Source organism: Perca flavescens, chromosome 5 (assembly GCF_004354835.1).
Source record: "Perca flavescens isolate YP-PL-M2 chromosome 5, PFLA_1.0, whole genome shotgun sequence".
In the NCBI taxonomy this organism is placed as follows: domain Eukaryota; kingdom Metazoa; phylum Chordata; class Actinopteri; order Perciformes; family Percidae; genus Perca; species Perca flavescens.
The window spans coordinates 40,208,296-40,279,969 of record NC_041335.1 but is presented as its reverse complement, the minus strand read 5'-3'; the positions used below and the strand labels follow the sequence as shown (position 1 = coordinate 40,279,969).

The window sequence follows — 71,674 nt, the reverse complement described above, 5'->3', positions numbered from 1 at the left end:
GTTTTGCTGGATCCAGGATCGGTGATTTGTACAGAGTGAAAGGCACCCTACCACAGCATTTTGCAGCGCCATGCAGTACCCTCTGGTATGCGCCTAGTTGGTCAGGGGTTCATCCTACAGCAAGATAATGACCCAAAACAGAAGTCCAAGCTATGCCAGAACTACCTTAGCAAAAAAGAACAAGATGGTAAGCTTAAAAACATGGAGTGGCCAGCACAGTCCCCAGACTTAAACCCCATTGAGCTGGTTTGGGATGAACTGGACAGAAAAGTGAAAGCAAAGCAACCTCCAAGTGCCACACATTTATGGGAACTTCTGCAACAGAGTTGGGAAGAACTTTCTGAAGAATATTTGATTTCCATTGTAGAAAGAATACCACGAGTGTGTTCAGCTGTTATATCTGCCAGAGGGGGCTACTTTGATGAGACAAAAATTTTGAATAATTTTGGTTTATAAATTGATTCCATGATTTCTTTTTTAACTTAAATTGTTCATTTGTTCTATTCTTTCATTTCAGAGTACAATAAGACATTGAACTGCATGAATTTCAATAAAAACCTGGAAAAATTGGGGTGTTCTAAAACTTTTGACCGGTAGTGTGTAGGGCTGTGCAATTAATTGAATTTCGATTTCAATTTCGATTTTGGCTCCCACGATCACCAAATAGTATAATCGAGAAAAAAACGATTATTTTGCCATGTTCTGTTTTGCAAGAACACTCTGTCTTCTGAAAGACACGCGCACATCAGCACTCGCACATCCGGCCCTCCCGAAGCCAGTCAGGGAGGCAAGTTGTGTGCAAGTCATCCGCTGGAATTTAAAAACTCCGTGCGAGTAAAGATGGCAGCAGCATTTGGTGAGCAAAAAAAGGCAAAACCAACTCTGTTGTCTGGGAACAGCTAACGCTAGCTAACCCTGCGGTCCCTTTGCCTTTGCCCCCCGCTGTAGTATACTGTCTATAGACATTGTATTCCCCGACATGCTGTATTCACTTACTGTTTAAAACTTTTTCCAGCTTAGTGCGGGTGCATAGGCATACTGCTAAAACCAACATGAAAAAACAGTAATGTTCCCTCAGCATTTAGTTTAGTTGTTAAACTGTATGTAAATGAGTAGGGTGTTAAATCACCTGTTTCACCTAACGTTACTCTAAGGTACCGTCTATGTGCTGGATTCTTCCTAAGGTTAGCTAGCAAATAAGCCCACTGACGGTGACATTATTGTTGATATTTTGGCACAATGTTTAGTAATGACAGTAGTAGTGGTCATAGTGAGTGAACATGTGATGTGAGATGCACATTGTGTTATTCAAGAAAAAAAGGGGAAGTTCTCTGCGTTTCTGCAGACCACAACAATCCGGTGCAACCAAGGCAGGACACAACAGCACAAATAGCAAAAGATTGTCGGTGCAACACAGATGTCTTCTACTTGATGACTTTATTTCTTAAGGTGCATAACAGTGACTAACGTTTCGATGTATAGTTACATCTTCATCAGAGTCCTCAGAGTCCTATATATATATACATACATACATACATATACACACACGCACACACACACAGCTGCTCGATTATGGAAAAAATAATAATCACATATATATCTCCTGTGATACTTTGTGCAGGTACGTGGACGACGTCATCTCTCGGATCGGCAGGATGTTTCCTGATATGACCATCGAGCTGTTCAGACCCAACGGGACGTCGGCTGTGCTGCTGGTAGATATATATATATATATATATATATATATATATATATATATATATATATTAGTGCTGTCAAACGATTAAAATATTTTATCACAATTAATCGCATTAATGTCATAGTTAACTCGCAATTAATCGCACATTTTTATCTGTGTGCTCGGACAGGGGAGGGGTCTACTTGACAGGGAGGGGTCTGGTCGACAGGGAGGGGTCTACTTGACAGGGAGGGGTCTGGTCGACAGGGAGGGGTCTACTCGACAGGGAGGGGTCTGGTCCACAGGGAGGGGTCTGGTCCACAGGGAGGGGTCTGGTCCTTTATCAAGTTCTGACGGTGTCATCAGTCTTAAAATGATAAAAACGTTATTGATCCAACAGTAACAGACCTGTCTGTCTCTGTCTGTCTGTCTCTATACCTGTCGATCTCTCTTTCTACTCTTTGTCTCTACCTGTCTTTCTCTTTCCTGTCTGTCTGCCTTTCTCCTGTCTGTCTCTACCTGTCTCTCTCTCCTCTTTGTTTCTTCATTTCTGTCTCTACCTGTTTCTCTCTCTCTCTCCTCTTTGTCTCTTCTTGTCTGTCTCTACCTGTCTCTCTTTCTCCTCTTTGCTCTACCTGTCTATCTCTCAGGTGACCCTGGGGAAAGTGTTGAAGGCCATCGTCGTGATGCGTTCGCTGTTCATTGACAGAACTATTGTTCGAGGTTTCAACGAGAACGTTTACAGCGAGGACGGAAAGGTCTGTCTGTCTGTTTACCTTTTTTTTACTAAAATATTTTAATAATAGGTTAATATTGAATAGATATGCAAGAGATTATAATTTATATTTGATATGAACATATGAGAAGTAAATTATACTTTGTAGGATACTTGTAAAGTAAAAATATGTATTTTGACAAGTTTTAACAAAAAAGAAAAAAAACTGTGACTGAAGAAGTTTAACGGTCTGTCTCTCTACCTGTCTCTCTCTCTGTCTTTCTATCTGTCTGTCTCCTCAGCTGGACATATGGACCAAGTCTCAGTATCAGGTGTTCCAGAAGGTAAGACACTTCATCCTCTCAACCAATCTGAGAGCTGCACAGCTGAGCTGAGTGAGCAGCGCTCTGATTGGTTGTGTTGTTGCTAGGTAACGGACCATGCCACTACTGCCCTGCTACACTACCAGCTGCCCCAGATGCCCGACGTCGTCGTCCGCTCCTTCATGGTGAGACACAGTTTCCAGTTTCCATCACCAAACCCACCAGACTCCATGTAAATAATCAGGACTTTTATAAAGGTTCTTTTTTTTTGGGCATTTTAGGCCTTTAATTGACAGGACAGTTGAAGATGTGAAAGGGGAGACAGGGCTCGAGAGTGGAAGCACCGGTGCACCTAACGTCCTCACAACCGCTGCCTCTCCACTAACGAAGCCATGTCGTTTATATCGCTATGGTTTAATGTTGCGTTAGATGACCCGTTCCTTCTGGAAAGCCGTGCCTGTGTTTGGATCTTTCCTCCACACAGCCCCCATAACTCTCTGTTACTGCGGCCGCCACGGTGAAAAACACATTAGAAGTTATTAAATGGAACTAACTTCAGTTGGTTGAGTAATAGCGTGTAAGACGGGTGTAACGCTGCTGATGAGTCAGCCGTCACTCTCTGAGTAGCCTAGGATACGCTGCAGTCCATCACACTCCCTCTGTCTTTCGGTCGCTCTTTTTTTTTTTCTAAAGATTTTGGCCTTTATTTTGATAGGAAAGCTGAAGACATGAAAGGGGAGAGAGGGGGGGGGATGACATGTAGGAAAGGGCCGCAGGTCGGAGTCAAACCACCAAACCAACTGAGCTATCCGGGCGTCCTCTTTCTCTTTTAATCAGTCTGTTATTGTTGTTGAAAGCTTAGGAAGGAGCTTTCTCACATATATATATATATATATATATATATATATATATATATATATATATATATATATATATATATATATATATATATATGTATATATATATATATATATATATATATATATATATATACATATACATATATACATATATATATATATATATATATATATATATATATATATATATATATATATATATATATATATATATGTATATATATATATATATATATATATATATATATATATATATATATATATATATATATATATATATATATATATATATATATATATATATATATATCTCCTAGGCTATTTTAGATAAATTTCATTTACATGTGTTGCAGCTGTATATTTTCAAACTGGTAAAGGAAACCCTGTCTTTGCATTTTATTTTAATCACAATCTGTTTTAATAAAAGAGCTTGTGAAAAGTGGCTTTGACTTAAAACTGAACATTTAGCCCACTTTGTAAAAAAATACAGAGCTATATATTGTCTATCGCCATTCAGCGTTACGGCGATGCGAGGAAAAATTTGGGTGCACCTAAATTTTGTGCTGGTGCACCTAAATAAAAAAAGTTAGGCGCACCAGTGCAACCAAGGCAAAAAGTTAGTGTGGAGCCCTGGGAGAGAGAGGTGGGAATGACATGCAGCAACGGGCCGCAGGTCGGAGTCGAAAAACACATCATCGTAAAACACACTTCATTCAAAGTGGACAGGAACTAAATCAAACTATCAAAAGCCGTCTTGGTTCATCTCTCCACTGTTCCAACAATCACCTCTCTGGTTTGGTTGAAATAAACCCTTAATTCACCCATTTACATGTGGAGATATGCTGACTCTATACACGCTAAAAGTAGTGATTATTTACATGGAGTCTGGTGGAGATATGCTGGATCTATACACGCTAAAAGTCCTGATTATTTACATGGAGTCTGGTGGAGATATGCTGGCTCTATACACGCTAAAAGTCCTGATTATTTACATGGAGTCTGGTGGAGATATGCTGGCTCTATACACACTAAAAGTCCTGATTATTTACATGGAGTCTGGTGGAGATATGCTGGCTCTATACACGCTAAAAGTAGTGATTATTTACATGGAGTCTGGTGGAGATATGCTGGCTCTATACACGCTAAAAGTCCTGATTATTTACATGGAGTCTGGTGGAGATATGCTGGCTCTATACACGCTAAAAATCCTGATTATTTACATGGAGTCTGGTGGAGATATGCTGGCTCTATACACACTAAAAGTCCTGATTATTTACATGGAGTCTGGTGGAGATATGCTGGCTCTATACATGCTAAAAGTCCTGATTATTTACATGGAGTCTGGTGGAGTTTGGGGGGCTGTTTCATGTTAAACTAAAAGGATCTTACTCTTTAACTAAAAGGTCTATCTCTGTAGGGATCCATCCCATAATGTTGTCAGACACTTAGAATAATAATCTGAGTCTGTCAGCAGCAACAACAGAATTTTTAGTGACTCTAACTGCTGCTGAACATTAGTCCTGTAGGGTTACATTACAGCTCGGTTCTGGTTTAATACTGGACCAGATTCACAGATTGTTGTTCCATCAGACACTCAGACATGGAGACAGAGAGTCCAGGGTGGAAAAGAACAAAATTATCTTTTAAACTCTGTCTGTCTGTTTGTCTCTCGACCTGTCTCTCTGCCTACCTGTATGTTTGTCTCTCAAACTGCCTGTCTCTCAAACTGCCTGTCTCTCTGCCTGTCTGTCTCTTTCTCTCCCCCTGTCTCTCTGCCTACCTGTCTCTCTACCTGTCTGTCTCTCCGTAGACCTGGCTGCGGAGCTACATTAAACTCTTCCAGTCTCCGTGTCAGCGCTGCGGTCGTTTCCTGCAGGACGGACTTCCTCCAACGTGGAGGGACTTTAGGACCCTGGAGGCCTTTCACGACACCTGTCGCATGTAAACACACACTTCCTGTTTATCCTGTAAACACACACCTCCTGTCCTCTGTCTAGTTTTTCTCTTTGTATTTTGTAAAAAGAAGTTTGAATAAAGTTTGATTTTCATTTTTGATGGTGGTGTGTTTTTCAGTGGTGAAAGATCTGCTTTTATCTAAATAAATGTAATAAGTGAGTTGAGAAATGATTCGGCTGAACAGAAATACCATATAGAAACAATAATCAGTGACCTTCACCAGGAGACCTTTCTCTCATAAAGACAGGCACAACATTATCATACAAATGAAGCTTCCAGCTTTCTTATTATTATTAATGATATGATGATTCATGCAGGCTCATGACCTTTGACTTGCTCAAACTCGATTGGACAGCTGAATGTTTCTTAAAGTTTAATGTAATGTCCAACTCTCTCTATCATCTGATAACTGATTTATTTATTAGTTTACTGCCTTTAAATCCAGATTAATCAAGAAATGTACATCATCAAATCAGCTCATTGTATTCTGAGTTAACAGAGAAGCAGCAGTGAAGAAGCGGTGACATTGTGTCTCCTGATATTTAATATTTCAGATATTATTTAATAAAATAAAGTCTGACATTCAGACTGCAGCGTCTCACCGACATTTAAGCCAGAAAGTTCAAATCTCCAGCGAAGACCTGAAGGTCTACAGGGTTCCAGCGTGTTCCTTCAGAGGGAACATCCAACCAGTGGCAGCGATATTATTGGGGGGCACATACATGAAATCTTAAATAAAGTAGGAGGAGTGAGAAACAGTGGGGCTAACCGGACACAACCAGTCACTATCAGTAAATAAGCTGTAATGTGATAAAATAATAGCTGACAGTTATCACCAGTAGGAGGCAGTAATGACACATGGGATGCGAACTGCAGTAAAACCCTAATTAAGAAGAAGAAGAAGTCCTGAAGGCATCATGTGACCCGGAAGTTGTTGCACCTGGAGGACAGGTGAGGCTCATTCACAGACTGACTCCAACACTCAGGTGAGCTTCTGTTTGTTATTTTAAGAAGGAGACCGAGTAAATGAATGAAAGTTATGATTATACCTGAGTTAAAGGCTGTGTGGGTTTGTAGTCCCCTGGCCTGGATGTTAAAACACAAAGAAACCCACACATGAAGAGTTTATGGGTACATATAAACTATTTCAGATATGACATAAAGAGAACTCATAGGACTTGAGATTGACTGTGACACTGAAATGTTATCCACAGATCTAACTTTAGTTTCTCTCCTCTAATTCCTGTCATAATAATCTACTTTTCTCTGTGTTTGAGATAATCTGGTGCAGACTGATCCCGGTTCAGGTCCAGATGACTGACCGACCGTCTGCAGAGACTAGTCCCGGTCCTGGTTCTGGTCCTGGTTCTGTTAGGGGTCAGACTCTGTCCACCATTGACTCTGCCGCTCTGCAGGCGGCTGCTGTCCCTGCAGAGGAAGAGGAGGATGAAAGTGTGAGGATGAAGAGCAGCAGTTGTGTTTTACTGGAGAGACACCGCAGGTACCGACTATCACCTGGGCTTTTATTGTGAAGGGGCACTTCCTGTGTTCACATTAGAGGAATTAACGTGAGGCGAACAGAGATGGAGATGTTTGAAGACTCGACCCGCACGCTTGTGTTCTTACGCTCAGTGTGTTCTGTCCAATGGCCTCTCCCGACCTGCTGCACTAAACCTCTACTCACCCTCTAACCCCTCTAAACCACTCCAAACCCTTGAGTCTGGATCTCTGGAGACCTCTCACCCTCACCTCTCTAACCCTCTAAGGCCTCTACTCACCCTCTAAGACCTCTACTCACCCTCTAAAGCCTCTAAGGCCACTTCTCACCCTCTAAGGCCACTACTCACCCTCTAAGGCCACTACTCACCCTCTAATCACCCTCTAAGGCCTCTACTCACCCTCTAAGGCCTCTACTCACCCTCTAAGGCCTCTACTCACCCTCTAAGGCCTCTACTCACCCTCTAAAGCCTCTAAGGCCACCTCACCCTCTAAGGCCTCTACTCACCCTCTAAGACCTCTACTCACCCTCTAAGGCCTCTAAGGCCACTACTCACCCTCTAAGGCCTCTACTCACCCTCTAAAGCCTCTAAGGCCACTTCTCACCCTCTAAGGCCACTACTCACCCTCTAAGACCTCTACTCACCCTCTAAGGCCTCTAAGGCCACTACTCACCCTCTAAGACCTCTACTCACCCTCTAAGACCTCTAAGGCCAATACTCACCCTCTAAGGCCTCTAAGGCCACTACTCACCCTCTAAGGCCTCTACTCACCCTCTAAGGCCACTACTCACCCTCTAAGACCTCTACTCACCCTCTAAGGCCTCTAAGGCCACTACTCACCCTCTAAGGCCTCTACTCACCCTCTAAAGCCTCTAAGGCCACTTCTCACCCTCTAAGGCCACTACTCACCCTCTAAGACCTCTACTCACCCTCTAAGGCCTCTAAGGCCACTACTCACGCTCTAAGACCTCTACTCACCCTCTAAGACCTCTAAGGCCAATACTCACCCTCTAAGACCTCTAAGGCCACTACTCACCCTCTAAGACCTCTACTCACCCTCTAAGGCCTCTAAGGCCACTACTCACCCTCTAAGACCTCTACTCACCCTCTAAGGCCTCTAAGGCCTCTACTCACCCTCTAAGGCCTCTACTCACCCTCTAAGGCCTCTAAGGCCACTACTCACCCTCTAAGGCCTCTAAGGCCACTACTCACCCTCTAAGGCCTCTACTCACCCTCTAAGACCTCTACTCACCCTCTAAGGCCACTACTCACCCTCTAAGACCTCTACTCACCCTCTAAGGCCTCTAAGGCCACTACTCACCCTCTAAGGCCTCTACTCACCCTCTAAAGCCTCTAAGGCCACTTCTCACCCTCTAAGGCCACTACTCACCCTCTAAGACCTCTACTCACCCTCTAAGGCCTCTAAGGCCACTACTCACGCTCTAAGACCTCTACTCACCCTCTAAGACCTCTAAGGCCAATACTCACCCTCTAAGACCTCTAAGGCCACTACTCACCCTCTAAGACCTCTACTCACCCTCTAAGGCCTCTAAGGCCACTACTCACCCTCTAAGACCTCTACTCACCCTCTAAGGCCTCTAAGGCCACTACTCACCCTCTAAGACCTCTAAGGCCACTACTCACCCTCTAAGACCTCTACTCACCCTCTAAGGCCTCTAAGGTCTCTACTCACCCTCTAAAGCCTCTACTCACCCTCTAAGGTCTCTACTCACCCTCTAAGGCCTCTACTCACCCTCTAAAGCCTCTACTCACCCTCTAAGGCCTCTACTCACCCTCTTAGGCCACTACTCACCCTCTAAGACCTCTACTCACCCTCTAAGGCCTCTAAGGCCACTACTCACCCTCTAAGACCTCTACTCACCCTCTAAGGCCTCTAAGGCCACTACTCACCCTCTAAGGCCTCTAAGGCCTCTACTCACCCTCTAAAGCCTCTACTCACCCTCTAAGGCCTCTAAGGCCACTACTCACCCTCTAACGTCTCTACTCACCCTCTAAGACCTCTACTCACCCTCTAAGGCCTCTAAGGCCACTACTCACGCTCTAAGACCTCTACTCACCCTCTAAGACCTCTAAGGCCAATACTCACCCTCTAAGACCTCTAAGGCCACTACTCACCCTCTAAGACCTCTACTCACCCTCTAAGGCCTCTAAGGCCACTACTCACCCTCTAAGGCCTCTACTCACCCTCTAAGGCCTCTAAGGCCACTACTCACCCTCTAAGGCCACTACTCACCCTCTAAGGCCTCTAAGGCCACTACTCACCCTCTAAGGCCTCTACTCACCCTCTAAGACCTCTACTCACCCTCTAAGGCCACTACTCACCCTCTAAGACCTCTACTCACCCTCTAAGGCCTCTAAGGCCACTACTCACCCTCTAAGGCCTCTACTCACCCTCTAAAGCCTCTAAGGCCACTTCTCACCCTCTAAGGCCACTACTCACCCTCTAAGACCTCTACTCACCCTCTAAGGCCTCTAAGGCCACTACTCACGCTCTAAGACCTCTACTCACCCTCTAAGACCTCTAAGGCCAATACTCACCCTCTAAGACCTAAGGCCACTACTCACCCTCTAAGACCTCTACTCACCCTCTAAGGCCTCTAAGGCCACTACTCACCCTCTAAGACCTCTACTCACCCTCTAAGGCCTCTAAGGCCACTACTCACCCTCTAAGACCTCTAAGGCCACTACTCACCCTCTAAGACCTCTACTCACCCTCTAAGGCCTCTAAGGTCTCTACTCACCCTCTAAAGCCTCTACTCACCCTCTAAGGTCTCTACTCACCCTCTAAGGCCTCTACTCACCCTCTAAAGCCTCTACTCACCCTCTAAGGCCTCTACTCACCCTCTTAGGCCACTACTCACCCTCTAAGACCTCTACTCACCCTCTAAGGCCTCTAAGGCCACTACTCACCCTCTAAGGCCTCTAAGGCCTCTACTCACCCTCTAAAGCCTCTACTCACCCTCTAAGGCCTCTAAGGCCACTACTCACCCTCTAACGTCTCTACTCACCCTCTAAGGCCTCTACTCACTCTCTAAAGCCTCTACTCACCCTCTAAGGCCTCTACTCACCCTCTTAGGCCTCTACTCACCCTCTAAGGCCACTACTCGCCCTCTAAGGCCTCTACACCCTCTAAGGCCTCTACACCCTCTAAGACCGCTACTCACCCTCTAAGGCCTCTACTCACCCTTTAAGGTCTCTACTCACCCTCTAAGGCCTCTACTCACCCTCTAAGGTCTCTACTCGCCCTCTAAGGTCTCTACTCGCCCTCTAAGGCCTCTACTCGCCCTCTAAGGCCTCTACTCACCCTCTAAGGCCTCTACTAACCCTCTAAGACTGCAACTCACCCTCTAAGGCCGCAACTCACCCTCTAAGGCCACTACTCACCCTCTAAGGCCTCTACTCACCCTTTAAGGTCTCTACTCACCCTCTAAGGCCTCTACTCACCCTCTAAGGTCTCTACTCACCCTCTAAGGCCTCTACCCACCCTCTAAGGCCTCTACTCACCCTTTAAGGTCTCTACTCACCCTCTAAGGCCACTACTCACCCTCTAAGGCCTCTACTCACCCTCTAAGGCCTCTACTCACCCTTTAAGGTCTCTACTCACCCTCTAAGGCCTCTACTCACCCTCTAAGGCCACTACTCACCCTCTAAGGCCTCTACTCACCCTTTAAGGCCTCTACTCATCCTCTAAGGCCTTAGGCCTATCTCCCGGACTCCTCCCGGTTTGTTATTTCTCCCGGGAAACTCCTGTAATTTGCAGCATGGCCCAAACTTCCTTTATAAATAATTAGACCAATATGTTTGTCTAATGTTGACCAGTTGCCAGATTTTGTATGACACGCATCCTATTCACACAATCTATCATATACAATGTTCAACCCATTAGTCACCTCAACCTGGCAACCTATAACCCTCAACCTGGCAACCTGTAAGCCTCAACCTGGCAACCTGTAAGCCTCAACCTGGCAACCTATAACCCTCTACCTGGCAACCTGTAAGCCTCAACCTGGCAACCTGTAAGCCTCAACCTGGCAACCTATAACCCTCAACCTGGCAACCTGTAAGCCTCAACCTGGCAACCTATAACCCTCTACCTGGCAACCTGTAAGCCTCAACCTGGCAACCTGTAAGCCTCAACCTGTCAACCTATAACCCTCAACCTGGCAACCTGTAAGCCTCAACCTGGCAACCTATAACCCTCTACCTGGCAACCTATAACCCAGTTGCTCAGTTGATCTCTGAGCAAGCTTTGCGGAAAGTTCAGACCCCAAAGCGAGCAGATAAAAATGGCAGGTGAAGGTGGTGTTCCTGCAAAGAAATTGAAATATAGCTGTAAATTTCAACAGTGTTGCAACAATTCACATGCATCAAACCTCCAGGCTTTTTGTAAGGTGTGTCGCATTGACTTTAATGTAGCGCACGGTGGGAAAAATGACATCACCCAGCACATTAAAACACAGCAGCACCATCGCGCAGAAGGCAAGGCAAGGCAGCTTTATTTATATAGCACATTTCAGCAACAGGGCAATTCAAAGTGCTTTACATAAAACATTGAAGAGCAGTTAAAAACAATTAAAAAAAAGAAGAGGCACATAAGGGCGCACGGGCGATTTCATCCTTTATCATGAAAGAACAGACGGAGGCAGAAAACGTGAAGCAATCTGAACTCAAGATGGCAATGTTGGTAGCACAGACTTACAGTACACTTAACAGTAAACACCCCCCGGCTCTTATTATTTAGTTATATATTTGTTTTAATTCATTTCAATTTGAATAAATGTGCTCCAGGTTTTCTCTGCTCGGCCTGAGGCTGAATATCTTATTCTGTATTCTTAATATAAAACCTGCTGCATGAGGTCATCACTGTGGTCACATAATCCAGGTGTCCTCACATGACGATGACTCATCTCTGACAGGAAACGCATCACTCAGAGCTGCAGCACGCTGCGGCAGCTGCTACCCACAATCCACGGCGGCCGAGTCGACATGGTGACCGTGCTGGAGACTACGGTGGCTTTCCTGGAGACGGTCCAGGATGTAGTGGCAGCCCAAGACCAACACATACAGGTACAACACACCAGGAGGTAGTCCTGTCCCAACACACAGGTACAACACACCAGGAGGTAGTCCTGGCCCAACATACAGGTACAACACACCAGGAGGTAGTCCTGTCCCAACATACAGGTACAACACACCAGGAGGTAGTCCTGTCCCAACATACAGGTACAACACACCAGGAAGTAGTCCCAGCCATAGACTGTAAATATGAATGGACAGAGCATAGGGACGAAGAGGGGTTGAAGAAGAGAAAAGGCTCTCCCTCTCAGACTACCCTGCTTAACCAACGGATGTAGACTCTGTAGTATGTTCTATAACATTAACTTGGTTAAATGAGCTCATTTCCATCTGCTGGCTATTGAACAGCATGCAGTTAGCAAGACTATAACATTAATATTTCTATGATTAATAACATCTAACCTATATTATACAGTTTCAAATAGTTGGATCATATTATTAACCCTAAGCCAACTGCCGTTAATAATATTATTTACACTATCGTTAAGTTAGGAAATGTAGACTTTATCTAACAAAAATGAAACCTAGCATAAGTTGTGGCAGGTCACGGAGTCGAGCTCGGCTATTAGCTCACAGGTGACAGGTCCTCAGCCGGCTCACCAGCTGATGGCTCAGCTGATTCCCTCTTTAGATTGGATTTCCAAATAGTGCGCTCTATATAAACTGCTTTTCCCAGCCTACCTTGCTCCATCTCTGCTAGCGCTTGCAACCCAGCTCCACCCCAGCTCCTCCTTTTAATTGATGAATCAATGTGGTGTCTGTTGTCATTGATGCTGCTCTGTTTTGTACCCTATGGGGATCCTGTACTGCTGCTCTCCCCGCTTAAGGGAGAATTCTGGCCAATTTTTACGTTAATCTTGATCACTATAAATATGCGAGTACAGTTGATAGAAAAAAAAAACTACTAACACGGAGCAGCTGCAGCTACGTCTACGAGCTTCCACTGAGATAAAACAGTTGTCACTCCTCCCCATCTCTTCCCCATCTCCTCCCCTGCTCCTCCCCCGCTCCTCCCCAGCTCCTCCTCCGCTCCTTCCCCGCTCCTCCCCAGCTCCTCCTCTGCTCCTCCCCCGCTCCTCCCCATCTTCTCCCCATCTCTTCCCCTGATCCTCCCCAGCTCCTCCTCTGCTCCTCCCCATCTCCTCCCCAGCTCCAACCTCTCGACTTCAAATCGTCACGTCCGTTTGTAATGCAACCATGATGACCGCGCCCGTAACGGCAAACTCAAAGCCTCAGAGCAGCTCTGCACAAACCAATGGTTGACGTCACACATGCTCTATCCATTAATATTAGGTTAATAATAATAATAATAATAATATCTATGGTGCCAGCCCCGTTTGGATCTGAACATGAGATGAAGAGAAAATATCTAACAGTGGTTTAACTCTCTCTCTTTATGTGGTCTGATGATGGTGATGATGATGTCAGCTGTGTCCCCCTGCTGAGCTGCATGCTGATTGGCTGCGGCAGAGTCAGGAGAGCCGGGAGGCTGGAAACAAGATGGCTGCCGAGCAGGAGAAGAAGAAGCTCAACAGGTGAGACAGAAACGGCTCTTCACATATTTTATCTAAGTTATAAGAGTTGAGTGCCCAGGTAGCTCAGGTGGAAGAGCGCATGCCCATATATAGAGAGGTTTACTCCTCGACGCAGCAGCTGCGGGTTCGACTCTGACCTGCGGCCCTTTGCTGCATGTCCCCCCCCCTCCCCCTTTCATTTCTTCATCTGTTTAATTTGATCTGAATCTGATCCTGCAGGAGTGGACGCGTCCGGCTGAAGAGGACAGGCGCAGACAGACAGGCAGACGGACAGGCGGACGGGCAGGCAGACAGACAGGTACTCTACTTGTTCAGTTCTGTTGTATGCTTCCAAAACGGTCAAATGTTGGAAAAGGCGACATAAACGTTGACTAAAGCGACACAAGTTGTTTTGTCTTCCATACCCGTTCAGGTACTTATTCCTGCTGCCATTAGCATTGTCAAAGACTTTCTTAAAATGTAATCTTTGTAATTATTGTGTTTGTTGTCTATGTACAACTGGCTGTAAACCAAAGTGTCCTCCATGGATAATAAAGACACTTTGTGTTGAACACCCACCTTCCACCAAACATCTCTCCCAGTGACTCCTCTGTCTCAGACCAATACCCAATAATCTCTGAATGAAATCCTGATGCCCAATAATCTCTGAGTGAAGTCCTGATGCCCAGTAATCTCTGAGTGAAATCCTGAGAGTCTTGCTGTAGGCTCCATTGTTAGGTGAAATGTGATAAACTCAGTCCCAGTCAGTCTTTCTCCAGTCTGGACCTTAAAACCTGTTTGATATTATCTTCAGTCTTGGTGGTAAAGTCCTCAGACTTTCTGACAGATTATCTGATATGGATGGTGGGGTGGTGATGGCGCAGTGGATATGACACGTGCCTTTGGTGTGGGAGATCCGGGTTCAATTCCCACTGTGATACATCAACCAATGTGTCCCTGAGCAAGACACTTAACCCCTAGTTGCTCTAGAGGCGTGCAACCTCTGACATATATAGCAATTGTAAGTTACTTTGGATAAAAGCGTCAGCTAAATGACATGTAATGGTAGGAATATGATTTCTTGTTTTGTTTTGTCATGCAGAATGTTTTATTTATAACAAACTTATGAGTTCATATTGTTACCCTGTCAGCTAAATAATAACCCTAAAACTGCCTTTTTAATAATGGCTTTGAGGGAAACCTATTTTCCAGCGACTGGCGCCCATGGTGAAACTGATGCTTCACCTTGTGTTCACTTCCTGTTTAGGTTGATAGTCTTTCTGTTCTTCTTCTGCAGCTTCGTGTCTCATTGTAACTTTGTGGTATCGGAGTCATCCTACTGGTCGCCATGGCAACAGTCAAGTCTGCACGATGTAGTCCCAGTACTGCAGTATTAAAATTTACTTTAATAATATACTTTATGGTATGTCTCACTGTATAAATCTGTTGTTAAAGGAAAGTTGTATTCAGAGTTTGGGTCTTTTATTTTGAAGGAACTGATTTCCTGTAGAGATCAGAGATCAGATCAATAACCTCATTATTTCATTGTATTCAGTTTGTTTGATGACAATAAACATGTTGTATTGATCATCAATCAGCTGTCCTGTTTTATGTGTTAATGTGAGGAAGGTCAGTCTTCATCATCATCATCAATCTATATATACAGTATATACTGTATATATACGGTGTGTGTGTATGTATGTGTATGTGTGTGTGTGTATTGTAGACCGGTGTGGCAGTTCGCTGAGCCGTCACTCGCTGTGGCCAAGCCAGCCCCTTTTTATTGCCTTCCCCTCAGCAAACCCCCGGCCCTACTAGTGCCCTCTTCTGCCGTACGGACGAACACCAGTTGCCCGTCAGCGGGGCGGATGTTTTGACCTATACTAAAAAGGAGTTGCTTTTGACACTTCCCTGATTAATTTAGTTTATAGAGACACACACGCTCTCCGTCTAAGGAGAAGCCCTCGCCCGGATCAGGGAACCCGAAGGCGAGACAAGAGGTTAGATACACGTTACTCCAGACGTCCCCAAAAGACACGGGCTCTTATCCCCCTGTATATGACAAGCACTGCCCGAGGGGATCTATAAAAACCAATGATTTCTCTTTAGTACTCACGCTCTCAGCCGTCCTCCCAGGGTCACCGGAGGTCTCTTCCTTCTCGAGGACGCCCGCCTTGCCCTCCTTGGTCGCCCGACTGAGAGAGGGGGATGCTCAGAGGCTCTGACCTGGCTGCGCGGATAGGGAAATGCACTCCCCACTAGGAGATAACAGGAGGTCTGCGTGTCCAAGTCGATCCCCGCCAGGAGGCAACTCTCCACGGGCGGTTAAAGAGGAGTCACTAACCCCCGTATGGGGGGAACCCTACTCGCTTGACAGCGGGCAAGACGATCCCAGAGAAAAATAAAGAACTGGCAAAAGTTAGCTCTCCTAGTCCAAAGTCGGACTCTACTATTTATTATTTTGTGACAAAAGCAGAAATTAAAAGCAAGTGGTCCTCTACAAATTAAAACTAAAAATAATGATAAAGCCTCCGCTCTAACAGAGGTATTTAAAGCTGCTTCTCTTTTCCTCATGGCTCTGTGTCTCCCACACTCATAGGAGTGCAGGTAATCTCCTCTTTGGTGTCAAAGAGGGCAAATAAATCTTCCCCAAAACGCAGCGTAAAGAGCGTCTGGGTGAAGTAAGAGAGAAGAGCACTTTTTGGCCTCTGTTTAACAGAGGTATTTGAAGCTGCTTCTCAGACATAGTCTTTTTTCTTTTTTTCTTTTTCTTTTCCTCCCTTACACTCAGCGAGCGCAAGGGAACCCCTCTGCAGCTGAGAGAGGCATAATGAATCTTCCCCAATGCAACAGAAAGTGCAAGGGTAGATGGAGAAGGCTTCATGGCATCCCAATGCCACGTAAAGTGTTCGGGTAAAAGAGCCCAAAGGGAACCCAAAAGGGACCCAAAAGGCACCAAAAAGGCACCCAAAAGGGACTGCTACTCGGCAAAAACACTCATATTTATACACAAAAAACATTTTACTCCTCCCAAAGTTATCAAAAGGGACGTACTATATGTACTTCCCTATCCTTGTAAGGTAATGTAGGAAACACTTCAAAAATAACGTTACAGTATGGCCACACATGTGCCTTCAAGACACACACACACACAGCTGCATGCACCCGTCAAGGCCGCAGCCCCTGCCTGTGCTCCTCTTATCTGTCTAGGTGCTTTCCTACACTCTTCACATTTTCTCAATGAGAGCTCTTTCTGTCATAAAATGCAAAAACAGATCAGTATGTAAGCAAAAGACAGATTAATATATGAGCAAAAACAGATTAATATATGAGCAAGATGTATGTTATTTTTTTGGGTTTCAACACACACACTCTAAGCAATGATATAGTTTGTTTTTCAAAACACATCTATCTAAGTGATTATATGTTTATTCTGTGAATACTAACAACATTGTATATGTTGTAAAGACAGATTCTGCTATTTCTTTGTTTTTGGGTTTTCATCTGGCCTCGCGGACAACAGTATATATGTATATAGTGTATATCTCAGACCGAGCTAAACACTAGCTGTCAGGAAACACGTGTTCAGATCAGTGTATGTTTGACAGTAGACCAATAGAAGAAACCAAAACAAAGACTAAAAAACATTTTGGTACATGCAGTATATACTGTACATACCATCCATCCATCCATCCATCCATCTTCGTCCGCTTATCCGGTGTCGGGTCGCGGGGGGAGCAGCTCCAGCAGGGGACCCCAAACTTCCCTTTCCCGAGCAACATTAACCAGCTCCGACTGGGGATCCTGAGCGTTCCCAGGCCAGGTTGGAGATATAATCCCTCCACCTAGTCCTGGGTCTTCCCCGAGGCCTCCTCCCAGCTGGACGTGCCTGGAACACCTCCCTAGGGAGGCGCCCAGGGGGCATCCTTACCAGATGCCCGAACCACCTCAACTGGCTCCTTTCGACGCAAAGGAGCAGCGGCTCTCTCCGAGCTCCTCACGGATGACTGAGCTTCTCACCCTATCTCTAAGGGAGACGCCAGCCACCCTCCTGAGGAAACCCATTTCGCCGCTTGTACCCTGGATCTCGTTCTTTCGGTCATGACCCAGCCTTCATGACCATAGGTGAGGGTAGGAACGAAAACTGACCGGTAGATCGAGAGCTTTGCCTTCTGGCTCAGCTCTCTTTTTTCGTCACAACGGTGCGATAGATTGAATGCAATACCGCACCCGCTGCGCCGATTCTCCGACCAATCTCCCGCTCCATTGTCCCCTCACTCGCGAACAAAACCCCAAGGTACTTGAACTCCTTCACTTGGGGTAAGGACTCATTCCCTACCTGGAGAAGGCATTCCATCGGTTTCCTGCTGAGAACCATGGCCTCCGATTTAGAGGTGCTGATCCTCATCCCAACCGCTTCACACTCGGTTGCGAACCGATCCAGTGAGTGCTGAAGGTCGCAGGCCGATGATGCCATCAGGACCACATCATCTGCAAAGAGCAGCGATGAGATCCCCAGCCCACCAAACTGCAACCCCTCCCACCCCGACTACGCCTCGATATCCTGTCCATAAATATTACAAACAGGATTGGTGACAAAGCGCAGCCCTGGCGGAGGCCAACCCTCACCTGAAACGAGTCCGACTTACTACCGAGAACCCGGACACAGCTCTCACTTTGGTCATACAGAGATTGGATGGCCCTGGTAGAGACCCCCTCACCCCATACTCCCGCAGCACCTCCCACAGTATCTCCCGGGGGACCCGGTCATACGCCTTCTCCAAATCCACAAAACACATGTAGACCGGTTGGGCATACTCCCAGGCTCCCTCCAGGATCCTTGCGAGTGAAGAGCTGGTCCGTTGTTCCACGACCAGGACGGAATCCGCATTGTTCCTCCTCAACCCGAGGTTCGACTATCGGCCGAACCCTCCTTTCCAGCACCTTGGAGTAGACTTTACCAGGGAGGCTGAGAAGTGTGATACCCCTATAATTGGCACACACCCTCTGGTCCCCCTTTTTTAAAAGGGGAACCACCACCCCAGTCTGCCACTCCTTTGGCACCGTCCCCAGACTTCCACGCAATGTTGAAGAGGCGTGTCAACCAGGACAGCCCCTCCACACCCAGAGCCTTGAGCATTTCTGGACGGATCTCATCAATCCCGGGGCTTTGCCACTGTGTAGTTGTTTGACTACATCAGTGACTTCCGCCTGGGAAATCGGCGACAATCCCCGTTATCCTCCAGCTCTGCCTCTAACATAGAGGGCGTATTAGTCGGATTCAGGAGTTCCTCAAAGTGCTCCTTCCACCGCCCTATTACCTCCTCAGTTGAGGTCAACAGTGTCCCATCCTTACTGTACACAGCTTGGATGGTTCCCCGCCCCCTCCTGAGGTGGCGAACAGTTTTCCAGAAGCACTTTGGTGCCGACCGAAAGTCCTTCTCCATGTCTTCTCAAACTTCTCCCACACCCGCTGCTTTGCCTCTTTCACGGCAGAGGCTGCAGCCCTTCGGGCCCTTCGGTGCCCTGCAACTGCCTCCGAGAGTCCTCCGGGATAACATATCCCGGAAAGACTCCTTCTTCAGTCGGACGGCTTCCCTGACCACCGTGTCCACCACGGTGTTCGTGGGTTACCGCCCCTTGAGGCACCTAAGACCCTAAGACCACAGCTCCTCGCCGCAGCTTCAGCAATGGAAACTTTGAACATTGTCCACTCGGGTTCAATGCCCCCAGCCTCCACAGGGATGCACAAAAAGCTCCGCCCGGAGGTGTGAGTTGAAAGTCTGTCGGACAGGGGCCTCCTCCAGACGTTCCCAATTTACCCGCACTACACGTTTGGGCTTACCAGGTCTGTCCAGAGTCTTCCCCCACCCCCTGACCCAACTCACCACCAGATGGTGATCGGTTGACAGCTCTGCCCCTCTCTTCACCCGAGTGTCCAAAACATACGGCCTCAGATCAGATGAAACGATTATGAAATCGATCATTGACCTTGGCCTAGGGTGCTCTGGTACCAGGTACACTTATGAGCATCCCTATGTTCGAACATGGTGTTCGTTATAGACAATCCATGACTAGCACAGAAGTCCAACAACAAACAACCACTCTGGTTTAGATCAGGAGGCCTCCCAATCACGCCTCTCAGGTGTCTCCATCATTGCCCACGTGTGCGTTGAAGTCCCCCAGCAGAACAATGGAGTCCCCCACTGGAGCCCCATGCAGGACTCCAGTCAAGGTCTCCAAGAAGGCCGAATACTCCGAACTCCTGTTTGGTGCATATGCACAAACAACAGTCAGAGTTTTCCCCCCCACAACCCGCAGGCGTAGGGAGGCGACCCTCTCGTCCACCGGGGTAAACTCCAACACAGCGGCGCCAGCCGGGGCTTGTGAGTATCCCCACACCCGCCCGGCGCCTCACACCCTGGGCAACTCCGGAGAAGAAAAGAGTCCAACCCCTATCCAGGAGTATGGTTCCAGAACCGAGACTGTGCGTGAGGTAAGCCCCACCAGATCTAACCGGTGGCGCTCCACCTCCCGCACCAGTTCCGGCTCCTTCCCCCACAGAGAGGTGACGTTCCACGTCCCCAGAGCCAGCGTCTGCCGCCCGGGTCTGGTCCGTCGAGGCCCCTGACCTTCACTGCCACCCGTGTGGCATCGCACCCGACCCCAACGGTTCCTCCCACAGGTGGTGGGCCCATGGGCTGGAGAGATGGGAGCCACGTAGCTTGTTCGGGCTGTGCCCGGCGGGCTCCGTGGCAAACCCGCCACCAGGCGCTCGCCGACGAGCCCGCCCGTCTGGGCCTGGCTCCAGACGGGGCCCGGGCTTCCTCCGGCAGGGTCACTCCATCTCTACCTTGCTTCTTCATTGGGGTTACTGTACATACAGTATATATATATATATATATATATATATATATATATATATATATATATATATATATATATAAACTGAAGAAGCTGTAAAGTATATGTAGCTAGTTGTAGTCCGTTACTCAGTAGCAAATTGCTACATAAATGAAAATGTTAAATGGATTTGCATGTTGTCATTTATTATACATGTTTGTTCATATCCATTCTTGTCCTATGAAAATAACACTATAACGGACTAACCTTATATGAGTTGATACATCAAGTGTTTGACCAATGTAGACTAAACTCACATTGATTGGACTAAATTAATTAAAACAAACATATTAATTCAACAAGATGCAAATGAGTTGAATGCAAATATGAATATTATGTTGAACCAACACATGTACGCTGTGTTCAAATAACATGATGGTTTGTTGACTTGGTTTTAGATGGAATATAGGTGGCATGATCACAGCATGTTCATCCAATGAATTATTTGAGCGTAGATTTCTTTTAGCAACAAATATATGAAACACAACTCAAAATCTGCTACAAATACTCGGTTCCACCAATCAGGACAGAATAGAGAAATATTAAAACCGAAATAAAAATAATTCAAATAAATATTTGTTCAAATAAAATCCAGATAGAAGCATCTTTAAAACTAAGAAATGAATAATAATAACAATAATAATAATGATAATAATAATAATAATAATAATACTGCTCCTGTCCTCGCTAAAGCCTTTCAGCTTTAGATAAAACTACAGTGCCCTTTTTAATTGGGTTAAAAGTAACCCAGTTAGAATCAATCATGAACATATTGATCTCCCAGCAGATATGATAGTTAGAGCAGCAGATATTTATGATGCCATTAATATGTTGGATAACAACAAAGCCAGCGGTATGGACTGCATTACTGCAGAACATCTAAAATATGCCAGCCATAAGCTCTGCCCTTTGCTTTCCACGTGCTTTAATGGTTGTCTGGTTCATGGTGTCCTGCCAAATGCTATTATGTCTGTAATGTTAGTGCCTGTGCTTAAAGACAAGGCTGGTAAGCTCAACAGTATTGCCAATTATCGACCTATTGCATTAGCCAGTATCTTGTCGAAAGTACTGGAGGGAATATTGTTAACAAAGCTAGAAATGTATGTTCGTACTACTGACAATCAGTTTGGGTTCAAAAGAAAGCATGGAACTGACCTATGTCTCTATGCTCTTAAAGAGATTGTGTTCAGGTACACAAGCCTAAATTCATATGTATTTATGTTTTATTGATGCGTCAAAGGCATTTGATAGAATTATCTCTATGTTGGTTTGAATCAAACCTCCATCTCACGTCTTCAACTTGTGCAAAATGCTGCTGCTCGCTTTTTAACAAATACATCTAGACGTGCACACATCACTCCCGTTCTTTTCACCCTAGATTGGCTCCCTGTGCGTTTTAGAATAGATTTTAAGATCTTATTTTTTGTTTTTAAGGCCCTTAATGGCCTAGCCCCGGAATACCTATCCGAGATATTAACCCTGCGTGAGCACAGCCGGTCTTTGCGGTCTTCTAACCAACTGGTTTTAGATGTCCCGAGGTCTAGGTACAAACAATGGGGTGATCAGGCTTTTGCGGTTACTGCCCCGAGACTCTGGAACAAGTTACCCCCTGATATTCGCACAATTACAGATGTTGCTCTTTTTAGGTCTAAACTCAAAACCTACCTGTTTAGAATGGCTTTTAATACGCAGTAGTGGTGTGACAATTTCCTCTTCCTGTTTCTGTGTAACCTTTTATGATTTTACTGTTTTCTACGTTTCATTCTTGTTATTGCAAGATATGTTGTCCATTCTTAGTTCCGATGTGAAGCACATTGGATACCTGCTGGTTTTTTAAAGCGCTATACAAATAGATTTTGATTGATTGATTGATTAATTGAATTAATCATGAACGATTGTTTGTAAAATTGCTAGATAGATGTGCCCCTATATTTTGAGTGAGAATTTTAGTGTTTTGGTATGCCCATCAAACGTTTCAGGTTAAGTGGGACAATGTTGTATCTGCTCCATTCTGTGTTAGTAACAGAGGAAGCAAGGAGGAATTCTGTCTCCTATTTTATTTAATGTTTATATGGATGAATTATCAAATCAGCTAAATAGGTTAAAAACCGGCTGTCTTGTGGGCAACACTATTGTTAATCATCTTATGTATGCAGACGACCTGGTCCTGCTCTGTCCATATAGTGCTGGGCTGCAGCAGATGCTGAAGGTGTGCTCTCAGTATGGCCTTGATTATAAAATAAAGTATAATGCTAAGAAAAGCCACACAATGATAGTTAGAAGCGATGAGGACAGTAAATTAACTTTTCCAACCTTTTATTTGTCAGATAGTCCTCTTGCTGTGTTTGAGGAATTAAATACCTAGGTCATGTCATATCCGGTAACTGGACGGATGACAAAGACCTCTACCGACAGCGCTGTAAAATGTATTCTCAAGCTAATGTGCTTATAAGGAGGTTCTCTATGTGCTCCGACTCTGTGAAGTGTTCTCTGTTTAGAACCTACATCACACTGCTCAATTGTGGTCTAACTATAAGACAAAGAGTATGCAAAGGCCAGTGCCAGCCATTTGTTTGTGTCCACTAGAGTGCCAACCTGTGAGGCACTCTTAACACAACTGATGTTTTATGTGTCGCCTGGACAAGTCAGAGAACCACATAACTGAAGCTCTAGTCAGCCCTCTGAAAAACTGCTATAGATACACTTCTAGGTTAAGACGGCATTGGTCAGGGGCGGAGCTAGTCTCTGAGTACAGTGGGGGCGGAGCTTCATCATGGGGTACTCTGCTACCAAGTCATTTTAAAATTAAAACCTTTAAAAAAAAGGTAAAATATCTGATGAATGTTATAATATGTCACATGTTGAGCCAAGTAAGCCTATAAGTCAAATAAAACACAAAGAAAAGCCACATGTTTTGACAAGTTTGTATTGACGAACAAAGAAAGCAGTTTGCCAGTCAAGTGAAAATGTTTCAGCACCACGGACAGCGACAGCTGATGGACAGCGATGGTGCTGAACAGGCCAAGTGAGCTCAATCAGTGCCACACTATAATTGACATGGCACTATTGTATATATGTTTGATAAGAGCTGGATTATCACAACGTGAGATCATATGCAGTAATTAGCTTCTTTCAGCTAATAATCTGCAACGGGTCACTTTGGGCCCCGTTCTCATAGCCTGGGAAAACCCTGACCAACTTCTGGCAAATTTGAGATTTGCTCTGCAAGTCAGTCTGGCCAAGAGCCCATTCAAACCCATTTCCAATGTCCCCAAAATCACCAATCACAACCGTTGAGGCGGGCTTTACACCAATCACAACCGTTGAGGCGGGCTCTACACCAATCACAACCGTTGAGGTGGGCTCTACACAAATCACAACTGTTTAGGTGGGCTTTACACCAATCACAACCATTGAGGCGGGCTCTACACCAATCACATCCGTAGAGACGAGCTTTACACCAATCACAACCGTTGAGGAGGGCTCTACACCAATCACAACCATTGAGGCGGGCTTTACACCAATCACAACCGTTAAGGAGGGCTCTACACCAATCACAACCGTTGAGGAGGGCTCTATACCAATAACAACCGTAGAGGCGGGCTTTACACCAATCACAACCGTTGAGGAGGGCTTTACACCAATCACAACCGTAGAGGCGGGCTTTACACCAATCACAACCGTTGAGGCGGGCTCTACACCAATCACAACCGTTGAGGCGGGCTTTACACCAATCACAACCGTTGAGGCGGGATTTATGCGATGACGATAGCGCAGCGACGGCGAGTAGCTTTTTGTTTACATTCAACATGATGGAAGCGCAGCGTCACCCTGATCGTTGCTCTGATTGGTTGAAGGACTATCCAATGCGCCCAGAGGCATTTGAACGGCGGCATTGGTGTAATAGCCTGTATAGCCTATAGGTTAATATGCAATTTGTATGTATTCTTGTATCTCCTTCTTTTTTATACTATGTATACTGTATGATTTGTTTAATGGACCTGTGTCTGCAATAAAGTTTATTACAATATAAATATAATAAACATTCAGTCATTCAGATAACATGAACACGGATGTGATGACGTCACTGCAGACATCAGAACACATGATTAATTACATGAAGTACATTGTATCTAATCCCACCATTTTATGGACCCCCTGCAATTTGCTTATCAAGCCTCCATGGGGGTGGATGATGCTATTCTGACTTTAATGCACCTTTTGCACACTCATCTTGAGAAACCAAAGACTCATGCCAAGATTTTATTTGTGGACTTTTCATCTGCTTTTAACACTATGCAACCTAAGATTCTTGCAGACGTTTTAGCTAGTGAATTTTATATTGATACAGGTATTATTAATTGGATCATGGACTTTCTTACCAGTAGAGTCCAGGCTCCCCACAAGGATGTGTTCTATCTCCTTTACTATTTATTCTATACACAAATTCATGCACTAGCACTTTACAAAACAGGCACTTTATTAAATATGCTGATGATACAGCTTTAGTGAGTCTGCTACAGGACGGGGAGGTAGATCATGGGCTAGTTTTAGACTAATTCACATTTAATTTTAAATACCAATAAGACCAAAGAAATGTCCATAGATTTTAGAAAGTCACAGCAATCCACGACACTTTTATCAATGGTGGTGCCGTTCAGGTTGTTACAAACTACAAATACCTTGGCATTGTACTGGACAACAAGCTTAAATGGGACTCTTGGACTGATCTCCTGCAGACTAAGACACAGCAAAGAATGTACTTTTTAAAGAAACTGCTTGTTTTTAATGTTAATAACAAAATGCTCCAAATGTTTTATACTGCTTTTATTGAAAGTGTTTTAACTTGCTGTATTATCTGCTGGTTCGGAAATGCCACTGAGTCTCAGAAAAAGACAATCAGCAAAAACAGTCTTAACTGCCAGCAAGTTACTTGGGGTAACACTACCGAGCATTGAACCCATTTACAAAGACAGACTGGTGAGGAAGGCTAATGACATTGTATGTGACCACACACACCCCCCAGCATCACATTTTAAACTACTGCCATCTATGCATCGTTTCTGCTTACTCCTTCTGATCAAGAACAGATACAAATTTTCTTTCGTACCGCAAGCCATAAAAGCCTTAAATCAGTCAGAATAAGCTAGTCGTCCAGCTGGCCTGGTCATACCCAAGGGTGTATAGTGTATTGTAGTGTGTGATGTATATTCTTCATTTTTTGTTTGTCGGTGTCTGATATAATAATTATTTGTTTGTATCATATGTCTGATGTCTTGTTATAAAGTGCCTTGCGATTGTGCCGCAAACCCAACTGCCCCACGGGGACAATAAAGTAATCTAATGAAAGAACAGAGGGGACAATAAAGTAATCTACTACTAATGAAAGAACAGAGGGGACAATAAAGTAATCTACTACTAATGAAAGAACAGAGGGGACAATAAAGTAATCTACTACTAATGAAAGAACAGAGGGGACAATAAAGTAATCTACTACTAATGAAAGAACAGAGGGGACAATAAAGTAATCTACTACTAATGAAAGAACAGAGGGGACAATAAAGTTATCTACTACTAATGAAAGAACAGAGGGGACAATAAAGTTATCTACTACTAATGAAAGAACAGAGGGACAATAAAGTTATCTACTACTAATGAAAGAACAGAGGGACAATAAAGTAATCTACTACTAATGAAAGAACAGAGGGGACAATAAAGTAATCTACTACTAATGAAAGAACAGAGGGACAATAAAGTAATCTACTACTAATGAAAGAACAGAGGGACAATAAAGTTATCTACTACTAATGAAAGAACAGAGGGACAATAAAGTAATCTACTACTAATGAAAGAACAGAGGGACAATAAAGTAATCTACTACTAATGAAAGAACAGAGGGGACAATAAAGTTATCTACTACTAATGAAAGAACAGAGGGGACAATAAAGTAATCTACTACTAATGAAAGAACAGAGGGGACAATAAAGTTATCTACTACTAATGAAAGAACAGAGGGGACAATAAAGTAATCTACTACTAATGAAAGAACAGAGCTGCCTGCTGCAGGACCTCCTGTCACCTCTCTTTTATTATTATAAATATTAATAATATTTCATGTTTAATGCAAACTGACTCTTTATATTTCTATTCTCTGTTCAGACTGCAGGGCGGGCTGCTTCTGCGCATGTTCAGCACACACACACACACACACACACACACACACACACACACACACACACACACACACACACACACACACACACACACACATTCTCTCTCTCTGATGACAAAGGCTTCTCTGGGGAGACGCGCCGCGCGTGACCGCGTCCTCTGCTTTCTGCTGCTGCTCACAGAGAGACAGACAGGCAGGCAGGCCGACAGACAGACAGACAGGGTGTGTGTCTGTGTGAGGATGCGCGCGGCCGGCAGCAGCAGCAGCTCGCACTGATTGTCGGAGCATCAGGAGGAGCGCGAGGAGGAGCAGAGCGGACACCATGAGCTGCAGCTGGGGCACCGAGCTCTGGGTACGTACCCCTCTCACACTGCTGCTGCACGCGCACCATCATTACCGCCTGAAACCCGGGATTAACCCGCTTAGCATCAGCGTTAGCATCAGCGTTAGCATCAGCTTTAAAGGTTTATCTGCCGGCCTCTGTGTGTGTGTGTGTGTGTGTGTGTGTGTGTGTGTGTGTGTGTGTGTGTGTGTGTGAGAGAGGCCCTCGTGCTTCTGTCTGCTCTGCCATAGCAACACGGTGAGTGACGTCAGCAGCTACTCCATGATGCTGCAGAGACCAGACACACAGAAACAATTAATAATGTTATTAATAATAATAACACAAAGAAAGACAACCCAGCCCTAGCTTCATATGATTAATATTGTTATTGTATTGTCAGTATTTCTGCAGGCAGTTGACATATTTCAGTTGAGATAAAATAAAATAATAAAAGCTTAAATGGAACATACATTCCTCAGCATCCTATAGAACTATTAAATGAAAGAAAAACACTTACAATAAAACACATGAACATAAATCAGAATAAACAGTGTGTTTAGTGCGTCAACATATTGAAAGGAGGGATGACTGAACAAGTCTTGCTTCATTTCTATAAACTGTATTAAATATTATGACACTGAACTGTGCAGAACATCAGATATGTCTTCTCATCAAAGTGAGACTGAAACTGTATTTGAAGAACAAACGTTAGAGGTTTAAATCAAATCAAAATAAGGACAAAGAAATCTCTTGAGATGAATGAACTAAGAAGACGTAGTGTCAGGAAATCTAAAGAGAATAAAAACTGCATCACTTTTCATATCTACACATTTACATCCACTTTGAACCTGTTCACCTATATATATATATATATATATATATATATATATATATATATATATATATATATATATTTATCGGGATGTCTCTAAAGTTCCACCTCTATAGGAGAGGAATAGAGAAGATTGTAGAAAAATACCTGTAGTGTACTGTGTTTTTTCTTTTTCTTTTACAGCATCTCACAGTTGACTGATTTCTTTAGTTTGGACAGAACACAAACCATGACAAAATGTTTTTGTGAGTGATAATCAGAACAATACCACTGATTTTTTAATCATGTAATTACAATGTGAGATAATAACACAGCTTTTTATCGCTCTTTACTTAAAACTAGTGGTAATAAAGACCTGAGACAGGGTCTTCTCTCTCAAAATGCCAAAAAGTGTGGGAGATGGCGAGGGAGTGAGTTAGTGACTGATGTCCCACTGGAAGACTCCACTTCTCTCAGTGTGTGTAGATAACTAATGGTCCACTAACTAACTGAGTGGGGCTACTGCGTGGGCCTCTCTCATGGCCATCTGGGCACCAGCCACTAGGGCATCTCGCTCCACATGTTCTAGGTTCTACTGTCTGGATCCTTCGGGGAGTGCATGCTGGGTGTGGCTCGTCGTAGACCCTCTGTGGGTAAACTTAGCGTCTTGCTGGTTGACGACATAATAATAATAATAATAATAATAATAATAATAATAATAATAATAATAATAATAATTATTATTATTATTATATAATAATAATAATAATAATAATAATAATGTATACTTTGTTAATCCCGCAAGGAAAATTACAGTGTTTTCACTCTGTTGTTATTACACACAGGCCTGAATTACGCACACATGCTCAGTACCTATACATGCACTAATGGAGAGATGGGGGGCTGCCCATGGAAAGGTGCCCCAAGCTCTCCAGCTACCGGTCCACCACCATACTTTGGTCCTTATAGGGACTTGAACCAACAAACCTCTGGTTCCCAACCCAACTCCCTACTGACTGAGCTACTGCCACTCAAACCGACATAGGTTTTAGGCATTGACTGTATAATATTAATGGACAAACCAATGGGTGACATCACACACACTCTGTCCATTCATATCTACAGTCTATGGCATTAGGGTCTGTTTATGGTCCTGGCCTTTGCGTCTTGCGGACTAGCTGTTTGGCATGTATATAGCGTTCATTTCAAAATAAGTTTGTTTAATGCACATTGGAGCAGACCAGGGATCGTCTCGGGACGGTAGAGAACTGCAGTAAACTATTATCAGAGATAACACATTTCCAGAATGATTTCTGTTTTCTGTTTCAGGATCAGTTTGATAACTTGGAAAAACACACCAGCTGGGGAATCGACTTCCTGGAGAGATACAGCAAGTTTATAAAAGAGAGAGCCGACATCGAGCTGAGCTACGCCAAACAGATCAGGTACTGACGTCACCTGGAGCTCACCTGAACATCACATCAACATCAACAATCAGCTGTATGTAACCTGTCTCTCTCTCTCCACCTGTCTCTTTGTCCACCTGTCTGTCTCTCCACCTGTCTCTTTTTCCACCTGTCTCTCTCTCCACCTGTCTGTCTCTCCACCTGTCTCTCTCTCCACCTGTCTGTCTGCAGGAGTCTGTCTAAGAAGTATCACCCGAAGAGAAGCAGAGAGGATGAAAGCAGGTCAGTCAATGAGTTTCTTTCTATTTTTATCTTTTAGTTTGATTTCGTCTGACATCAAATGTTTAACATTTTTTTATATGTTTCAGTCAGTAATCTACCCTGGAATAGGGTTAGACATTGGTGCAGTGTGTGCAGATAAACAGTGTTTGGGTTAGAGTCAGAGATTGGTGCAGTGTGTGCAGATAAACAGTGTTTGGGTTAGAGTCAGAGATTGGTGCAGTGTGTGCAGATAAACAGTGATTGGGTTAGAGTCAGAGATTAGTGCAGTGTGTGCAGATAAACAGTGTTTGGGTTAGAGTCAGATTGGTGCAGTGTGTGCAGATAAACAGTGTTTGGGTTAGAGTCAGATTGGTGCAGTGTGTGCAGATAAACAGTGTTTGGGTTAGAGTCAGATTGGTGCAGTGTGTGCAGATAAACAGTGTTTGGGTTAGAGTCAGATTGGTGCAGTGTGTGCAGATAAACAGTGTTTGGGTTAGAGTCAGAGATTGGTGCAGTGTGTGCAGATAAACAGTGATTGGGTTAGAGTCAGAGATTAGTGCAGTGTGTGCAGATAAACAGTGTTTGGGTTAGAGTCAGATTGGTGCAGTGTGTGCAGATAAACAGTGATTGGGTTAGAGTCAGAGATTAGTGCAGTGTGTGCAGATAAACAGTGTTTGGGTTAGAGTCAGATTGGTGCAGTGTGTGCATATAAGCAATGATTGGGTTAGAGTCAGAGATTGGTGCAGTGTGTGCAGATAAACGTTGTTTGGGTAAGATTCGGAGATTGACAAAGATGACAGAGCTGGATTTAAATCAGAAAAGTATCTCTTTAAGTTAGTTTGTGATTGGATGAAAAATGTCCAGCTGTGTTTGATTGGTTGTTGCAGGTACACGTGGTGTTTGGCGTTTGCAGCGACTCTCCAGCAGCTGAATGAACTTGCGGTTCAGAGAGAAGAACTCGCTGAGAACCTGAACACACAGATCGCGTGTGAGCTGACTCGATACACACAGGAAGTGAAGACTGAGAGGAAGACGGTGAGTAAACTAATATTTAAATAAACACTGACTAACACCCTCACAAACAACAACAGATTTTGGCGAGTTTCAACTTTTCACTCATCACTCACTTTACAGACTTCTATCTGATTTAAGTGATGATAACTTTCAGATCCATAAACTATTCTTACCATACATTGCTGGTGGTCTGTGTGACATCATCATCTCTCTCTCTCTCCTTCACTTACTGTCTGTCAGCTGCTGACATTGATCAACTTCTTCTAAAATATTAGAAACACTAAAGCAGAAGCAGAAAACCCAAGACTTTGTTATAAATGTGGAGTTGCTGCGTTGTTTGTGAGACCATAGTGTTAGATATTCTGTCCAACAAACCGTTTCCACCGTGTGACATTTGTTTTCAGTGTTTGGTATTTGACAAAGTGCACTGTGAACACAACCAAATGAAAAATGACACAATCAGCAGTTCTTGCTGTTTGCAGCGATGTGTGACGAACCGTTGGAGCGAAATGCAAAGAAATAATTTAACATTTAGCAACACGCAATGTGGATCCCAGTTTTAACCTAACCTTTCTTTAATTAATATAGAAATAAAACGAACAGAGCTTTGCTTTTAGTGTAGAACGTAAGGACAAAATATCCTAAGGGTTGATTCGACTGTTTACAGGAGTCTGTTTGTCAGTTTAATTTAACTGAGGCTTCAGTCTGTTGCTATGGTTACCTGCAGGTTTATACTAAGAGGTTAAACGGTTGACCTGAACACACAGCTGCCAGCCAATCAGAGAGCAGAACGGTTTCTTTGTCTCATTCATTATTTCTGATGTCTTGTAACACACACACACAAACACACACACACACACACACACACACACACACACAGACACACAGACACACACACACACACACACACACACACACACACACACACACACACACACACACACATACAGCATTAAAACTGGGTCAGTGACACAATCCAGTGTTCAGAGCTGCTGGGTGGAAGTAATGTAGAAGCTGAAGAGTGCGTGTATGTGTGTGTGTGTGTGTGTGTGTGTGTGTGTGTGTGTGTGTGTGTGTGCGGGCACATGCATTTGTGTGTAATAAATACAAAAAATATGAAATTAAATATGAATACCATGTTAAATCGGATATTAAACAGAGGAGGCGGTATGACAATTAAAATGTCTTCCTGTTTCTTCCTCTTGTTAATTAAAACATTTTTACAGCTGATTACAGGCTTTTATTTTGGTGATCCATGGATTGAACTCTCCTTCCTCCTGTTTTTTATCTTCTGATTCTCCAGAAAAAGTAAAACATGTTTAAAACCTGAAAACAGAGCAAGTCTTCCTTTCTAGCCTGCCTCCATCCATGCTGCGTTCAGGGCAGCTAGGAACTTTAGCTGCTTCCCCATGTGTTGAACTTGCTGCTTTTATGACTCCTGCAAACTGTCGATTTCATCCTAGCACGATTAATTTAGGTCGCTGATTCCCTTCTAGGAAACACACTCAGGTGTTGAGGTTCTTCCAATCCCATGATCATATGGTAGTAGAGTAAAACAGCACCTATTTGATCAATATACTGTAGATGAACACAGAAAATAAGAAAATGCCTTTACGAGGGAGAGGAAGAGGAGTACCAGGACAATTCTGTCTCTGTCTCCTTTTTTTAATAAACCGTACATTCTATAAAGCTACTCTGAGATGGGTCATTCATCTTTTGTATTGAATCTCTGCAGCAAAAGAAACAAATTGGTGAGTGGGTAGAGCAGGCGCACATATACTTGGAGGTTTGTGCCTCGACGTAGAGGTCCAGAGTTCAAATCCAACTTGTGACGATTTCCTGCATATCTTCCCCCCCCCTCTCTCTCTCTCTCTAAACCCCTTTCTCAACTAGCTGTCCTGTCAAATAAATGCAGAAAAGCCCAAAAAAGAATCTTCAAAAAAAAATTTACTAAACAAAACAAAAATGTAGAGAGGCTTCAAGTGAAACTGCAGTGCAAAACACAATCTATGATCAATACAATCACTAATGTCTGTTGTGTAAGGGCAGAACTGACATATAAAATTATGCAGTTTCTGTGCTTTTCTTGTGCTATGATTGACTAAATGTTCCTGTTGGGAGAGAACATGTGTTAGTGTTTTGGAAGAATATTTTGATTTTGAGACATGTTTGCATTGTTTTGGTAAACACAGTGTATTGTGTTAGTTAATTATTGTATTTTGAAAATCAGTGTTGGAGTTTAGTTTATGTGTGATTTTGAGCATGAAATTAACTGTTTTGCCAATCGTATGTTGTAGGTGTGTTGGTGCGTTAAGAGTTTAGGAAAGTTGTTAAAAGTATTGAAAAAATTGTCATAGCGATTGTGAAAAACTGTAAAGTAAATGCAATCACACAACCTTTCACAATAAGAGTCATTGTTTAAAAACATTTCCTCAACTCACGGTTCAGTGTGGACTCATTATGATGTCACCAGCTAGTTCAAAGTCGACCACGTTTGGATTTTTTTGCAGCATTTTCAAGATGGCCGCCGTGCCCAGCAGCACATTGAGAGCTCGTGGAAACAGCTGGAGTCTGTGAGTGACATCACCACCCTAATATTAACAACACATGTTATCTCTTTAACTTCATGTTCAAATACTGTGATTGTTTTAATACATCATTTAATCAGTTATAAATGATGATGTCATCAGTGTTTATCTTTAATCAGTTATAAATGATGATGTCATCAGTGTTTATCTTTAATCTGTTATAAATGATGTCATCAGTGTTTATCTTTAATCTGTTATAAATGATGATGTCAGAGCAAGCGTCGGTTTGAGCGTGACTGTAAGGAGGCGGAGCGAGCTCAACAAGTCTCCGACAGAATCGACCTCGACAACAAGACAGACGGAGAGAAGGTAAAAAGAAAAAGAAATATATAATATACTATATATATATATATATATATATATATATATATATATATATATATAAACATAACTTTAAATATAGCTGAGAGTGTGAACAGTATTAATTTGCAATTTAAGTAACTGAAACTCCTTTCTGTCTGTCTGTCTGTCTGTCTTTCTGTCTGTCTGCTTCTCAGCGCTGCTCACTGAAGGTAAGTTCCTTTCACACATTTATTGTAAACGTATTACATGTATTGCATTTCTTGTTACATTTTTTTATGTATTTCAGCATATATATTTTTTAAATTACATTATGTTCTGTAAAAAGTAGTTTTCACGGTGGCGCTTAGAGCTCCATGCATTCAATGTTAATATAAAACACACTAAAATACGCAAAACATAAATAAATCACCAATTAGACAAAACATGCACGGCTTTCAGAAAACATGCTCCAAAGTGAGGAAAGTCAAAGAAATCCAAAAAGGCTGCAGAAATCACAGACGAGCACAGAAAGTGTTTTCATGACACACTACAAGGTGATGCACATAAATGCTCATAAAGTAAGTGGTGTAAGAAAATCAAATAACATTTGTTGTCACTTTTTAGCATTCCCTGTAAACAGTTTCTCATCTTGCAGCGTTTCAGTATTTGGTTGCGTTTTCTCACTTTGCAGTATTTGTTTCTGTATGTTGACATGAGTTGTCAGAATGGTGAAGATCTTTTTATGCCATCTGTTCGTCCGTTTCTCCCATTCTGGTGAAAGTGATTTCTCAGGAACATTTTTAAAGCTCACTGATTAACATTTTATATCAAATAACCTGGACCCTTTGCCTAACTCCCTCCAAAACCACAAACTGGGTTCTAAACATTGTTGTTGATCACTGAGCATAAAGTAAGAGATTAGAACTTCTCTCACGTCCAGTTCTGTGGTTCAGATAAGTTTTATTATGTGCAGTGGAGAGTTCACCGAAACTATAGATTCTCTCTGAGCAGAACACGTTTCTGGGTTTTATAGTTTACAGGAAACAGAAGAAACAAAAGCTGAGAAGACATTTAAGTCACCAGTCTGTCTGAGGAGATTTGCACGAACTTGATACCGTCTGCTCCGTTAGTTAAGGTGTGAATCTCTGTCGGAGGTAACGTTGGCTCTAAATAAACTAAGTGATCAAAGGGAAAAACCTCCTATCAACACTCTGCAGACAAAGAAAAGGCAGACAGACAGTACAACGGTAAGACAGACTTAATTAAATCAGGAGACAGTTAAAGTTTGTTATTCAGGTAAATAGTTTCAGCACAGTAGAAATTTCAGGAAAGAGAATATAGGATAAAATAAGAGTAAAAGTTTTTGGTAATTCATTTTCTTCCGCAGTACATTATTCTGTTGGTTTATTTTGTGTTAAACAATCTGCTGGTTTCAGGCTCGTCAGACGGCTCAACAGAAAAAACAAGCTGCTGAAGAGTCCCGGAAAGAATATGTGACCAGTTTAAATCAGTTTAACCAGGACCAGCACCAGCACTACCACACCCTGGTGCCAGTTATATACCAGGTAACTAAACACGGGTACCAGTTATATACCAGGTAACTAAACACGGGTACCAGTTATATACCAGGTAACTAAACATGGGTACCAGTTATATACCAGGTAACTAAACATGGGTACCAGTTATATACCAGGTAAATAAACACTGGTGCCAGTTATATACCAGGTAAATAAACACTGGTGCCAGTTATATACCAGGTAACTAAACACGGGTACCAGTTATATACCAGGTAACTAAACACTGGTACCAGTTATATACCAGGTAACTAAACATGGGTACCAGTTATATACCAGGTAAATAAACACTGGTGCCAGTTATAACAGTTATATACCAGGTAACTAAACACTGGTACCAGTTATATACCAGGTAATTAAACACGGGTACCAGTTATATACCAGGTAACTAAACACTGGTACCAGTTATATACCAGGTAACTAAACATGGGTACCAGTTATATACCAGGTAAATAAACACTGGTGCCAGTTATATACCAGGTAAATAAACACTGGTGCCAGTTATATACCAGGTAAATAAACACTGGTACCAGTTATATACCAGGTAAATAAACACTGGTGCCAGTTATACCAGTTATATACCAGGTAACTAAACACTGGTACCAGTTATATACCAGGTAAGTAAACACTGGTACCAGTTATATACCAGGTAACTAAACACTGGTACCAGTTATACCAGTTATATACCAGGTAACTAAACACTGGTACCAGTTATATACCAGGTAAATAAACACTGGTACCAGTTATATACCAGGTAACTAAACATGTGTACAAGTTATATAACAGATAACTAAACAATGGTACCAGTTATATAACAGGTAACTAAACACTGGTACCAGTTATATACCAGGTAACTAAACACTGATACCAGTTATATACCAGGTAACAAAACACTGGTACCAGTTATATACCAGGTAACAAAACACTGGTACCAGTTATATACCAGGTAAGTAAACACTGGTACAAGTTATATACCAGGTAACTAAACACTGGTACCAGTTATATACCATCCATCCATCCATCCATCTTCGTCCGCTTATCCGGTGTCGGGTCGCGGGGGGAGCAGCTCCAGCAGGGGACCCCAAACTTCCCTTTCCCGAGCAACATTAACCAGCTCCGACTGGGGATCCCGAGGCGCCCCAGGCCAGGTTGGAGATATAATCCCTCCACCTAGTGTTGGGTCTTCCCCGAGGCCTCCTCCCAGCTGGACGTGCCTGGAACACCTCCCTAGGGAGGCGCCCAGGGGGCATCCTTACCAGATGCCCGAACCACCTCAACTGGCTCCTTTCGACGCAAAGGAGCAGCGGCTCTACTCCGAGCTCCTCACGGATGACTGAGCTTCTCACCCTATCTCTAAGGGAGACGCCAGCCACCCTCCTGAGGAAACCCATTTCAGCCGCTTGTACCCTGGATCTCGTTCTTTCGGTCATGACCCAGCCTTCATGACCATAGGTGAGGGTAGGAAAGAAAACTGACCGGTAGATCGAGAGCTTTGCCTTCTGGCTAAGCTCTCTTTTTCGTCAACGGTGCGATAGATTGAATGCAATACCGCACCCGCTGCGCCCGATTCTCCGACCAATCTCCCGCTCCATTGTCCCTCACTCGCGAACAAAACCCCAAGGTACTTGAACTCCTTCACTTGGGGTAAGGACTCATTCCCTACCTGGAGAAGGCATTCCATCGGTTTCCTGCTGAGAACCATGGCCTCAGATTTGGAGGTGCTGATCCTCATCCCAACCGCTTCACACTCGGTTGCGAACCGATCCAGTGAGTGCTGAAGGTCGCAGGCCGATGATGCCATCAGGACCACATCATCTGCAAAGAGCAGCGATGAGATCCCCAGCCCACCAAACTGCAACCCCTCCCCACCCCGACTACGCCTCGATATCCTGTCCATAAATATTACAAACAGGATTGGTGACATAGCGCAGCCCTGGCGGAGGCCAACCCTCACCTGAAACGAGTCCGACTTACTACCGAGAACCCGGACACAGCTCTCACTTTGGTCATACAGAGATTGGATGGCCCTGAGTAGAGACCCCCTCACCCCATACTCCCGCAGCACCTCCCACAGTATCTCCCGGGGGACCCGGTCATACGCCTTCTCCAAATCCACAAAACACATGTAGACCGGTTGGGCATACTCCCAGGCTCCCTCCAGGATCCTTGCGAGAGTGAAGAGCTGGTCCGTTGTTCCACGACCAGGACGGAATCCGCATTGTTCCTCCTCAACCCAAGGTTCGACTATCGGCCGAACCCTCCTTTCCAGCACCTTGGAGTAGACTTTACCAGGGAGGCTGAGAAGTGTGATACCCCTATAATTGGCACACACCCTCTGGTCCCCTTTTTTAAAAAGGGGAACCACCACCCCAGTCTGCCACTCCTTTGGCACCGTCCCCAGACTTCCACGCAATGTTGAAGAGGCGTGTCAACCAGGACAGCCCCTCCACACCCAGAGCCTTGAGCATTTCTGGACGGATCTCATCAATCCCGGGCTTTGCCACTGTGTAGTTGTTTGACTACATCAGTGACTTCCGCCTGGGAAATCAACGACAATCCCCCATTATCCTCCAGCTCTGCCTCTAACATAGAGGGCGTATTAGTCGGATTCAGGAGTTCCTCAAAGTGCTCCTTCCACCGCCCTATTACCTCCTCAGTTGAGGTCAACAGTGTCCCATCCTTACTGTACACAGCTTGGATGGTTCCCCGCCCCCCTGAGGTGGCGAACAGTTTTCCAGAAGCACTTTGGTGCCGACCGAAAGTCTTTCTCCATGTCTTCTCCAAACTTCTCCCACACCCGCTGCTTTGCCTCTTTCACGGCAGAGGCTGCAGCCCTTCGGGCCCTTCGGTACCCTGCAACTGCCTCCGAGTCCTCCGGGATAACATATCCCGGAAAGACTCCTTCTTCAGTCGGACGGCTTCCCTGACCACCGTGTCCACCACGGTGTTCGTGGGTTACCGCCCCTTGAGGCACCTAAGACCCTAAGACCACAGCTCCTCACCGCAGCTTCAGCAATGGAAACTTTGAACATTGTCCACTCGGGTTCAATGCCCCCAGCCTCCACAGGGATGCACAAAAAGCTCCGCCGGAGGTGTGAGTTGAAAGTCTGTTGGACAGGGGCCTCCTCCAGACGTTCCCAATTTACCTGCACTACACGTTTGGGCTTACCAGGTCTGTCCAGAGTCTTCCCCACCCCTGACCCAACTCACCACCAGATGGTGATCGGTTGACAGCTCTGCCCCTCTCTTCACCCGAGTGTCCAAAACATACGGCCTCAGATCAGATGACACGATTATGAAATCGATCATTGACCTTCGGCCTAGGGTGCTCTGGTACCAGGTACACTTATGAGCATCCCTATGTTCGAACATGGTGTTCGTTATAGACAATCCATGACTAACACAGAAGTCCAACAACAAACAACCACTCTGGTTTAGATCAGGGAGGCCGTTCCTCCCAATCACGCCTCCAGGTGTCTCCATCATTGCCCACGTGTGCGTTGAAGTCCCCCAGCAGAACAATGGAGTCCCCCACTGGAGCCCCATGCAGGACTCCAGTCAAGGTCTCCAAGAAGGCCGAATACTCCGAACTCCTGTTTGGTGCATATGCACAAACAACAGTCAGAGTTTTCCCCCCACAACCCGCAGGCGTGGGGAGGCGACCCTCTCGTCCACCGGGTAAACTCCAACACAGCAGCGCTCAGCCGGGGCTTGTGAGTATCCCCACACCCGCCCGGCGCCTCACACCCTGGGCAACTCCGGAGAAGAAAAGAGTCCAACCCCTATCCAGGAGTATGGTTCCAGAACCAAGACTGTGCGTGAGGTAAGCCCCACCAGATCTAACCGGTAGCGCTCCACCTCCCGCACCAGTTCCGGCTCCTTCCCCCACAGAGGTGGTGACGCCCACGTCCCCAGAGCCAGCGTCTGCCGCCCGGGTCTGGTCCGTCGAGGCCCCTGACCTTCACTGCCACCCATGTGGCATCGCACCCGACCCCAACGGTTCCTCCCACAGGTGGTGGGCCCATGGGCTGGAGAGATGGGAGCCACGTAGCTTGTTCGGGCTGTGCCCGGCCGGGCTCCGTGGCAAACCCGGCCACCAGGCACTCTCCGACGAGCCCGCCGTCTGGGCCTGGCTCCAGACGGGGGCCCCGGGCTTCCTCCGGGCAGGGTCACTCCATCTCTGCCTAGCTTTTTCATTGGGGTTTTTGAACCATTCTTTGTCTGGCCCCTCACCTGAGACCACTTTGCCTTGGGAGACCCTACCAGGAGCACAAAGCTCCAGACAACACAGCCCTCAGGTTCACAGAGACACACAAACCTCTCCACCACGATAAGGTGATGGTTCACGGAGAAGCAAGTTATATACCAGGTAACTAAACACTGGTACCAGTTATATACCAGGTAAATAAACACTGGTGCCAGTTATATACCAGGTAACTAAACACTGGTACCAGTTATATACCAGGTAACTAAACACGGGTACCAGTTATATACCAGGTAACTAAACTCTGGTACCAGTTATGTACCAGGTAACTAAACACGGATACCAGTTATATACCAGGTAACTAAACATGGGTACCAGTTATATACCAGGTAACTAAACACTGGTACCAGTTATATACCAGGTAACTAAACACGGGTACCAGTTATATACCAGGTAACTAAACACGGGTACCAGTTATATACCAGGTAACTAAACACCGGTACCAGTTATATACCAGGTAACTAAACACGGGTACCAGTTATATACCAGGTAACTAAACACGGGTACCAGTTATATACCAGGTAAATAAACACTGGTATCAGTTATATACCAGGTAACTAAACACTGGTACCAGTTATATACCAGGTAACTAAACAGTGCTACCAGTTATATACCAGGTAACTAAACACTGGTATCAGTTATTATACCAGGTAACTAAACAATGGTATCAGTTATATACCAGGTAACTAAACACTGGTATCAGTTATATACCAGGTAACTAAACAGTGGTACCAGTTATATACCAGGTAACTAAACACTGGTATCAGTTATATACCAGGTAACTAAACACTGGTATCAGTTATATACCAGGTAACTAAACAGTGGTACCAGTTATATACCAGGTAACTAAACACTGGTATCAGTTATATACCAGGTAACTAAACACTGGTATCGGTTATATACCAGGTAACTAAACAGTGATACCAGTTATATATACATAAAGCTGTAACACTTATCTTCATGGTGGATTAATATGTGGATTATTTTCTGGGTGGATTAGTTGTTCATTCTCTAAAATGTCAGAAAATGGTTACAAATGTGGATCAGTGTTTCCCAAAGTCCAAGATGATGTCCTCAAATGTCTTGTTTTGTCCACAACTCAAAGATATTCAGTTTACTGTCACAGAGGAGAGAAGAAACTAGAACAATATTCACATTTAACAAGCTGACATCACACAAGTTTTCTGTTTTTCATAAAAAATGACTCAAGGCAAGGCAGCTTTATTTATAGAGCACATTTCAGCAACAGGGCAATTCGAAGTGTTTTACATAAAACATTAAAGGGGTGATAGAATGATTATAGGGTATTTTGCACTGTTCCTTAAGGTCTCCTAATGGGGTATGTAACATTGGTTGGGCTGAAAATTGCCCGAATGCTATTTTAATAGGCCCTTAACTACCCTGTGAATATGGCTCTATTTGGAACAAGAGCTTTTCTTCCAAATATGGTATGCTCATGAATATTCAGAATGAGCTACGCACTGATTGGTTTGAGCAAACTACATAGAAACACATGGGAGACTCGACAGCAGGTCTCATTGCAAAGTTATACATTGTTTGTACTTCTGAGACTTTTTTAAGCAAGAAATCAACTATATAAAGCTCAAATATGGGCTGTTTTACGAAAATTGATGGCTTATTGCAAATTTGGTAAGACTGTGTGTCAGAGTTCAGCTGCCGGTGCTGCCCCGCTGCACGGCCTGCCTTCCTTTACACACCCCGGCCTGCTCTGAGCTCGATTGAGCTCCGTTACGGCTTGCAGCCCACAGCACTCCATACCCGCGCAAAGTCACCGTTTTGGGGTTAATGGACCAAACGCTGGTGCTCTGACAGAGCTCCAGGTCCTGCAGCTCCCCTCTTCCTGCTAGCTAAATGGCCCGTGTGTGACAGTGATAGCGCGGTCAGCGAGCTTGTTACACCAGCAATTTCTTACAACAGTTCCAGTTAATCTTGGCCGGCTGTCAGCATAACTAGCTATATTTACAGTTTGAATTTTGTCACGCCACTTATACAACATATCTCTAAAGGTCTTATAAAACTAAAAACAGTGTCCGATTTCAAGTTAATGAATTTTTGTGAAGATTAGGGGTTTCGTTATCTATGACTGTCCCTTCAATCCTAGCTATGTGTGGCTAGCTGCAAATCACAGATAGTTAGCTTCATTTTTGGCGTAATTTCTGTATATTTGAATTCCATCACGCCACTTATACAACATCTCCCTAAAGGTCTTATAAAGCTAACAACGGTGTCCGATTTCAAGTTAATGATTTTTTGTGAACAGTAGGGGTTTCGTTAGCTATGACTGTCCCTTCAATCCTGGGTACGTGTAGCTAGCTACAAATCACAGATAGTTAGCTTCATTTTTGGCGTAATTTCTGTATATTTACAGTTTGAATTTCATCACGCCACTTATACAACATCTCCCTAAAGGTCTTATAAAGCTAACAACGGTGTCCTATTTCAAATTAATGAATTTTTGTGAAGATTAGGGGTTTCGTTATCTATGACTGTCCCTTCAATCCTAGCTATGTGTGGCTAGCTGCAAATCACAGATAGTTAGCTTCATTTTTGGCGTAATTTCTGTATATTTACAGTTTGAATTCCATCACGCCACTTATACAACATATCTCTAAAGGTCTTATAAAGCTAACAACAGTGTCCGATTTCAAGTTAATGATTTTTTGTGAACAGTGGGGGTTTCGTTAGCTATGACTGTCCTTTCAATCCTAGCTATGTGTGGCTAGCTGCAAATCACAGATAGTTAGCTTCATTTTTGGCGTAATTTCTGTATATTTGAATTCCATCACGCCACTTATACAACATCTCCCTAAAGGTCTTATAAAGCTAACAACGGTGTCCGATTTCAAGTTAATGATTTTTTGTGAACAGTAGGGGTTTCGTTAGCTATGACTGTCCCTTCAATCCTGGGTACGTGTAGCTAGCTACAAATCACAGATAGTTAGCTTCATTTTTGGCGTAATTTCTGTATATTTACAGTTTGAATTTCATCACGCCACTTATACAACATCGGTATGTAAAATCGGTTTTGCATTCTATCACCCCTTTAAGGAGGAGTTAAAAACAATCAAAAATATAAAAGCATCAAATATGAGAATAAAAGTTACAGTGCAGTATAAGAAGTGAAACATTATTTAAATAAAGGTAGCATCAAAAAGAAAGGTGTTCAGTCTTAATTAAAAAGAACTGAGAGTTGCGGTGGACCTTCAGTTTTCTGGTGGTTTGTTCCAGATATGTGGAGCATGAAAAGTGAACGCTGCTTCCCTCTGTTTAGTTCTGACTCTGGGGACAGAAAGCAGACCTGTCCCAGACCACCGGAGAGGTCTGGGTGGGTCATAGTGTAGTAGACCTGTCCCAGACCACCTGAGAGGTCTGGGTGGTTCATAGTGTAGCAGACCTGTCCCAGACAACCTGAGAGGTCTGGGTGGTTCATAGTGTAGTAGACCTATCCCAGACCACCTGAGAGGTCTGGGTGGTTCATAGTGTAGCAGACCTGTCCCAGACCACCTGAGAGGTCTGGGTGGTTCATAGTGTAGCAGACCTGTCCCAGACAACCTGAGAGGTGCAGCAGATCAGAAATGTATTTCGGCCCTAAACCGTTGATTTACAAACCAACAGGTGTATATTTTTTACAGTATTACATACAGTATATACATTATGAAATAAATTCTTTGAGGCACTGGAAGCCAGTGTAGAGACTTCAGTACTGGAGTGATGTGATCCACTTTCTTGGTCTTAGTGAGGACTCGAGCAGCAGCGTTCTGAATCAGCTGCAGCTGTCTTATTGATTTTTTAGGGAGACCTGTAAAGACCCCGTTACAGTAGTCAAGTCTACTGAAGATAAAAGCATGGACAAGTTTTTCCAAATCCTGCTGAGACATAAGTCCTTTAATCCTTGATATAGTCGTAAGGTGGTAATAGGCTGACATTGTGATTGTATTAATGTGGCTTTTAAAATTCAGGTCTGAGTCCATGACTACACCAAGATTTCTGGCTTTGTCTGTTGTTTTTAACATTGTCGTTTGAAGCTGAGCGCTGACTTTTAATCGTTCCTCTTTTGCTCAAAAAACAACCACCTCAGTTTTTTCTTCATTTAATCTAAGAATGTTCTGGCACATCCAGTTGTTAATCTTTAATAAAATTTTCTTACTCAGTTTTTGTATTGGACTATAGTCCCCAAGCGACAAGGTTATGTAAATTTGTGTGTCGTCCGCACAACTATGGTAACTTATTTTGTTGTGTTCCATAATCTGAGCCAGTGGAAGCATGTAGATGTTGAACAGAAGAGGCCCCAGAACTGAGCCTTTGGGAACTCTGCACGTCATATTTGTATGCTCAGATGGATAATTACCTATAGATACAAAGTAGTCCCTATTCTTAAGTAGGATTCAAACCAGTTTTGTTCTGTGTCAGAAAGTCCAACCCAGTTTCCAATCGGTCAAGTAATATGTTGTGGTCGACTGTATCAAATGCAGCACTGAGATCAAGTAATACTAAGACTGAAGTTTTGCCACTATCTGTGTTTAAGTGGATGTCATTAAAGACTTTAACAAGAGCCGTCTCAGTGCTGTGGTGTGGTCAAAAACCTGAATGGAAGGCATCAAAACTGTTGTTTAGTGACAAGAAAAGGTTGAGTTGTTGAAAAAAGGCTTTTTCAATGATTTTACTTAAAAATGGAAGGTTGGATATAAGAGTGACTTGATGACTGCAGTTTTCAGGGCCTGTGGGAAGATACCTGAGAGCAGAGATGTGTTTACAATCTGTAGAAGATCAGAAGCCAAACAGTTCAAAACATTTTTGAAAAGGCCCGTTGGTAGAATATCAAGGCAGGAGGAGGTTTTCAGATGTTGTATAATGTCCTCCAGGTTTTTATGATTGATCATATGAAATTGTGTCATATTGGAATTTGTTTTGCATGGACACTGTGACAACACATATGCTGTACTTGATATGGAGGCACTGACTGTCTAAATTTCTGAATTTTGTCACAGAAGAGGGCGGCAAATTCATTGCAGGCCTCGGTGGATAAAAGTTCAGATGCTACTGGTACTGGAGGATTAGTTAACCTATCGAGAGTACCAAACAAAGCACGTGAATTGTTTCTGGCGATAATGTCAGAGAAGAAAGACCGCCTTGCATTCCTTAGTTCCATATTATAAATGCAATATCTCTCTTTATAGGTGTCATAATGGATCTGGAGATTAGTTTTTACTCGTCCTCTCATTTCCCAGGAAAATGATTTACTCTGAGGCTTTGCACCAAGAGAGTTCCAGGGAGGACTACCACGTCTTGATTAATTACCCAGTACACAGCCCTCCCGTTTCTGAGTTAGCATGCTTTTGTCCATTGTTTTGGGTCCATGGTAAAGTGGTGTCATTCCCACAAGGTCCGTTTACTTCTAATCGGTGAATTTTCGTTCCCAGAACAGCAGTCTTCTGTAGAAGTTTGTGGTAGTCATCCACGGAGACGGGAGGCATCTTGCTGCTAATTAGCTTTTAGCTAGTTAAGTTAAGTTACCATGTTTCCAGTCACTGTAGGAGTATGGACATAGTTCATATGGTATAGTGAATAGATTATTTCACACACAGTTGATAACTAACCCATTAATCGTTGTAGCTGTAGTTATATTCAAGGTGCATAATTGTGATATCTGTTATTGGCAGCGAATCCAGGACATGGAGGAGCGGCGGATTGAGAGAATCTGTGAAGCGATGCGTTCGTCAGCCGAGGCGGAGAGAAAAGTTCTTCCTGTTGTGAGTCGCTGTCTGGACGTCATGATGGACGCTTCCGAGGGCATTCAGCCCCGCATGGTAAAGTCACGTTCATCATCATAACAATGATAACAATAATAATTACATGTATCTTACGAGCCACGCCATGGTAAAGTCATGTTCATCATCATAATAATAATAACAATAATAATTACATGTATCTTACGAGCCACGCCATGGTAAAGTCATGTTCATCATCATAATAATAATAACAATAATAATTACATGTATCTTACGAGCCACGCCACCTGCTGGACCACCGCAAGATCTGTCTGAAAGCTTCGGAAAACCAAGTCATGTTTTTATTTCTGAGGCCGGCTTCACGCTGGCTGCTTGGCGTGAGCGTGGCGTGAGCGTGGCGTGAGCGTGGTGTTTCTGTAGCGTGTCAGCTGCGTGGCGTGAGCGTGGCGTGAGCATGGCATGAGCGTGGCGTGAGCGTGGCGTTTCTGTAGCGTGTCAGCTGCGTGGCGTGAGCGTGGCGTGAGCGTGGCGTGAGCGTGGCGTGGCGTGGTGTTTCTGTAGCGTGTCAGCTGCGTGGCGTGGCGTGGCGTGGCGTGGCGTTTCTGTAGCGTGTCGTGGCGTGGCGTGGCGTGGCGTGGCGTGGCGTGGCGTGGCGTGGCGTGGCGTGGCGTGGCGTGGCGTTTCTGTAGCGTGTCAGCTGCGTGGCGTGAGCGTGGCGTGAGTATGGCGTGAGTATGGCGTGAGCGTGCCGTTTCTGTAGCGTGTCAGCTGCGTGGCGTGAACGTGGCATGAGTGTGGTGTTTCTGTAGCGTGTCAGCTGCGTGGCGTGAGCGTGGCGTGAGTATGGCGTGAGCGTGGTGTTTCTGTAGCGTGTCAGCTGCGTGGCGTGAGCGTGGCGTGAGCGTGGTGTTTCTGTAGCGTGTCAGCTGCGTGGCGTGAGCGTGGCGTGAGCGTGGCGTTTCTGTAACGTGTCAGCTGCGTGGCGTGAGCGTGGTGTTTCTGTAGCGTGTCAGCTGCGTGGCGTGAGCGTGGTGTTTCTGTAGCGTGTCAGCTGCGTGGCGTGAGCGTGGCGTGAGCATGGCGTGAGCGTGGCGTGAGCGTGGCGTTTCTGTAGCGTGTCAGCTGCGTGGCGTGAGTGTGGCGTGAGCGTGGCGTTTCTGTAGCGTGTCAGCTGCGTGGCGAGAGCGTGGCGTGGCGTGGTGTTTCTCTAGCGTCTCAGCTGCGTGGCATGGCGTGGCGTGGCGTGGCGTGGCGTGGTGTTTCTGTAGCGTGTCAGCTGCGTGGCATGAGCGTGGCGTGAGCGTGGCGTTTCTGTAGCGTGTCAGCTGCGTGGCGTGGCGTGGCGTGGCGTGGCGTGGCGTGGCGTGGCGTGGCGTTTCTGTAGCGTGTCAGCTGCGTGGCGGGCGTGGCGTGGCGTGGTGTTTCTCTAGCGTCTCAGCTGCGTGGCGTGGCGTGGCGTGGCGCGGCGTGGCGTGGCGTGGCGTGGTGTTTCTGTAGCGTGTCAGCTGCGTGGCGTGGCGTGGCGTGAGCGTGGTGTTTCTGTAGTGTGTCAGCTGCGTGGCGTGGCGTGGCGTGGCGTGGCGTGGCGTGGTGTTTCTGTAGTGTGTCAGCTGCGTGGCGTGGCGTGGCGTGGCGTGGCGTGGCGTGGCGTGGCGGCGTGGCGTGGTGTTTCTGTAGTGTGTCAGCTGCGTGGCGTGAGCGTGGCGTGAGCGTGGCGTGAGTGTGGCGTTTCTGTAGCGTGTCAGCTGCGTGGCGTGAGCGTGGCGTGAGCGTGGCGTGAGCGTGGCGTGAGCGTGGCGTTTCTGTAGCGTGTCAGCTGCGTGGCGGGCGTGGCGTGAGCATGGTGTTTCTCTAGCGTCTCAGCTGCTGGCGTGGCGTGGCGTGGCGTGGCGTGGCGTGAGCGTGGCGTGAGCGTGGTGTGTCAGCTGCGTGGCGTGAGCGTGGCGTGAGTGTGGCGTTTCTGTAGCGTGTCAGCTGCATGGCGTGAGCGTGGCGTGAGCGTGGCGTGAGTGTGGCGTGAGCGTGGCGTTTCTGTAGCGTGTCAGCTGCGTGGCGAGAGCGTGGCGTGAGCGTGGTGTTTCTCTAGCGTCTCAGCTGCGTGGCATGAGCGTGGCGTGAGCGTGGCGTGAGCGTGGTGTTTCTGTAGCGTGTCAGCTGCGTGGCGTGAGCGTGGCGTGAGCGTGGCGTTTCTGTAGCGTGTCAGCTGCGTGGCGTGAGCGTGGCGTGAGCGTGGCGTGAGCGTGGCGTGAGCGTGGCGTTTCTGTAGCGTGTCAGCTGCGTGGCGGGCGTGGCGTGGCGTGGTGTTTCTCTAGCGTCTCAGCTGCGTGGCGTGAGCGTGGCGTGAGCGCGGCGTGAGCGTGGCGTGAGCGTGGTGTTTCTGTAGCGTGTCAGCTGCGTGGCGTGAGCGTGGTGTTTCTGTAGTGTGTCAGCTGCGTGGCGTGAGCGTGGCGTGAGCTTGGCGTGAGCGTGGAGTTTCTGTAGTGTGTCAGCTGCGTGGCGTGAGCGTGGCGTGAGCGTGGCGTGAGCGTGGCGTGAGCGTGGCGTGAGCGTGTCGTGAGCGTGGTGTTTCTGTAGTGTGTCAGCTGCGTGGCGTGAGCGTGGCGTGAGCGTGGCGTGAGCGTGGCGTGAGTGTGGCGTTTCTGTAGCGTGTCAGCTGCGTGGCGTGAGCGTGGCGTGAGCGTGGCGTGAGCGTGGCGTTTCTGTAGCGTGTCAGCTGCGTGGCGAGAGCGTGGCGTGAGCATGGTGTTTCTCTAGCGTCTCAGCTGCGTGGCGTGAGCGTGGCGTGAGCGTGGCGTGAGCGTGGTGTGTCAGCTGCGTGGCGTGAGCGTGGCGTGAGTGTGGCGTTTCTGTAGCGTGTCAGCTGCATGGCGTGGCGTGGCGTGGCGTGGCGTGGCGTGGCGTGGCGTGGCGTGGCGTGGCGTGGCGTGGTGTTTCTGTAGCGTGTCAGCTGCATGGCGTGAGCGTGGCGTGAGCGTGGCGTGAGTGTGGCGTTTCTGTAGCGTGTCAGCTGCGTGGCGTGAGCGTGGCGTGAGCGTGGCGTGAGCGTGGTGTTTCTGTAGTGTGTCAGCTGCGTGGCGTGAGCGTGGCGTGAGCGTGGCGTGAGCGTGGCGTGAGTGTGGCGTTTCTGTAGCGTGTCAGCTGCGTGGCGTGAGCGTGGCGTGAAGTGTGGCGTGGCGTGGTGTTTCTGTAGCGTGTCAGCTGCGTGGCGTGAGCGTGGCGTGAGCGTGGCGTGAAGTGTGGCGTGGCGTGGCGTGAGCGTGGCGTGAGCATGGTGTTTCTGTAGTGTGTCAGCTGCGTGGCGTGAGCGTGGCGTGAGCGTGGCGTGAGCGTGGCGTGAGTGTGGCGTTTCTGTAGCGTGTCAGCTGCGTGGCGTGAGCGTGGCGTGAGCGTGGCGTGAGTGTGGCGTTTCTGTAGCGTGTCAGCTGCGTGGCGTGAGCGTGGCGTGAGTGTGGCGTGAGCGTGGTGTTTCTGTAGCGTGTCAGCTGCGTGGCGTGAGCGTGGCGTGAGCGTGGTGTTTCTGTAGCGTGTCAGCTGCGTGGCGTGGCGTGGCGTGGCGTGGCGTGGCGTGGCGTTTGGCGTTTCTGTAGCGTGTCAGCTGCGTGGCGTGGCGTGGCGTGAGTGTGGCGTGAGCGTGCCGTTTCTGTAGCGTGTCAGCTGCGTGGCGTGAGCGTGGCGTGAGCGTGGCGTTTCTGTAGCATGTCAGCTGCGTGGCGTAAGCGTGGCGTTTCTGTAGCGTGTCAGCTGCGTGGCGTGAGCGTGGCGTGAGCGTGGCGTGAGCGTGGCGTGAGCGTGGCGTGAGCGTGGCGTGAGTGTGGCGTTTCTGTAGCGTGTCAGCTGCGTGGCGTGGCGTGGCGTGAAGTGTGGCGTGGCGTGGTGTTTCTGTAGCGTCTCAGCTGCGTGGCGTGAGCGTGGTGTTTCTGTAGCGTGTCAGCTGCGTGGCGTGAGCGTGGCGTGAGTGTGGCGTGAGCGTGGCGTGAGCGTGGCGTGAGCGTGGTGTTTCTGTAGTGTGTCAGCTGCGTGGCGTGAGCGTGGCGTGAGCGTGGCGTGAGTGTGGCGTTTCTGTAGCGTGTCAGCTGCGTGGCGTGAGCGTGGCGTGAGCGTGGCGTGAGCGTGGTGTTTCTGTAGCGTGTCAGCTGCGTGGCGTGAGCGTGGTGTTTCTGTAGCGTCTCAGCTGCGTGGCGTGAGCGTGGTGTTTCTGTAGCGTGTCAGCTGCGTGGCGTGAGCGTGGTGTTTCTGTAGCGTGCCAGCTGCGTGGCGTGAGCGTGGCGTGAGCGTGGCGTGAGCGTGGCGTTTCTGTAGCGTGTCAGCTGCGTGGCGTGAGCGTGGCGTGAGTGTGGCGTGAGCGTGCCGTTTCTGTAGCGTGTCAGCTGCGTGGCGTGAGCGTGGCATGAGTGTGGTGTTTCTGTAGCGTGTCAGCTGCGTGGCGTAAGCGTGGCGTTTCTGTAGCGTGTCAGCTGCGTGGCGTGAGCGTGGCGTGAGCGTGGCGTTTCTGTAGCGTGTCAGCTGCGTGGCGTGAGCGTGGCGTGAGCGTGGCGTTTCTGTAGCGTGTCAGCTGCGTGGCGTGAGCGTGGCGTGGCGTTTCTGTAGCGTGTCAGCTGCGTGGCGTAGCGTGGCGTTTCTGTGCGTGTCAGCTGCGTGGTGTGAGCGTGGCGTGAGCGTGGCGTTTCTGTAGTGTGTCAGCTGCGTGGCGTGAGCGTGGCGTGAGCGTGGCGTGAGCGTGGCGTGAGCGTGGCGTTTCTGTAGCGTGTCAGCTGCGTGGCGTGAGCGTGAGCGTGGTGTTTCTGTAGCGTGTCAGCTGCGTGGCGAGAGCGTGGTGTTTCTGTAGCGTGTCAGCTGCGTGGCGTGAGCGTGGCGTGAGCATGGCGTGAGCGTGGCGTGAGCGTGGCGTGTCTGTAGCGTGTCAGCTGCGTGGCGTGGCGTGGCGTGGCGTGGCGTGGCGTGGCGTTTCTGTAGCGTGTCAGCTGCGTGGCGTGAGCGTGGCGTGAGCGTGGCGTGTCTGTAGCGTGTCAGCTGCGTGGCGTGAGCAAGGCGTGAGCGTGGCGTGAGCGTGGCGTGTCTGTAGCGTGTCAGCTGCGTGGCGTGAGCGTGGCGTGAGCGTGGCGTGAGCGTGGCGTGAGCATGGCGTGAGCATGGCGTTTCTGTAGCGTGTCGCTGCGTGGCGTGGCGTGGCGTGGCGTGGCGTGGCGTGGCGTGGCGTGGCGTGGCGTGGCGTTTCTGTAGCGTGTCAGCTGCGTGCCGTGAGCGTGCCGTGAGCGTGCCGTGAGCGTGGCGTGGCGTGGCGTTTCTGTAGCGTGTCAGCTGCGTGCGTGGCGTGCCGTGGCGTGCCGTGGCGTGGCGTTTCTGTAGCGTGTCAGCTGCGTGGCGTGAGCGTGGCGTTTCTGTAGCGTGTCAGCTGCGTGGCGTGAGCGTGGCGTGAGCGTGGCGTGTCAGCTGCGTGGCGTGAGCGTGGCGTGAGCGTTGCGTGAGCGTGGCGTTTCTGTAGCGTGTCAGCTGCGTGGCGTGAGCGTGGCGTGTCAGCTGCGTGGCGTGAGCGAGGCGTGAGCGTGGCGTGTCTGTAGCGTGTCAGCTGCGTGGCGTGAGCGTGGCGTGTCAGCTGCGTGGCGTGAGCGTGGCGTGTCTGTAGCGTGTCAGCTGCGTGGCGTGAGCGTGGCGTGTCTGTAGCGTGTCAGCTGCGTGGTGTTTTCTACGTCTTTACCCACCAGAAAGGTGTCTGACGCGGCGCTGCTGCTGCTAGCCTTGTCTGACACATGGATGTTTCCCATAAACAGAAACATAAATATATTCTGATCTGATTACAGCAAAGACAATGTCGGCAGTATTGACGGCAAAATAGGCTACAGAATATTTCCTTCTGGATTGACTGGTGCAATATTTGAAAATCTGTAATTATTTATTAATTTTTAAAATTACATTTATATCTGCATATATATCAAAACATAGATACTTTCAAAAATCAACATGTCATTTATTAATATGTATTTGTATCAAAATGACATATAAACATCTTTTCCTATTCTATTTTGCCTGGAAACGCTTCCAACAAGTTTGCGTGTCGCCTGAAAAATAGCCGTCGGTTCGATTTCTAGCATGATAGCATTTTCGAGCCGTGCCTGAGACGTGCGTGTCACGCAGGCAGTGTGCACGCTCTAACCTGTTACCATGGCAGCCCAAATAAAAACACACCACGCAGCTGACACACCCACGCCACGCAGCCAGTGTGAAGCCAGCCTTACTGTACATCCTATCTATCTATCTATCTATCTATCTATCTATATATATATATATATATATATATATATATATATATATATATATATATATATATATATATATATATAAGCGACACAGAGGTCAGATCTGATACTGTGTGTGTGTGTGTGTGTGTGTGTCTGTCTGTGTGTGTGTGTGTGTGTGTGTGTGTGTGTCTGTGTGTGTGTGTGTGTGTGTGTGTGTCTGTGTGTGTCTGTGTGTGTGTGTGTGTGTGTGTGTGTGTGTGTGTGTGTGTGTGTGTGTGTGTGTGTGTGTGTGTGTGTGTGTCTGTGTGTGTCTGTGTGTGTATGTGTGTGTCTGTGTCTGTGTGTGTCTGTGTGTGTCTGTGTGTGTGTGTGTGTGTGTGTGTGTGTGTGTGTGTGTGTGTGTGTGTGTGTGTGTGTGTGTGTGTGTGTGTCTGTGTCTGTGTCTGTATGTGTGTGTGTGTCTGTGTGTGTCTGTGTGTTTGTCTGTGTGTTTGTGTGTGTGTATGTGTGTGTGTGTGTCTGTGTGTAGGACACCCAGCAGGTGGTGGAGGTGTATAAGTCAGGCTTCGACCCCCCAGGTGACGTGGAGTTTGAAGACTACAGCGCCACCATGAGGAGGAGCATCTCTGAGTCCAGTTACCTCGACAACCGTACAGAGGGGCGGAGACACAGCAGGAAGCTGTGGCCATTCATACGCAAAAACAAGGTGGGTATACTTCATCCTTACATCTTCATCATCTTACATCTTCATCATGGAGGTCGGTGACTCGAGTCTGTTCGGTGTGTCCCGTGCCGTCGTCAGTCTGGGGGGCTGTCGGCCTTCATTTTGGCCAACCTGACATGTTCAGTCGGGGGGTGGGGGGGCAGTCGGGACTCACAGGAAATGGCGAGCAGGATGAGGTGACTAGAGTCTCTCAAAATCTGATGAAAATCTTTTAAACTGACCTTTGTTGATCTGAAATGAAGACAGATTCAGGAACTACACAGCCTATTTCTCTCTTCACATGTTTTCAGAAACACGTTTCGGTGAACTATTTTAGTTCAATATGAGATCAGATTCTGAACGAGCCGCCATAACAGTCTGGCTTTGAATTTCTGGAGAAACCAGACCCACGTGACACGTTCGTCCAATCAGCTGCCGATTTTCATTTTTTGGGCGACAACACAGATTAGCGCTGCCTGCTGCTATGGAGACGTATTAGGTCTCGTCTCTTCGGTGAGTTCTGAGGAACTTTCTGGACCTCGGGGAGACTGATCAGTCACACTGGCTTTACTACCGATGGTCGGCCGTCTTGTTGGTGTGTAACTGCCTTTACATCTTCATCCTTACATCATCATTATCCTTATATCTTCATCCTTACATCATCATCATCATCCTTACATTATCGTCCTTCCATTCCACTCTTTCATCTTGAACGAGCCTATTGTCTTAATGATTGGATGGCACAAATCAAATCAAACTGTTTAGAACCCATGTTTAGTCTTTGTCTCTTCTTTAGATTTGTGTTAGTGCGAATAAACTAAACTTTCTCTTTGCAGCTGTTGACCCTCCTCTCCTCCCCCCGCCAGCCTCCCCCTCCACCCCCGACCTCCCCATCACCTGGAGGCGTGGCCAACAGTCCCCAGTCCCCACCCCCTGCCTCTAGAGAGCCAATCACACAGCGGCTGAATGAGCTGATGAGCTCTGGCTCCAGAACCAGGAAGCAGTGTCTGCGCAGCCTCAAGAGAGGGGTAACCAACGTCACGTTAGGATAATATTTATCTAGATTAAGCCAAAGCTCTGGTTTTAATGATGTCCTGTTTCCTTCATGCTGCTCTCTGATTGGACAGCTGTCCCTCAAACTGGTCAGTATCACATCTGTCTGTAACACACAGCTGTATTAAACCACATTAACACTTAACTTCAGTCTATGCAACTAATATACTGTAATTAGTTTGTCAAAATTAACGTGATTAATAACGAGTTGACCCAAATTCCTTTTAACGCCACTCATTGTTTAGATCTGTGATCCGTAGTGTGATTTGGGCCTCGGGCTGCTCCGTAGTTTGTGAAATCAAAGCCCTGTAGATGGGTCTGTCCACCAGACTAAAGTTATCTGCATGTAGTGTGGATGTTACACTTTTTTACCATCGCTGTCACAATGTTTTCAATACTTTTAACAACTTTCCTAAACTCTTAACGCAGCAACACACCTACAACACACAATTGGCAAAACAGTTAATTTCATGCTCAAAATCACACATTGAAAACTAAACTCTAACACTAATTTTCAAAATACAATAATTCACTAACACAATACACTATTAGTGTGTCTCAAATCGCGCACTTCCCGTAGTGCACTAAGGGAAGTGCACTTCGTACACTATGTACTTACTTGCATAGTGCGTAAAATTTGACGGGGGAGTATTGTCTCGCCCTGCAGTGCCATGAACTACTACATCTATTTCTAGTCACTGTTCCATTATTTTTACTGTGATTATTATTACCACTGTTCATCACACCTCCATATATATATATATATATATATATATATATATATATATATATATATATATATATATATATATATCTCAGAGGGTAACCATCACACTTTCAGAGTACAGTAATAATAGACAGATCATATAGTTATTAATTAAAATTTATTTATTTACAAGCTTCTCCAGCAAAGACAGGAAGCGCTCCTCCCTCATGCCTACCTCCCTGTCTCTCCTCTCCTCCCTCTCCCTCATCTCTTTGTCTCTTCTCTCCTCCCTCTCCCTCATCTCTTTGTCTCTCCTCTCATCCCTCTCCCTCATCTCTTTGTCTCTTCTCTCCTCCCTCTCCCTCATCTCTTTGTCTCTCCTCTCCTCCCTCTCCCTCATCTCTTTGTCTCTCCTCTCCTCCCTCTCCCTCATCTCTTTGTCTCTTCTCTCCTCCCTCTCCCTCATCTCTTTGTCTCTTCTCTCCTTCCTCTCCCTCATCTCTTTGTCTCTTCTCTCCTCCCTCTCCCTCATCTCTTTGTCTCTTCTCTCCTCCCTCTCCCTCATCTCTTTGTCTCTTCTCTCCTCCCTCTCCTTCATCTCTTTGTCTCTTCTCTCCTTCCTCTCCTTCATCTCTTTGTCTCTTCTCTCCTCCCTCTCCCTCATCTCTTTGTCTCTTCTCTCATCCCTCTCCCTCATCTCTTTGTCTCTTCTCTCATCCCTCTCCCTCATCTCTTTGTCTCTTCTCTCCTCCCTCTCCCTCATCTCTTTGTCTCTTCTCTCCCTCTTCTCATCTCATCTCTTTGTCTCATCCCTCTCCCTCCCTCTTTGTCTCATCTCTTTGTCCCTCTCTCTCTTCTCTCTCCTTCCTCTCCCTCATCTCTTTGTCTCTTCTCTCCTCCCTCTCCCTCATCTCTTTGTCTCTTCTCTCCTCCCTCTCCCTCATCTCTTTGTCTCTTCTCTCCTCCCTCTCCCTCATCTCTTTGTCTCTTCTCTCCTTCCTCTCCCTCATCTCTTTGTCTCTTCTCTCCTCCCTCTCCCTCATCTCTTTGTCTCTTCTCTCCTTCCTCTCCCTCATCTCTTTGTCTCTTCTCTCCTCCCTCTCCCTCATCTCTTTGTCTCTTCTCTCCTCCCTCTCCCTCATCTCTTTGTCTCTTCTCTCATCCCTCTCCCTCATCTCTTTGTCTCTTCTCTCCTCCCTCTCCCTCATCTCTTTGTCTCTTCTCTCCTCCCTCTCCCTCATCTCTTTGTCTCTTCTCTCCTTCCTCTCCCTCATCTCTTTGTCTCTTCTCTCCTCCCTCTCCCTCATCTCTTTGTCTCTTCTCTCCTCCCTCTCCCTCATCTCTTTGTCTCTTCTCTCCTCCCTCTCCCTCATCTCTTTGTCTCTTCTCTCCTTCCTCTCCCTCATCTCTTTGTCTCTTCTCTCCTCCCTCTCCCTCATCTCTTTGTCTCTTCTCTCATCCCTCTCCCTCATCTCTGCAAAACGCCGTTCCTCTCTCTCCACTGCCTCACGGTGCCACCTCTCCTCTCTTTCATCTCTTGCTTCTTCTCTCTCTCTTGCCCTCTCCTCCATCTTCTTCATCTCCTGCTCCTGCATCAGCTCCCTCTCCTGTAATTCCTTCAGGGCCTCCACGACATCCACTCGCCTCCGTTTTGGAGTGGATGCCGTGGAAGCCCTGGCTGTGTCCCTTTCTGGGGTCACCACCGAGGGGGGTTCCACAACCGCCACGTCCTGGGATGATGAGGCAATGAGGACAGGCAACGTTACAGACGGCCTGCCCCCCATTGCCTCATCCATCAGTGAGTACCACTTCCAGGACGCAGCGGTTGCCTCACCCCCCTCAGCGCTGACCCCAGTTCTGGGGCATTTCAGATCCTACGGACAACAGAAAACACTCCAATTTAAGATCAAAACAAACTGAAATTAAATGCTTACATCCTTAGGGCCGATTAACTCACAATTATTCTGCCATTTAACCGACCTTGTATTTTTGTTTCAGGTTCTCCCATTTTTTTTTTTTAAAATGGGGTAACCTTGTCCTGAAGCCCTCGACTTTCAACGTACGCCCTAATGAAAATACAATTTGTATGAGGCTAGCAATGTAAAATATAGGTCCACAGTACAATATATGACGATAGGAAGATATGATATACAGTACATTTACTTACTCGTATCCATTCAGGGCAGCATTGCGCTTGCCCGTAAAGCTGGTGGCGTTCACCGTCCTCCACTGAATGAGGGACCTTGTGTCCTCGTCTGTCCCTAACGATTATATAAGTCAGATCAGGACAGAAACAGCACTGTTAACACGTTATAACATTACATGCATTAACGTACTGCAACATTACTGCTTATATGTAATGCATATTTACAAGATCACACATCTAACGCTAAATCTTCTACAGTGAGGACGATAGTGTGGCTAGTTAACCTCATTTACGGTGTAATTAGAGTATTTACAGTTTGAATTTCGTCACGCCACTTATGTAACATCTACCCCAAGGTCTAATAAAGCTAACAATGGTGTCGGATTTCAATTTAACACGTTTTTTTCAGGGGTATAGAAGTAACTTCATACTCTTTGGTTTAACTGTGCTGCTGTAAGATAGCTAGCTAAGGTTAGCTAAAGCTAGCTTGATAGCACGTCAAATTACGGTACATATAAACGTTATAATTCGCGGTACAAAAATCATCACCGAGTGCAAAATTACCTTAATATACATAAACAGGTGGCTTATATGTTATACAAGTATAGCAAAATGATTAAAACTTTTGTAATGCTCGGTCGCTGTCGCGTCTTCGGCCGCCATTATCGAAAGACTTTAAACTTTTGTTAGCTCCGCCCCTTCCGCTACGTAGCAAAGATGGCGACCGTTGAGTGTTGGAAGTGTCCATTGATCCACACTCAACTTTTTCACCGTTATGAGTGCACCATCCGGGTACTTGTAGTGCACTGCATTTACCACACTTTGACGAGTGAAATTTTGAGTGCACTCAAATAGTTAGTATAAGTACAGAAGTGCGCGATTTGAGACAAACCATATGTTTACCAAAACAATGCAAACATGTCTCAAAATCAAATAATTCTTCCAAAACACTAACACATGTTCTCTTCCAGCCAGAACATTTAGTCAATCATAGCCCAATGTCATAAAAACACTAACATCAGATGGAATTACAGAAACTACATTACATTATACAGCAATAATAAGCAATAGTGATTGTATTGATCATAGATTGTGTTTTGCACTGCAATTTCTCTTGAAGCCTCTACATTTAGTTTTGTTGGGTTTAGTAAACGTATGCATTTTGTTTCTTTTGCTGCAAAAAATTCCATGCAAAAAATGAATGACCCATCTCAGAATAGCTTTATAGAATGTACGGTTTATGAAAAACAGAAGACAGAGACAGAATTGTCCTGGTACTCCTCTTCCTCTCCCTCGTGCAGGAATGTTTCTTACTTTCTTTGTGTTCATCTATATTGTTCCTTTTCCACACAAAATCAGCCCAAATAGGACTCTTTTACTGTATGTACTACTGTAACATATGGTCATGTGATTCAAAGGACCTCAACTGCTGAGTGCGTTTCCTAGATGTCAATCAGCTGTGATCGATCTATTTGCATAACTTTAATCAGCTGTTTCTCAGTAGCAGTGGAACAGTATCCAGGATATATATTTGTGTTTATTTGTGAACAGCTGTTCACTTTGACTTTAGCTTATAAGGTTAGGTTTAGAACATGATGTTATCTGTTCTGACTTACAGAGTGAAAGTATTTGTGAATTTGGCAGTGCATAGCCATTGTGTAGGGTCTTGGTTGAGCTTGTTTGTAAAACATGTTCAAGCATTTTAAATTTGTGTTAACTGTATGCAATTTGTGTCAAAGCAACAATAAATGTGTTAATTGTATAGCCTACACAGACAGATGTTGTTCTAACTGTGTTGAGGGTTTATGAAAGTTGTCATAGCAATCGTAAAAAACTGTAACTGAGTTACCACTGGAGTACATCCAGTCTCAGCCACCACTGGAGCTTTAATCACTGGACACACACCCCTTTAAACACTCCTTTGGGATTACTCACAAGTTAAATATGAACAATCACAAAATGAATCGCGATTAAATATTTTAATCGATTGACAGCCCTAATTATAATATAATATAATAATAATGTAACATTGATAACAAACTGTTTCAGGGCTCTGGTCCTGCAGACTGCAGTCATCTTCCTCCTGAACAGAGAAGAAAGAAACTTCAAACCAGAATCAACAACATCAACGAGGAGATCCAGAGAGAGAGAGAGCAGAGGTACACACACACACACACACACACACACACACACACACACACACACAGACATACACACAGACACAGACATACACACACACAGACATACACACAGACACAGACATACACTCAGACACAGACATACACACACACATATACACACACACACACACACACACACACATACACACACACAGACATACACACACACACATACACACACATACACACATGGTCTGTTATACAGAAGTACTACATAATTGACTAATCAGAATCAAGTATTCATCCCAGCCATGTATTAAATGTATTTATAATAATATTACCAATAAAAGTAGCGTTCCGTATTTGTATTCTTTTGTCAGAGATGCTCTGTTGAAAATGAGGGAGGTGTATGAACGTAGTCCTCAGATGGGCGACGCCGGCAGTCTGGAGCCTCGACTGGAGGAAGTGAAGCAGAGTCTGCAGAGACTGGACGACGAGCTCAGGAGGAATCAGGTCTATTCTTACCAACATCTTTTAACATATCTGAATACAAGATTACTCAGTTCAGTGGAGCTGCTCGCCTCAGTTTCTCCCGCTGGTCCAGAGACTTTACATTTTGGTGACAACGTTTTAAATGGCTTGTCTTGGTTCATGGGAATTTTTCAAATATTAGCTGCAATACCGTGAGTGGACACTTGCCAAATTGGCTGCCAGGCAGAGACACTTCCTGAGGGCCTGCTGTAAACCAAACTACAGTCTTTGTTTCCAATATTTAGTGGTTAGAAAGCTCCTGTGTCACATACATAGTGTTTAACATCTCTGAGGAACAGCTGGATCTCCTCTCATCTCTTTCTTCTAAAATGCAACATTAGCTTGGAGATTAATTTTACCTGTTGGGCCACAGACTAAAGAAAAGGACACCACTCAACTAGCATTCAGTCTGACCGGCAGAGACATGTTGCTGTTCCTAACGCTAGATTTGGTTGATCAAAGAGACTAGCAAAGCAACACAGGACAGAGAATGAGACAGCAGAGACCACAGATAGCTCGGACCTCTGTGTTTACCCAGATATCTTTAAAATGTATACTTAGGACTGAAAATGACAACAGAAAGAAACTAAACTTAACACAAAAAGTAAGGAAATTTGTGTTTGGTAGATGATTTCTCTGTGTTAACAATGCTTTTTGGCAATAAATCTTGTGGGGGCGAGCGTGGTCATCTAGGAGGATAGAGTTCGGTCCCAGACTGTGGAGATACGGGGTTGCCACTGGTTGCAGAATCTCATCTCTATATCTCTCTGCATTGAGATTGCCTCCAATGATGACAAGCCTTGTTTTTCCAGTGAGGGAGATGCTGCCCCACACCATCACACTGCCTCCACCAAAAGGTGTTACTCTATCGGTGCAGCAATCCGCATAGTGTTCTCCTTGTCTTCTCCACACTTTGACCCTACGATCCAAAGGATCCATAGGCAGAATCTGGACTCCTCACTGAACATAACGTTCCTCCACATGTTCAGGGTCCAGTGCACGTGTTGCTGACACCAGCGCAAACAGGCCTGATGGTGAAGGGCAGTCATGACAGGACTCCTGCTGTTTGTGCCAGAGTGACCAACACAAGCACGTTGGCTGACTTGCGACAGATGCTGGTTGAAGAATGGGATGCCATCCCACAGCAGTGTGTGACCAGGCGGGTGACCAGCATGAGGAGGAGGTGCCAGGCTGTTGTGGCTGTGTATGGTTCTTCCACACCCTACTCAGGCTCCTTGTGTGAAATGAATACATTGTTAAATTGCCAACATGTCTTGTTTCTTCAAACTTCAATCATCCAATCCACCAAACACCAAACGAGTCCATGGCAGAATAAACTGTTTGACATTGGCAGAGAAGATTTGGCAAATTTTTCATGGGTGCAACCCACATACTCAGCGCTGCTGCTCATCCCACAAATTCATGTTCCTTACAAATGGGGCACCATGTGAAAGGGAACTAAACAGGCTTTCCAACGGTATAAGATTTATTGGCAAAAAGCATTGTTACCACAGAGAAATCATCTACCAAACACAAATTTCCTTACTTTTTGTGCTAAGTTTAGTTTGCTGATTTCACATATCTCCACAATTCAAGTCAACGGCCAGTTGTTTACAGGAAGTAACTGTTGTGTTAGCGTGACGTAGCGCTAACACAACATTATCTTTCCTGTAGTCTATGCTGTAAATACTCTGACAGGCTGTGACACCACTACAAATTAATGAGATGGTTAGGAACCAATCAGATGGGAGCTACCCATTTTATAATGTTTGTTAAAGTGTTTATTAAAGTATGTGTGTCTCTCTCTGTGTGTGTATGTGTGTCTGTGTGTGTGTGTCTGTATGTGTGTGTGTATTGTGTGTGTGTCTGTGTGTGTGTTTGTGTTTCTATGTCTGTGTCTGTGTGTGTGTGTGTGTGTTTGTGTGTGTGTGTGTGTGTGTGCCTGTGTGTGTGTGTGTTTTGCCTGTGTGTGTGTGTGTGTGTGTGTGTGTTTATGTTTCTATGTCTGTGTCTGTGTGTGTTTGTTTTTGTGTCTGTGTGTGTGTGTGTGTTTGTGTGTCTGTGTGTTTGTGTGTGTGTGTGTGTGTGTGCCTGTGTGTGCCTGTGTGTGTATGTGTGTTTGCCTGTGTGTGTGTGTGTGTGTGTGTGTGTGTGTGTATGTGTGTATGTGTGGCGTGGCTGTCAGAGGCCGACAGCAGACTCTCTGATCACAGCAGTAGAAGACAGAGTGGAGGTTGTGGGTTAAATTCCCAGGCGATGATGCCAGGCAGCAGTAGCCTGAAAACAGCTGGACAACCGCAGTCCAGCCAGCAGAGAGAGGTACTGATTACTGATTAATAATTATTGATTATTGTTTATTAACAGTCTGAAATGGTGGATGCTAGATCTCATCCGTGTCAACATCAACACTTAAAGCTTCAACAGCAACAACAGACGTTACTGCAGAGTTCATATTTTACACTCCCCACATTACACTACATATTTATTATTAGGGGTCCAAGCCCGAGGGGGCATGGGAACGGCGTGTTGCAAGGCAACGCAGTTCACGTCTCCAACGGAGCGTGGAACCCTATTGTTTTTCTACTGATTTTTCTTCTTCTTCTTACTTATTATTATTCTTCTCCGCCTAAAACCCGACTGCAGCCTAAACCGTACATAGTGGGGAGTTGCCATTTTCAGGACTGGTCCAAAACTCCGCAAGGACCTCAGGCGCAAAAATTGACCCACTTGCACCTAGGTGGCGCTATAGCAGAAACAAACGCGTTTGGCCCTATAACTTCCACACCGTACATCCGACAGTCAAAAACCATACATCGACGCGTTCACTGGATCCAACTGAATCACATGATATAGGCCACGCCCATTTCCGCCTAGACTTTTATGCGTGAAAAATCGCGATTTATCAAAAACGTACTTTTTCGAACTCCTCCTAGACCGTGTGACCGATCTGCACGAAACTTGGAACGTAGCATCTCCCGACTGACCTGACAAAAATTTATGGAAAGAATTATTGTACGATAAAAATTGCGCATATAACGCACAAACTAATTTGTGTAGCTAACTATGAAAACACCAACTTTGCCATATCTCAGCCAAAATAAATGCTATCAACACCAAACTTTAGATTCTTCTTTGCCATGACCCTCTGGAAGTGCCCCATGCGTTTTACGAAAATTGGTCAACAGGGGGCGCTACAAATACAAAAAGTTTATATCTCATGAACGGCTCATCCAATTTATACAAGATTTGATGGGTACCATCTAGGGCCAATCCTGAGGCCAACCCTAGAGTGGGGTACTGACGGGTCAAAGTGGGCGTGGCCTATGGGACCCAAGGCGACCATAGTCTAGATATACCACTTACACTAATGTGAACAACTTTAAATTTACAGGGTAGGTGGACAATGGGCAATGGACCACACCTACCAAAAATTACACATGTGGACCACTAGTTGGCGCTATAATGGATTTTTGTCTTTAACTCCCACATTACACATGTCACATTGAAAATTCTTACATGGACGTGTTCCCTGGATCCAACTGAATTACGTCATATAGGCCACACCCATTCCAGCTTAACAGTTTTTTCGCAATATCGCACAATGCGCAAAACCAACTTTTTCAAACTCGTCCTAGACCGTGAGGCCGATCTGCACGAAACGTTGTACATATCATCTCCAGATCGAGCTGACCAAAACTTATGGAAAGAATTTTGCTACAATAAAGTGTGTGCATTTGACGACCAAACAAATTTTACTAGCTAGATACCACACACATCATATCATATCTCGGCCAAATTAAATTTTCTTAATTTCCCACGAAGCTCATCTCCAATCCTATCTGTATTTGTGAGAATAGTTGAAAGCCTACTTTACAGCTTTATTATCGAGTTAATAGGCGCATGCGTTCGTCTCGTCTGCTGTCCATTTCCTAAGGTTCTGAAATGCAAACAACTTTTGACTATTTTTTTTTTTTAAACGACGTGTGCCGTTGAGCACCCTCGGAGGAAAACATCAATCGGCACCTATGACACCATTTACAAAAACCTGACCACCTCCCCTGCTCTTCCAACCACCACACCTGCCTCCACCCACTCAGTCACTCTCTCATTTCTCTCTGCTGTCCCCTGTGGTCAGGGGGGTTAAGAAGTTTTTTTATAGTAGAGAATTGTTAAAGGTAGTCTGTACATGCATGGAGAGGCACTGTTAACCGCTACATTTTCAACAGCAGAGTACTGCAGACCTCGTGCATCAAACCTCTCAATATTCACCAACGTTCGCCCCCCCCCCACGTAATGCTTCGGGTCCCGCATTGGCGCAGCTTCCCGGGTCATCGGGGGCGACTTGCGCGGCTCCCAGGGGCGTCGGGGACGACTGGCGTCGGAGGCTTGGGCCCCATCATAACTGCTTGCAGTTCTAGTTATTATTATTATTATTATTATTATTATTATTATTATTATCACCACATAGCTGCTGCAAGGGTCCAGTTGTGTAGTAGTAGTCATAGTTATGGAGTATTTATTAGTGAGTAATAGCTGTAGAAAGGGTCCAGTTGTGTAGTTATAGTTATGGAGTATTTATTAGCGATTAATAACTGTAGAAAGGGTCCAGTTGTGTAGTAATAGTTATGGAGTATTTATTAGTGAGTATAGCTGTAGAAAGGGTCCAGTTGTGTAGTTATAGTTATGGAGTATTTATTAGTGATTAATAGCTGTAGAAACTGTCCAGTTGTGTAGTAATAGTTATGGAGTATTTATTAGTGAGTAATAGCTGTAGAAAGGGTCCAGTTGTGTAGTAATAGTTATGAAGTATTTATTAGTGATTAATAGCTGTAGAAAGGGTCCAGTTGTGTAGTAGTAATAGTTATGGAGTATTTATTAGTGAGTAATAGCTGTAGAAAGGGTCCAGTTGTGTAGTTATAGTTATGGAGTATTTATTAGTGATTATTAGCTGTAGAAAGGGTCCAGTTGTGTAGTAGTAGTAATAGTTATGGAGTATTTATTAATGTGTAATAGCTGTAGAAAGGGTCCAGTTGTGTAGTAGTAATAGTTATGGAGTATTTATTAGTGAGTAATAGCTGTAGAAAGGGTCCAGTTGTGTAGTTATAGTTATGGAGTATTTATTAGTGATTATTAGCTGTAGAAAGGGTCCAGTTGTGTAGTAGTAATAGTTATGGAGTATTTATTAGTGATTAATAGCTATAGAAAGGGTCCAGTTGTGTAGTAGTAGTAATAGTTATGGAGTATTTATTAATGTGTAATAGCTGTAGAAAGGGTCCAGTTGTGTAGTAGTAATAGTTATGGAGTATTTATTAGTGAGTAATAGCTGTAGAAAGGGTCCAGTTGTGTAGTTATAGTTATGGAGTATTTATTAGTGATTATTAGCTGTAGAAAGGGTCCAGTTGTGTAGTAGTAATAGTTATGGAGTATTTATTAGTGATTAATAGCTATAGAAAGGGTCCAGTTGTGTAGTTATAGTTATGGAGTATTTATTAGTGATTATTAGCTGTAGAAAGGGTCCAGTTGTGTAGTAGTAATAGTTATGGAGTATTTATTAGTGAGTAATAGCTGTAGAAAGGGTCCAGTTGTGTAGTAGTAATAGTTATGGAGTATTTATTAGTGATTAATAGCTATAGAAAGGGTCCAGTTGTGTAGTAGTAGTAATAATTATGGAGTATTTATTAGTGATTAATAGCTGTAGAAAGGGTCCAGTTGTGTAGTAGTAATAGTTATGGAGTATTTATTAGTAGAAAGGGTCCAGTTGTTTAGTAATAGTTATGGAGTATTTATTAGTGAGTAATAGCTGTAGAAAGAGTCCAGTTGTGTAGTTATAGTTATGGAGTATTTATTAGTGAGTAATAGCTGTAGAAAGGGTCCAGTTGTGTAGTAATAGTTATGGAGTATTTATTAGTGAGTAATAGCTGTAGAAAGGGTCCAGTTCTGTAGTTATAGTCATGGAGTATTTATTAGTGAGTAATAGCTGTAGAAAGGGTCCAGTTGTGTAGTAGTAGTAGTAGTTATGGAGTATTTATTAGTGATTAATAGCTATAGAAAGGGTCCACTTGTGTAGTAGTAATAGTTATGGAGTATTTATTAGTAGAAAGGGTCCAGTTGTTTAGTAATAGTTATGGAGTATTTATTAGTGAGTAATAGCTGTAGAAAGAGTCCAGTTGTGTAGTTATAGTTATGGATTATTTATTAGTGAGTAATAGCTGTAGAAAGGGTCCAGTTGTGTAGTAATAGTTATGGAGTATTTATTAGTAGAAAGGGTCCAGTTGTTTAGTAATAGTTATGGAGTATTTATTAGTGAGTAATAGCTGTAGAAAGGGTCCAGTTCTGTAGTTATAGTCATGGAGTATTTATTAGTGAGTAATAGCTGTAGAAAGGGTCCAGTTGTGTAGTAGTAGTAGTAGTTATGGAGTATTTATTAGTGATTAATAGCTGTAGAAAGTGTCCAGTTGTGTAGTTATAGTTATGGAGTATTTATTAGTGATTAATAACTGTAGAAACGGTCCAGTTGTGTAGTTATAGTTATGGAGTATTTATTAGTGATTAATAACTATAGAAAGAGTCCAGGTGTGTAGTAGTTATAGTTATGGAGTATTTATTAGTGATTAATAGCTGTAGAAAGGGTCCAGTTGTGTAGTTATAGTTATGGAGTTTTTATTAGTGATTAATAACTGTAGAAAGGGTCCAGTTGTGTAGTTATAGTTATGGAGTATTTATTAGCGATTAATAACTGTAGAAAGGGTCCAGTTGTGTAGTTATAGTTATGGAGTATTTATTAGCGATTAATAACTGTAGAAAGAGTCCAGTTGTGTAGTTATAGTTATGGAGTATTTGTTAGTAATTAATAACTGTAGAAAGGGTCCAGTTGTGTAGTTATAGTTATGGAGTATTTATTAGTGATTAATAACTGTAGAAAGGGTCTCTACACTCTGTTACAGTCAGTTTTTGGCTGGAATGACAGACAGGAAGCAAGAAGTGTTGACGGTGACTCAGTCGATCGGTGATCTAGGATCTACCAAATTCATCTGGGAGACTGATTAAATGTTCATAAACTAACCAACTTCTCTCTCTCTCTCTTACCACCTGTCTGTCTCTCTCTCTCTCTACCTGTCTCTATCTATTTACCTGTCTGTCTCTCTCTCTTTTCACCTGTCTCTCTCTGCCTGTCTGTCTCTCTCTGTACCTGTCTCTCTCTCTTTTCACCTCTCTCTTTCCACCTGTCTGTCTGTCTCTACCTGTCTCTCTCTACCTGTCTCTCTCTACCTATCTGTCTCTCTATACCTTTCTCTCTCGACCTGTCTGTCTCTCTACCTCTCTCTCTCTACCTTTCTCTCTCTCTGCCTATCTGTCTCTCTATACCTTTCTCTCTCTCTACCTGTCTGTCTCTCTACCTGTCTCTCTCTCTACCTTTCTCTCTCTACCTGTCCGTCTCTCTCTACCTTTCTCTCTCTCTACCTGTCTGTCTCTCTACCTGTCTCTCTCTCTACCTTTCTCTCTCTACCTGTCTGTCTCTCGCTACCTGTCTCTCTCTCCATGTCTGTTTCTCTCTACCTATCTGTCTTTAATTGTCTCTCTCTCTCCCTGTCTCCCTCTACCTGTCGGTCTCTCTACCTGTCTGTCTCTCACTACCTGTCTCTCTCTACCTATCTGTCTCTCTCGCTGTACCTTTCTCACTCGCTACCTGTCTGTCTCTCTACCTGTCTCTCTCTCGCTCTCTACCTATCTGTCTCTCTCTCCACATGTCTGTTTCTCTACCTGTCTGTCTCTACTTATCTGTCTGTCTCTCTACCTGTCTCTCTCTACCTGTCTCTGTCTACGTGTCTCTCTCTCTCTACCTATGTCTCTCCGCCTGTGTCTCTCTCTCTACCTGTCTGTCTCTCTACCGGTCTCTCTCTACCTGTCTGTCTGTCTCCCTCTACCTGTCTCTCTACCTGTCTCTCTGCCTACCTGTCTGTCTCTCTCTACCTGTCTCTCTCTCTACCAATCTGTCTCTCTCTCTACCTATTTGTCTCTCTATCTATCTCTACCTATCTGTCTCTCTACCTGTCTGTCTCTCTACCTGTCTCTCTCTATCTATCTCTCTCCACCTGTCTCTCTCTCTACCTGTCTGACTCTCTACCGGTCTCTCTCTACCTGTCTCTCTACCTACCTGTCTGTCTCTCAGTCCTGATGGCAGCTACACTGAAGACCACAGTGCAGAGCTTCACTTTAAGTCTCGTAGTTCAGAGTTTGACGATGACTTTGATGATGAAGAACCGTTACCAAGTATCGGCACCTGCAAGTCCCTCTACCCGTTCCAAGGTACATTTACTCAAAGTATACATATATATATATATATATATATATATATATATATATATATATATATATATAAACTATTACTACCTAACTCTACCCATTATAAACATACCATTGTTATAAAACTTCTACTGTCTTTGGTTTTAACATGTTTTATCTGTATGAACATTTTTTATGTGTCTGAAGGTATGAACATGTTTTATGAGTCTGAAGGTATGAACATGTTTCATGTGTCTGAAGGTATGAACATGTTTTATGTGTCTGAAGGTATGAACATGTTTTATGAGTCTGAAGGTATGAACATGTTTTATGAGTCTGAAGATATGAACATGTTTTATGAGTCTGAAGGTATGAACATGTTTTATGAGTCTGAAGGTATGAACATGTTTCATGTGTCTGAAGGTATGAACATGTTTCATGTGTCTGAAGGTATGAACATGTTTTATGAGTCTGAAGGTATGAACATGTTTTATGTGTCTGAAGGTATGAACATGTTTCATGTGTCTGAAGGTATGAACATGCTTTATGAGTCTGAAGGTATGAACATGTTGTTTCTTGTGTCTTTAGGTCAGAATGAAGGCACCCTGTCGATGGTGGAGGGGGAACTACTTTCTGTGGTGGAAGAGGATAAAGGAGACGGTTGGACCAGAGTGCGGAGGAACCTGGAGGAGGAGGGATATGTCCCCACCTCCTACATCAAAGTCTTCCTGGACGCCAGCGCCAAAGGTGCTATGACCTACATATGACCTTCACACAACCTTTAATGACCTCACTTAGACCTTTAATGACCTTTAAGTGACCTCTACATGACCTGTACGACCGTCGACCTCTGAATGTCAACACGTTGGTTGCTATGGAAACGTATATGTGCTCTGCCTGTCTGTTGTGTTTTTGACACGCCGAGAAGATGGGCGGGGAGCGCCCGTCGCCATAGTTTTTGCTACTTGTCAGCCTTTTTGGAAACGTGTCGGAGGAATCCCTCTGATTGGCTGCTCTGTTTAAGGGAATTAGTGCACGAGAAGGAAAAGGAAGTGAGGAAAGCAAACAAAGGACACAGAAGGCTCTTCTCGTCTGATTAATACAACACCCAGAGCTGTCAGAGCTGGACACATGGACGTTTGAATTTTCCGTCTGAAAAACACATTCAGTCTATTTCTATAAAATGATGTTCATAAGACGGCAAACATACAGCGAGATACAGAACTACTACTACTGTAGGTGTATACATTTCAACATAAACATGACTTTTAAAAGATCTACATACCGACACATTACAAAATCTAATATTACAATAATGTCCTATACCGTGGAACTTAAAATAAAGACAGTAGTCTGCACTGAGAACTGAGACCCCTCTACATAAGTCAGCTGTAACAGCTTCATGTGTCATTCAAATGCTCTCGTCACAGCGTAGGAAATCACAGTGCTCTCCCTGGAAGAGTGACAATGTGGTTCGACCCATTTTCTGTAAACAGTGCAGCATGAAGGCATGTTGGGTAGAAGTAGCAAGCTAACATTAGCTAACCAGCCAGCGGCGACAGGGAGCCACTTGGCTCCTCTGCCCCCCCAACTGTAGGGAGACTTCCTTTGCCAAGAGAAGGGATGACAGCCTGGGGGGGTCCAGTCCGGTTAGGGTTAGCTGTGGTCTCAGCGGGGGTGAAGCAGAGCAACACAAGGCTCCGTGCTGCTGTTGCTGATTCGGGGAAAAGGCTGTTTAGATTTCAAAATCATAGCAACTCTTATACAACAATGACAATAATTTATTTTATTTATGGCTGCCTTTCACATAAAAAACAATGATTAAAAACTTATCAAAGTTTTTAATTTAAAACAAAGAACTAAATAATCAATTATTTTATATGTTTGCTTGGTCTATGAAGTGCCAAAAGTAAAACATGTCCATCTCAGTGTCTGAATCCAAGGTAATGTATGAAATATCTGAAAGATATTCACTTTACGGCGATTTGAATCAGAGTGAACCGAAAATATTGTTGATTATAAATTAACTTTAAGAAGAGATCTGATATAAATACCAACTCATAAAAACATTGGCCGAGCTTCAATTCAAACTTGAAACTGTCATTTGTCTTTTTATTATTTCTATTAAACACGTGTTAGTGTCTTATGAATATCATTCAGTTTCAACACTATGATCTGAGGCCTAGTTGTGGTCAAGTGTCACTCTGACCACCAGCTCTAACATATCTACCTGTCTGTCTTTCTCTACCTGTCTCTCACCCTATCTTTCTACCTGTCTCTCTCACTCTCTCTCTCCCTGTCTCTCTCCCTCTCTTTCTACCTGTCTGTCTTTCTCTACCTGTCTCTCCCTATCTTTCTACCTGTCTCTCTCTCTACTTGTCTCTCTACCTGTCTTTCTCTACCTGTCTCTCTCCTTCTCTCTCTCCCTGTCTTTCTCTACCTGTCTTTCTCTACCTGTATCTCGGTCTTTCCCTACCTGTCTATCTCCTTCTCTTTTTACCTGTCTCTCTCCCTGTCTCTCTACCTGTCTTTCTCTACCTGTCTCTTCCTCTCTCTCTTGCTCTCCCTGTCTCTTTCTCTACCTGTCTCTCTCCCTGTCTTTCTCCCTCTCTTTCTACCTGTCTCTCTACCTGTCTCTCTCCCTCTCTTTCTACCTGTCTCTCTCTCTGTCTGTATCTTGTAGGCTTTGTGCAGAGTAGTCGGCTAGTCTAGCACAGTAATCGACCAGTGAGGACGTCTCGCCACAGGAAGTGATGTAACGGAAAGAGCTGCGAGGAAGTCCTGGGCCACGTTCAGCCCCGACAAAACGTAGCAGCACGTTTATTTAAACTGTAACGGGGGTGCGTTGATCATCCTGCTGTGAGCGATCTGCCTTTTTATCCCCACGAGTTTACAGACACGTCTCTGCTGATTGGCTATCAGCTGGGATACAGCCAATACACCAGAGACACGCCCACCAAACCAGAGAAAACAGAACTCAGATCTGTTTCACATCGTTCAGAGGAAACATGTCGTTCAACCAGGAAACCGTAGCAACACGGTGCACACTGTTTAGAGATTGAACGTTCCCCTGGAGCAGCTTCATAGAGAGGGGAAGTCCCGCCCCTTCCTGTGTCCACCATGGGACTTTATTTCAGTAAAAATGTGTCTGGTAGTAAACGGGGAGAGACAGATCGTCTTTAGATCCTGTTTGAGTTGAGCCATTAATGCTGCATTATGCTTGTCAGTTTAAAGATCATTTATCAAGTGAAGAAAGTTCCGTGTTCACTACCGGACACATTTTTACTAAATATGGAAGGGATTTCTATTGGATAGATTAACTTTTCAGATATCATCTGCCAATCAGATGACAGACTACTGTCAATACAAGATGGAGAAAAGGTGCTGGTGACAGATAAATCCATCACAGATAAGATATTAGACAGACCCATTAGTCTGACCCATATCTTTATTTACTGTTGATCCAATTTAATAACCATTAACTTTATTTCATGTTTGAGCCTAAAATGATGAATTCAAGTTTGTTTTGTTTTAAACTTGTTCTTATGAAAAGTTTCTTTAATTTATCAGTTCAAATGTTTTTTCTCATTCTCTGACCTCAGATCAGTTTACCGGCTGTTTTAAATAAAATATTAAACTCAAAATGTAAAAACTTAAAAGTGAATGTTTGTAAACATGTGTTCTTGAAAAGTAATGGTGGACGATTCATCCTGACGACTGAAACTAAACTTTAAAGTTTAAAGAGAAAAGAAACATTGAAGATGAATCTGTAAATACTATCTGTAATACCTGATAATACTGTATACCTGTATTCCTGCTGACATTAGTCCCGCCCCCTGTATACCTGCTGACATTAGCCCCGCCCCCTAATATATACATATATATGTATATACCTAATATATACATATATATATGTATATATTAGTCTGTGTGTTTAGCCCCCCTCCCTGCTTGTTATTGATTGTGTGAAATGTGAAACTTTTTTATTTCAGTGAGATTTTGATTTTTTATTGAGACGTGAGACTGCTGATCACGCTCTATTCAATTTCCTGTATGTTTAACTTTTTAAATAAAGTACATTCTAAATCAGAGTCTGTTTGCTGTGTTTGCTCAGAGGCACTGTGGCAGAAGGTTTCACAGGGAACCTTTTAGTCTGAGGCTGGGAGATCGCCACGCCCCTCCATTTGAATACAGGAAATAAGTGTGACAATATGAAATAATAGAGTAAAACCTATTCATTTATGGAACTAACTACGCTAACACTAAACTATATTTGTATATCAACATTTATTTATAAATATTGGTCTCACTTTATTTTACAATACATTAATAAGATGCGATAAGCCGTACTTTGTATCAAATTAGACTAAAACTAGAAATAATATGGTTATTATTAAACAGAAAAGAGTTATACTCACTGCAAATAATTTGGTTCTTATCAAGATAAAAAAAACTTTAATTTTTTTATCTCTTATTTTAAGTGTTCAACTTTATAATTTTAAATCAAGCACAACCTTATATTTTTTGTATCAAATAGACAGGAAATCTTAAAATGAGTAATCTGATAAATAACTGTTAAAATAACAATATATTACATATCTCCCCCAAATTCTCATCAAAATAAATCTTGTTTTAAGATTCAGTAACAAACTTAAGTTGCTTAATTCAAGAGTCACACAAAACATCTGAAAGAAACACAGTTTATTATTGCTCTGACTTCAAGTATGTTCAGACATTGTGAAAGATATATATACAGCCTTCACCACAACTCATCATACAGTCCATGGAATTTTTTGATGACCAATTTTTGTTAACAAAACAGGCAAACTCGATCACCCAATACATCAATGCATCCCTTATCGTTTCACCATATTAATGTCTATTTCTGTGGGCAATAATATCACAAA

General features: G+C 44.8%; 3 protein-coding genes across 3 annotated transcripts in view; all 3 read left to right on the top strand.

The window, feature by feature from the left end:
- Positions 1 to 5,629, top strand: part of med27 (mediator complex subunit 27) — a 10,489-nt gene extending 4,860 nt beyond the window's left edge. The window contains exons 4-8 of the mRNA XM_028577474.1: positions 1,622 to 1,715; positions 2,329 to 2,436; positions 2,696 to 2,737; positions 2,824 to 2,901; positions 5,387 to 5,629. Of these exons, the coding sequence (XP_028433275.1) occupies positions 1,622 to 1,715; positions 2,329 to 2,436; positions 2,696 to 2,737; positions 2,824 to 2,901; positions 5,387 to 5,521 (457 nt within the window). The 3' untranslated portion in view covers positions 5,522 to 5,629. The remainder of the gene's footprint in view (positions 1 to 1,621; positions 1,716 to 2,328; positions 2,437 to 2,695; positions 2,738 to 2,823; positions 2,902 to 5,386) is intronic.
- Positions 5,630 to 6,450: 821 nt separating this feature from the next.
- LOC114555232 (uncharacterized) lies at positions 6,451 to 15,236 on the top strand. Its single transcript, XM_028577484.1, has 6 exons — positions 6,451 to 6,518; positions 6,824 to 7,033; positions 11,969 to 12,119; positions 13,557 to 13,663; positions 13,883 to 13,961; positions 14,940 to 15,236. Exons 2-6 carry the CDS (start codon positions 6,846 to 6,848, stop codon positions 14,955 to 14,957), a joined length of 543 nt encoding a protein of 180 aa, XP_028433285.1. The 5' UTR covers positions 6,451 to 6,518; positions 6,824 to 6,845; the 3' UTR covers positions 14,958 to 15,236.
- An 11,753-nt stretch (positions 15,237 to 26,989) lies between these two features.
- fnbp1a (formin binding protein 1a) lies at positions 26,990 to 70,115 on the top strand. Its single transcript, XM_028579233.1, has 19 exons — positions 26,990 to 27,069; positions 29,180 to 29,295; positions 29,488 to 29,538; positions 30,405 to 30,552; positions 33,042 to 33,104; positions 33,333 to 33,428; positions 33,617 to 33,631; positions 34,838 to 34,966; positions 44,921 to 45,067; positions 51,755 to 51,931; positions 52,765 to 52,956; positions 53,056 to 53,070; positions 57,883 to 57,992; positions 58,334 to 58,466; positions 60,657 to 60,803; positions 65,429 to 65,490; positions 66,655 to 66,791; positions 67,356 to 67,514; positions 69,451 to 70,115. Exons 1-19 carry the CDS (start codon positions 27,040 to 27,042, stop codon positions 69,477 to 69,479), a joined length of 1,956 nt encoding a protein of 651 aa, XP_028435034.1. The 5' UTR covers positions 26,990 to 27,039; the 3' UTR covers positions 69,480 to 70,115.
- Positions 70,116 to 71,674: the final 1,559 nt, after the last annotated feature.

Excerpts from the sequence above, each read along its gene's own strand:
- LOC114555232 (XM_028577484.1), top strand. The coding sequence starts at position 6,846 with ATGACTGACCGACCGTCTGCAGAGACTAGTCCCGGTCCTGGTTCTGGT. Across the intron at positions 7,034-11,968 it reads TTACTGGAGAGACACCGCAG|GAAACGCATCACTCAGAGCT; the intron begins GTACCGACTATC and ends CATCTCTGACAG. Across the intron at positions 13,664-13,882 it reads GAGAAGAAGAAGCTCAACAG|GAGTGGACGCGTCCGGCTGA; the intron begins GTGAGACAGAAA and ends CTGATCCTGCAG.
- fnbp1a (XM_028579233.1), top strand. The coding sequence starts at position 27,040 with ATGAGCTGCAGCTGGGGCACCGAGCTCTGG. Across the intron at positions 30,553-33,041 it reads TGAAGACTGAGAGGAAGACG|CATTTTCAAGATGGCCGCCG; the intron begins GTGAGTAAACTA and ends ATTTTTTTGCAG. Across the intron at positions 45,068-51,754 it reads AGGGCATTCAGCCCCGCATG|GACACCCAGCAGGTGGTGGA; the intron begins GTAAAGTCACGT and ends GTCTGTGTGTAG.